Source organism: Stegostoma tigrinum, chromosome 1 (assembly GCF_030684315.1).
Source record: "Stegostoma tigrinum isolate sSteTig4 chromosome 1, sSteTig4.hap1, whole genome shotgun sequence".
NCBI classification, from domain to species: domain Eukaryota; kingdom Metazoa; phylum Chordata; class Chondrichthyes; order Orectolobiformes; family Stegostomatidae; genus Stegostoma; species Stegostoma tigrinum.
Genome location: NC_081354.1, coordinates 168,961,358 through 169,033,446, shown reverse-complemented (window position 1 = coordinate 169,033,446; position 72,089 = coordinate 168,961,358). Strand labels below are relative to the sequence as shown.

At 43.0% G+C, this 72,089-nt stretch overlaps 1 gene segment (V, D, J or C); it reads left to right on the top strand.

Moving 5' to 3' along the window:
* The first annotated feature begins 28,267 nt into the window (after nt 1–28,267).
* Nucleotides 28,268–53,650, top strand: LOC125457979 (T-cell receptor alpha chain V region 2B4-like). The segment is given in 5 exon segments: nt 28,268–28,578; nt 29,318–29,665; nt 30,476–30,583; nt 35,157–35,193; nt 52,212–53,650. Coding segments are annotated over 5 exon segments (543 nt in total).
* Nucleotides 53,651–72,089: the final 18,439 nt, after the last annotated feature.

The window sequence follows — 72,089 nt, the reverse complement described above, 5'->3', positions numbered from 1 at the left end:
TGACCTACCCCTCACAAAGCCGTGTTGACTGTATTTGATCAAGCCATGCTCTTCCAGATGGTCATAAATCTTATCCCTCAGAATCCTTTCTAACACCTTGCAGACGACAGACGTGAGACTTACCGGTCTATAATTGCCGGGGATTTCCCTATTTCCTTTCTTGAAGAGAGGAATTACATTTGCCTCTCTCCAGTCCTCAGGTACGACTCCAGTGGAGAGCGAGGATGCAAAGATCTTCGCAAGTGGCGAAGCAATTGCATTTCTCGCTTCCCAAAGCAGCCGAGGACAAATCTGATCCGGGCCTGGCGACTTGTCAATCTTAATGTTTGACAAAATTTTCAGTACATCAGCTTCCTCTATCTCTATCCATTCCAGCATGCACACCTGCTCTTCAAAGGTTTCATTCACTACACAGTTCGATTCTTTCGTAAAGACAGAAGCAAAAAACTCATTTAGGGCTTCCCCTACCTCCTCAGGCTAGAAATATCTAGAAATACAGCACTATTTGGTCCTTTGTATCACCTCTGTTCAGCAAACGAGCTTCTCACTTCATAGCATTCGCTTGCCTTCTTACCATAACCCTGCACACTGCTCCTTTTCAAATCCTTCCATTCAGTTTTCTTCAACTTCAGTTGAATTTGCCACCACCACACTTCCAAGCAATGAATTCCAGACTCTATTCACTCTTTTCATGAAAAAGATTTTCCTCGTATAGGAACAGGAGTAGACCATTCAACCCCTTGAGACTACTCCTCCATTCAATATGATCATGGCTGATCGGTCACCTTTTCTTAAATTTGCTTAATAAAAGTCTGCCTTTATCAGATTTGAATCTTACAATTGAATGAGCATCGGCCGCCATTGAGGAAGAGAGTTCCAAACCTCTATTTCTCACTGCCTGTAGAAGTGCCTTCTAACATTTCTTCAGAGTGGTCTGGACCTAATTCTAAGACAACACCCTTGCTTCTAGATCTTCAACCAATGGAAATAGTTTATCATAGAATCCCTACGGTGTGGGAACAGGCCCTTCAACCCAACAAGTCCACACCGACCCTCAGAGCATCCCACCCAGACCCAAATGCCTAATCTACACATCCCTGAACACTTAGGGCAATTTGACATAGTCAATCCACCTAGCCTGCACATCTTTGGACTGTGGGAGGAAACCGAAGCACACAGAGGAAACCTGGGCAAACACGGGGAAAACGTGCAAACTCCACACAGACAGTCGCCCGAGGATGGAATCGAACCCGGTCACTGATGCTGTTAGGCAGCCGTGCTAACCACTGAGCCACCTTTGTCTATTATGTATTTCTATATTAATATCTTGAAGACCTTGATTAGATTTACACCTTCTATAGAATTCAAGCCTAATTTGTCTAACCTCTCCTCATTACTTAGCCCCTGAAGTCCAGGTAGCATCCTTGTAAACCTGTGTTGAACTCCCTCCAGGACCAAAACATCCAGATCTGCTCATAGTACTCTAAGTAGGGTCTAACTAGGGTTTTGTATAACTCCATTATAACATCGACGTCCCTATACTCCAGGTCTTCACATATGAAGGCCAGCACTCCATTAGCCTTCTTGACTATTTTCTGCACCAGTTTGTGGCATTTTAAACAGCTATCTGTTTAATCGACTAACTGTTTAATCTTACTGTTTAAGCTATCTACTAACCCTGAAATCTCATTTATCATCCACAGTATTTAACATCGCACCTTGTGAAAAATATCCAAATCTAAGCTTTCTCAGTCCAAAATGGATAACCTCAAACTTGCTTATGTTAAAATGCATCTGCCACAGCTTCACCCATTCACCTAATCTATCAATATCCTGTTGTAATTTTATGTTGTCATGAACACTGTCTACAACACTGTCTAATTGTATATCAGCAGCAAATTTGGATATTTGACCTTTAATGCCATTATCTAAGTCATTAATGAATATTGTGAATAATGGAGGCCCCAACAGAATCCCCATGTGACAATACTAGTCACATCCTGCCAATTTGAATACTTTCCCATTATTCCAACACTCTGATTCCTGCCACTCTACCAATTTCCTATCCATGTCAGTAATTTTCTCTCAGTTCTATTGGCTTCCACCTGGGCTAACAGTATCTTATCTGGGATTTTATCAAAAGCCTTTTGGAAGTCTATATATACAATATCCATTGACTTACCTGTTCTCCACCAACGATGCTACCTCTTCAAAACACTTTGTGAGATTTGCCAGGCATGACCTCCCCTTTGTGAATCCATACTTTTTTCTGATTAACTGAAGTTTTTTGAGATAATCAGTTATAGATTCCAACAAATTCCCACCACAAATGTTGGGCTAAATATTCTGTAATTCCCTGGTTTTAGATATAACCACTAAATGCGGCAAACTCTGAGAGATCATGGTTCAGGCATTGGCAATGTACTCTCCTACTTCCCTTAACACGCATGGGTAGAAACCATCAGGTCCCACAGATTCGTCACTCTTCAATTCCACTAATTTCCCCATTAGTGATGATTTACTTCAGCTAATTTTATTGATACCCTTTCCCTGATCCTCTGTTAATTTCTTTGGGACTTCCAGCAAGCTATCCTCCTTTTGTGTTGTGAATACTGAAGCAAAATAATTTTTCAGCCTGTCTGCTATTTCCCCATGGGCATTGACAATATCCCCACTTCCAGCCTTTAGTGGGCCAATAGGAAATCTAACCAGTCACTTTCCCTTTATATTGCTATAAAATCTCTTCTCTTTACATCTTTTATGTCCCATGCAAGTTTACTCTCATCTCAGTTTTGCTTCTTTTACTAAGTATTTTAAATGTTCTTTAGTTCTGAATCCTTTTATCAGCAGGAACATTTTCACCTGTATTATACTATTCAAATCTCTCGCTGAATATTTCGATTAGATCTCCTCTCAGCTTTCTCCTTTTCAAGGAGCACAGTCTCAGTTTCTCTGACCAATCTCCATAACTGAAATTCTGCATCCCGGAAACATTGTCATAAACCTCTTATGTACTTGTCATCCTTCTTAAAGTGTGGTGCCCACAACTAGATGCGATACCTCAGCTGAGACTGAGCTAGTGTCTTAAAAGATGGCTAGACATCATTAGATACTGTGTGGTGGGCAATGGTCATTACCTGGCATATGCATGTGTGTATGTAACTTTTCGATTATCATCCCAAGCTTGTTGTCTAGCTCTTGCTGTACCTGGACATGGTCTGCTTCAGTTTCTGAGGAGACACGAAAGGTATTGAACATTTGCAATCATCAATGAATATCCCTGACCTGATATAAGTGGGGAGGTCATTTATGAACTAGATGAAGATGGTTGGGCCTAGGACACTACCCTCAGGAACTCCCGCAGAAATGCAGTTGAGATGACTGACCTCCAACAACCGCAGCTATGCTCCATTATGTCAGGTATATCTCCAACCAGTGAAGAGTTTTTCTCCCAACTTCCATTGACTTCAAATTCACTAGACTTCAATTTTGATTAAATGCTGTTTTGACATCAGGGACAATTTATTTAATACTTCTGAAGTTCAACACTTTTATCCATGTTTGAACCAAGGCTGTAATGTGGTTTGGAGCTGAACATTCATGGAAGAATATAAACTGCCTTACAGTGAATGGGTTACGGTGTGTAAATTCCACCTGATAGTATTGTTGATGTGCACTTCCATCACTTTGCTAGTGACCATAGATAGACTGATGGGACAGTGATTGAGCCAGTTGGACGTTTCCTATTTTTCACAGAGAAGACATATCTGGCAGTTTGGCTCGGCGCTAGTTATGAAGCACAAGTCCTCAGTGTTACTGCCATGATGCTGAGAGGGCTCAAAGCCTTCAGTACTTTCTTTATATTGTGTGGAATGAATTGAATAATGAGTAGGGATAGGGTAAAACAAATTTGAGGCATTTGAATGTTTCATCTCTCAACTTACAGGAAGTAGGTCAAACATTACAGTTGCCCTAATGATGATCTCCCTAAGTACATTGATTTGGGAATTATTACTTTAGACTGCAAAAACCTGCACATCAGTTCTGTTGACAGCAAATCACTAGCATCTTTACTAAAAGTGACTAAACACTTTGAAAATTTTCAGCTGATTAGAGACACGGTTTTGTAAAAGTTAGAGCATAACAAGAATGAATCTATTTGAGTGGTTTGACAAGATGAAAAAAACTAGTGGGCAGCAGAATGTCAATAGATACTATGTATATGGACTTCTAAGAAGCTTTAATAAAGTTCCCCAGAAGAAGTAATTCGCTAAAGTTGAAGCTAACAGTGTTAAACGCAATTATCGATCTATTTGGGAAATCAGTGAAACAGACGGAAACCAAGTGGAACAACCATGGGAACCCTCTCTGATGAAGGGTCTAGGCCCGAAACGTCAGCTTTTGTGCTCCTGAGATGCTGCTTGGCCTGCTGTGTTCATCCAGCCTCACATTTTATTATCTTGGAATTCTCCAGCATCTGCAGTACCCATTATCTCTGGAACAACCATGGGAACAGCTTGAATTGGCAGAACGTGACCGGGGCATCCCATAGGGATCTGTGTTAGGGCCTCAACTACCCACATAAACAGTGACCTTGACGATGGGATGGAAAGCCACATATCCAGATTTACTGGTGACATAATGATAACTGGCATTGCAAGTGGTGCAGACTGAAGCACACAATGAGGAAGAGATACTGAAGAATCATGTGAATGTGCAAACTTTGGCAAACAAATTTCAACATAGGCATATATACTTCTACAACAAGCATACAATGGTTATAAGTAATATTTCAAGGTACACAAGGTGAGAGGGGAAAGATTTTGGAATACTTCAGCTACACAAAGCTACATTTAGGTTACACCTGAAGTACCATGAGCAGTTCGGGGGCACCTCAACTTACCACAACTCACACCTGCACCTGTGAGGAGCATTGACACAAGCTAAGACTGTATTCTTTGGAATGTGGATTGCAGAAGGTTAAAAGGTGTTTCAATAAAAGCTTTCAATATATTAAAGAGAACAAGTGTGGTAAATACCTTGAAACTAGAGGGTATTATCTAAAAACTAAAGTCAAAATTTTTAGGACTGTTATTGGACTAATATTACTGGTATTTGAACCAGGGTTGGTGGAACCTAAACTGGGAGTCAGTGAGCAGGTTGTGGCCAAGAAGAGATGTCCTATTATAGTTGTCTCAGTGGGTTGGAAACAGAGGCAGGTTTCCCTATGGTGGAAACATCTTCCTAATGTTTCATTGTCTTGGCCCGGTAGGACTCCATCTGGAGTTAAACAAACTGTACATTATCCTCCCTCCATTTCTGAACCTCCATATCACATTGGGATCCAGGGTGAAACTGCAGGTTGGCTTACTTGGATTTCTAACATCACAACAATACAGGTAAACCACTGTTCTTTATGAGAAAATTATTGTTGTGGCGGGCAGTGAGAAAGGTTACCTCAGAGTATAATGGGACCTTGATCAGATAGACCAACGAGCCATGGAGTGGCAGACGGAGTTTAATCTAGATAAATGTGAGGTGTTATATTTTCAAACAGCAAATCAAGACAGGATTACATAGAATTCCTACAGTGTGGAAGCAGCCCATTCAGCCCATACCAACCCTCCAAACAGCACCCCACCCAAACCTTCCTCCCTACCCTAACCCTGTAACTGTGCATTTCCCATTGTTAATCCACCTCGCTGCACACCCCTGAATACTATGGGCAATTTAGCATGGCCAATCCACCTAATTTGCACAACTTTGGACTGTGGGAGAAAACCACAGCACCCAGAGGAAGCCTGTGCAGACACAGGGAGGATGTGAAAACTCCACATAGACAGTCACCCAAGGGCAGAATCGAACCCAGGTCACTGGCGCTGTGAGGCTGCAGTGCTAACCACTGGGGAGTGTTGCTAAACGAAGGGACCTTGGAATGTGACTTCATAATTTCTTGAGAGTGGAGTCACAGGTAGAAGGGTAGTGAAGGATGCATTTGGCACATTTGCCTTTGTTAGTCAGTGCAATGAGTATAGGAGTTGGGATGTCATGTTGCAGACATTGCACAAGATGGTGGTTAGGCCACTTTTGGAATTCAGTGTTCAATTCTGGTCTCTTTGCTGTAGGAAAAACGTTGTTAAACTTGAAAGGATTCAGTAAAGATTTACAAGAATGTTGCCAGGGTTGGAGGGTTTGAGCTAAAGGGAAAGGGTGAATAGGCTGGGACTATTTTCCTGGACTGTCAGAGGCTGAGGGGTGACCATATAGAGATTTATAAAGTCATGAGGGGCATTGATAGGGTGAATAGTCAAGGTCTTTTCCCACGGGTAGGGGAGTCCAAAACTAGTGGACACGGTTTCAAGGTGAACAAAGAACAAAGATAATTAGAGCACAGGAGCAGGCCCTTCGGCCCTCCAAGCCTGCACCGATCAAGATCCTGTGTCTAACCTGTCATCTATTTTCTAACGGTCTGTGTCCATTTGCTCCCTGCCCATCCATGTACCTGTCCAAATATATCTTAAAAGACGCTAACGTGTCTGCGTCTACCACCTCCGCTGACAACGCGTTCCAGGCACCCACCACCCTCTGCGTAAAGAACTTTCCACACATATCTCCCTTAAACTATCTTCCTGTCACTTTGAACTCGTGGCCCCTAGTAATTGAGACCCCCACTCTGGGAAAAAGCTTCTTGCTATCCACCCTGTCTATACCCCTCATGATTTTGTAGACCTCAATCAGGTTCCCCCCTCAATCTCCATCTTTCTAATGAAAATAATCCTAATCTACTCAACCTCTCTTCATAGCTAGCACCCTCCAGACCAGGCAACATCCTGGTGAACCTCCTCTGCACCCTCTCCAAAGCGTCCACATCCTTTTGGTAATGTGGCGACCAGAACTGTACACAGTACTCCAAATGTGGCCGAACCAAAGTCCTATACAACTGCAACGTGACCTGCCAACTCTTGTACTCAATACCACGCCCAATGAAGGAAAGCATGCCAGATGTCTTTTTGACCACTCTATTGACCTGCATTGTGACCTTCAGGGAACAATGGACCTGAACACCCAGATCTCTCTGTTCATCAATTTTCCCTAGGACTTTTCCATTTAGTGTGTAGTTCGCCCTTGAATTTGATCTTCCAAAATGCATCACCTCGCATTTGCCCGGATTGAACTCCAACTACCATTTATCTGCCCAACTCTCCAGTCTATCTATATTCTGCTGAGAGGGGAAGGATTTAAAAGGGGCCTAAGGGCCAACTTTTTCATGCTGAGGATGGTGCATTTATGGAATGAGCTGCCAGAGGATGTAGTGGAGGCTGGTACAATTACAACATTTAAAAGGCATCTGGATGCATCTATAAATAGGAACGGTTGACAGGGAAATCGACCAAATGCTGGCGAATGGGACTAGATTGATTTAGAATATCTGCTTGTTATGAACGAGTTGGACCGAATAGTCTGTTTCCATGCTACACATTTCTGTCACTCCATGACTGTGTGCAATATGACTCATACTATTTCATATCTCACATCACAGCATTATCATTTCTGGGTGTGGGTGATGTCTAGACCATTTATTGCCCCTTCTCCAAATGTGGGCATCTATTTGTTTCAGTTTTATTCTGCCTTTTGTCTCCCTGTTTCATATTTTCCTTTTTCCTTACATGAAGTCATTGGATTTCTCCATCTCTTCCCGTTCCCCATTGAAACTATCCTATCATCTTTTGTGAATCTTTGTGTTAGTTGGTTATGGTACATTCAGTGACAGCAACAGTCACGGACTTAAAAGAATCTCCAGCTCTCACTTCACATATACCCATCTTGTGGATATTTCTCATTAATTCCCCTGCCCCACTGAGCCTTTCATTATCCCAAGTGAAAATTCTTTTTACTTTAATTTTTACCCCCTCTTACCTGTATATGTTTGATTTTTTAAAAAGTCAGTTTCTCTATCGGTTAAGAGCCAATAAAATACATCTTCTTGTTCTTCAAGCAACAGTAACCATTTTGTCGAGTAGGTGTACACATCTGAAACCTGCTCTTTGGTGTATTTCAACTATGCATTTCTTTAATGTAACAAATCATTTCTGAGCACCTACATTATCACGAGATCATATGCAATTTTTTTTACTTTCAGGTGATCTTATTGAAAGATCAAAAATGTTGAGGGGATCATTCATATTGTCCTTGCTTGGTCCCAATGTTTCAGGTGAGGCCAAATCATCCCTATCAGTAAGGCAAATTGCAAAGAGAAATTGAAGGGAAGCTTGAGATATACATGAACCAGAAAAGAATGAGATGACATGTTGATTGGATTGAATGAAATATCGTGGATACTGTCTCATATGGAATATCGTCCCTAAACCAGATGTTATTATTCATTCATGGGATGTGGGTACAATCAGCAAGCCCTGCATTTTTGGACCTCCCTGAAGATGAATAAAATAGCTTGTTTTGCCTGCAAATTCAATTTAACTCAATGAAATAACTTACCAACAAAAAGGCACCTTCTCATCAAACCACAACATTATCAGCAAAGAATTGGGGTTGTGAAACACTGAAACCAACATGTAAAGCTTCAAAACCTGAACAGCCTAGGAGACTGAAAAGGTAGATTGAGGAGCAGCGATAAAAAAGGAAGAAAACAAGAAAAGTAAAGCTACTGCTTTAAGATGCACTTCAGCAAACCCCACCAAAGAGTAACACAAAGTGTTAGGATGATTTCATGCAAATCTCCCCAACCTCAAACCAACATTCAGATTATAATGCAATATCTCTGGATGCTCTTCAGTAACATTGTTAAAGAAATAGTCAGTGATCTTAGAAATGGTGTAGTCAAACAAGGCTACTCTAAGGGTATCTCACTCCATTCTCACTACCTAATTGTAACCACAACCTGTAAGATCCAGGTTAACCTGTTCTTTTTCTTTCTTTTGCTTTTTCCCTCTCATTTCAGCAGCCCAGAGCAGTGCAAGGGGAAGCGAGTCCTGGAGCGACACAAGGGGAAGTGAGTCCTGGAGTGGCACAAGGGGAAGCGAGTCCTGGAGCGGCACAAGGGGAAACAAGGCCTGGAGCGGCACAAGGGGAAGCGAGTCCTGGAGTGGCACAAGGGGAAGCGAGTCCTGGAGCAGTGCAAGGGGAAGCGAGTCCCAGGGATGCTCGGAAGGAAACAAGTCCCAGAGCAGCGCAAGCCCCAGTGCAGTGCAAGGGGAAGCGAGTCCTGGAGCGACACAAGGGGAAGTGAGTCCTGGAGTGGCACAAGGGGAAGCGAGTCCTGGAGCGGCACAAGGGGAAACAAGGCCTGGAGCGGCACAAGGTGAAGCGAGTCCTGGAGTGGCACAAGGGGAAGCGAGTCCTGGAGCAGTGCAAGGGGAAGCGAGTCCCAGGGATGCTCGGAAGGAAACAAGTCCCAGAGCAGCGCAAGCCCCAGTGCAGCGCAAGGGGAAGTGAGTCCCGGATCAGCGCGAGGGGAAGCGAGTCCCGGGGCAGCACGAAGAGAGGTGAGTCCTGGGTCAGCGCGAGGGGAAGTGAGTCCCGGGGCAGCACGAGGAGAGGTGAGTCCTGGGTCAGCGCGAGGGGAAGTGAGTCCCGGGTCAGCGCGGGGGAAAGCGAGTCCCGGGGCAGCGCGGGGGGAAGTGAGTCCCGGAGCAGCACGAGAGGAAGTGAGTCCCAGGGAAGCGAGTCCCGGGGCAGCGCGGGAGTGAGTGAGTCCCAGGGAAGCGAGTCCCGGGGAAGCGAGTCCCAGAGCAGCGCAAGGGGAAGTGAGTCCCGGGGCAGTGTGAGGGGAAGCGAGTCCTGGGGCAGCACGAGGGGAGGTGAGTCCTGGGTCAGCGCAAGGGGAAGTGAGTCCCAGAGCAGCACAAGGGGAAGTGAGTCCCACGTCAGCGCGAGAGGAAGTGAGTCCCGGGGCAACGCGGGAGGAAGTGAGTCCCGGAGCAATGCGAGGGGAAGTGAGTACCGGGGAAGCGAGTCCCGGAGTAGCGCAAGGGGAAGTGAGTCCTGGGTCAGCGTGGGGGGAAGTGAGTCCCACGTCAGCACAAGGGGAAGTGAGTCCCGTGGCAGCGCGGGGGGAAGTGAGACCCGGAGCAGCGCGAGGGGAAGTGAGTCCCGGGGCAGCGCGAGGGCAAGTGAGTCCCAGGGAAGCGTGTCCCGGAGCAGCGCAAGGCGAAGTGAGTCCCGGGTCAGCACGGGGGGAAGTGAGTCCCGGGGCAGCGCAGGGGGAAGCGAGTCCCGGGGCAGCGCAGGGGGAGGCGAGTCCTGGGTCAGCGCGAGGGGAAGTGAGTCCCAGGGAAGCGAGTCCCAGAGCAGGATAAGGGGAAGTGAGTCCCACGTCAGCGCAAGGGGAAGCGAGTCCCAGGGCAGCGCGGGGGGAAGTGAGTCCCGGAGCAGTGCGAGGGGAAGTGAGTCCCGGGGAAGCGTGTCCCGGAGCAGCGCAAGGGGAAGTGAGTCCCGGGGCAGCGCGGGGGGAAGCGAGTCCCGGGTCAGCACTTCCCAAGCTTCATTCTCTAAGGAACCAATGTTAACTCTGGCCTCTCTCTTCCTTTTTCTATATGTTTAAATAACTCTTGCTGTCTGACTTGATATTACTTGGAAGTTTAAGAACAATGTTTATCTTGCCTTTATTGGTCTTCTGTTGTTGGTTATTAAAGCTGTTCAATCCTCTGGCTTACCTTGCCATATTGTATGCTTTCTCTTTCAACTTGTTGCTGTTCTTAACTTCCCCAGTTAACTTAAACATAAAGTCTTCTGAGAATCCTTTCGCCTGACTGGGATATATTTTTGATGCAAAGCATGAACTATTTTCTGAAACAACTATCGCTGTAGTTGTTTGACGCTAAACTCTTTACCCAGTCCATCTAGCCGTGTCCTCATTCCTTTGTGCTTACCCTTTATTTGAGTTGTGACTGTCTGCCAACCCTTTAGTGGCTCTTCAACCTGCAGCATCAGGGATAGTAGGAAATGCAGATGCTGGAGAGTCTGAGATAACAAGGTGTGGAGCTGGATGCACACAGCAGGCCAGAGTAGGAAAGCTGACGTTTCGGGCCTAGACCCTTCTACAGCTTGTTATCTCAACATTAGAGACGGCCTGTTTAACAGTTCTCGGAGCTGTTTGCAGTACTTTGTTGTTCACGTCTTAAATTCCGAAGCTACCTCAAAAACTTTCTGCTCCTACCCACTGGTGTCTTTTTGTGACAGCTCGCCCACGCGGCTCCCAGCTCGGGAACAAGAACACGCTCGAAATCAAAAGGAAAGGAAACCGTGAACGATTCCGATCAATTCTACCGTGTTTTTAACTTTTTTACACTGCCTGAATCTTCACGTGATCGAAATTGTTGTCAAAAATCATAGTAACGTCTTTGAATGTCATTTATAACGGCCACTGGGGGAGTCTGGTATTAAAATGGGATTCTCTAAAGAACAAACTGTTATCGAACCCTCTTTACTGATTAAGCTGCTACCACAGGAGCGCTCCTGGGACACAGTCCAAAAACAAACACGAATTGGGGGACTGAGACGAGAACGCGCACATTCCTGGTGAGTGAATGAATTGTGCAATTTCACGTAGCAACTCCCTCAGCTGGTGGAGGACCAATTCCCCAGCCTCACCCCCAGCAAGTGCAGCGTGAAAGCAATCAGACTTTGAACCAATACAATGACTTACAACGTGAACTCTATCACAGCTGCCCTCCAGGCTTTCCACAACCAGAATGAATTTTTTAAAAGCGGGGATAACACGCTGTGGAGCTGGAACAACACAACATGACAGGCAGCATCAGAGGAGCAGGAAAGCTGACCTTTCAACTTGTAACCCTTCTTCCTTTTGGGTCCTGGCCCGCTGTGTTCATCCAGGTCTGCAGTGTTATCTCTGACTCCAGCATCCGCAGTTCTTACTATCTCTGAATTTTTTTTTAAAAAGTCGCGTTTTTGGAGCTGCTGTGAAACATCGCATTGGGACCCCCTTTAGGAACCATCAGTCACCGTCAGAGATAATGGGAACTGCAGATGCTGGAGAATTCCAAGACAATAAAATGTGAAGCTGGATGAACACAGCAGGCCCAGCAGCATTTCAGGAGCACAAAAGCTGACGTTTCGGGCCTAGACCCTTCATCAGAGAGGGGGATGGGGTGAGGGTTCTGGAATAAATAGGGAGAGAGGGGGAGGCGGACCGAAGATGGAGAGAAAAGAAGATAGGTGGAGAGAGTATAGGTGGGGAGGTAGGGAGGGGATAGGTCAGTCCAGGGAAGACGGACAGGTCAAGGAGGTGGGATGAGGTTAGTAGGTAGGAAATGAGGGTGTGGCTTGGGGTGGGAGGCACTCCCCCTCCCATTCTTTAGATGACATGTCCATCATGGGCCTCCTGCAGTGCCACAATGATGCCACCCGAAGGTTGCAGGAACAGCAACTCATATTCCGCTTGGGAACCCTGCAGCCCAATGGTATCAATGTGGACTTCACCAGCTTCAAAATCTCCCCTTCCTCCACCACATCCCAAAACCAGTCCAGCCTGTCTCTGCCTCCCTAACCTGTTCTTCCTCTCACCCATCCCTTCCTCCCACCCCAAGCCACACCTCCATTTCCTACCTACTAACCTCATCCCACCTCCTTGACCTGTCCATCTTCCCTGGACTGACCTATCCCCTCCCTACCTCCCCACCTATACTCTCTCCACCTATCTTCTTTTCTCTCCATCTTCGGTCCGCCTCCCCCTCTCTCCCTATTTAGTCCAGAACCCTCACCCCATCCCCCTCTCTGATGAAGGGTCTAGGCCCGAAACGTCAGCTTTTGTGCTCCTGAGATGCTGCTTGGCCTGCTGTGTTCATCCAGCCTCACATTTTATTATCAGTCACTGTCAGTCCACTTGTTTAGAAATCGAACGAGCCCCTTGAAGATTTAATTGGATCTCACTGCAACAAAATGGCTTTGTGTGCTTAGAACAGGAGATCCGGCGATGAGCAGGGAAGCCACTGAGGAGAAAAAATGGGAGGCACGGTATCAATCCCCACTTGTAGAGGCAAAAATTAATGGGGGATAGTCAGCTTGGCTTTGTCAGTGGAGATTGTCAGAAAGATTTGATTGAGTTTTGAAGGAGGTGGATGGATGAATAAATCCGAGGTATTGCATTTTGGTACAATAAAGAGGGGTAGGACTTACGTAAATAATACTAGGGCTTTGGATAGTGTTGTAGAACAAAGGGATCTAAGGGTTCAGGTACATAATTCTATGAAGTTTGCATCATATGTATGAGGAATGTTAAAAAGGCATTAGCATGTTTGCTTCGTTGCTCACTCCTTTGAGTATAGGAGTTCGGAAGTCATGTTGAGGTTGTGCAGGACATTGCTGAGGCCTGTTCTGGAATACTGTGTCCAGTTCTGGGCGCCCTGTCATAGGAAGGATATTTTCAAGCAGGAGAGGGTTCAAAAGAGATGTTGCTGGGAATGGAAGTTTTGAGTTATAAAGAGAGGCTGGATAGGTTGGGATTTCTTTTCACTGGATCATAGGAGGTTGAGAAGCAACCTTAGGGTAGTTTATAAATTAATGAGGGGTACAGATACTGTTAGTGGTAGTGGTAATTGTCTTTTCCCTAGGATGGGGGATTTCCAGACTTGGGGCATGTTTTAAAATGAGAGGAGAGAGATTTAAAAGACAAGAGAGGCAAATTTTTACACAGAGGGTGGTCACATGTGATGATACCTTCCTGAGGAAGCGGTGGGTGTGGGTACAACTACAATATTTAAAAAACATTTAGATAAGTACATGAATAGGAATGGCTTGGAGGGATAGGGGTCATGAGCAGGCAGGTTGGGACTAGTTTGGTTTGGAATAATGTTTGGTATGGACTGGTTGGACCGAAGGTGCTGTTCCCATGCTGAATGACTCTATGACTGTATGTGTGGGTGAAGTTAGTGCTGTGGATTAGTCTATGTGGAGTTGGTAAGGCATTTGATAAGCTCTCACAAGGGAGACTGGTAAAAATAAGTAAGAGTCAATAAGATCGAAGGCAATTTAGCAAAGTGATTCCAAAACTGGTGTTATTGGCAGGAGACACAGATCGAAGGTTGTTTCTTTGTGCCTGGACGTTTAGTGGTTTATTTCAGGGTTCAGTGCTAGTCCATTGTTATTTATAGCATTCACTAATGATCTGGACATGAATAGAGGAGGTATGATCAGTAAGTTTGCAAATGATCCAAAAATTGGTGATGTGGTAAATAATGAGGAGGAAAGCCTTAGACTAGAAGATGATACAAATGGTTTGGTCAAATGGTCAGAGCAGTGGCAAATGAAATTTAACCTGCAAAAGTGTGCGGTGATGCATTTTGGGAAGACTGACAATGCGAGGACAGCATAATGAATGGAAGTACAGAGAATAAGAGGCACTTTGGCATGCATCTCTGTAGATTGTTGAAGACAGTGGGACAGGTAGATAAGGTGGTTAAGAAGGCATTTAGGATATTTAATCAGTCAAGGTACTGAATACAAGAGCAGGGGTGGATATGATCAAGCTTTATATGATATTAATTAGGCCACAGCTCTCATACAGTGTACAGTTTTAGTCACCACACTATTGGAAAGATGAGATTGCAACAGAGATGGTGCAGGGAGGATTTACCAGAATGTTGCTGGACCATTTCAGCTGTGAAGGGAGAATAGATGGGCTGCGGTTGATTTCCTGAAATCAGAAGACTGAGGGGAAACCAGATTGAGGTGTACAATATTATGAATGGCACAGCTAGGCTAAATAGAAAGAAACTTGTCTCCTTGGTAGAGGGATCAATCACCATAGGACATGGGTTGAGGTAGAGGCCAGGAGGTTTAGTTGGGATTTAAGGCATGTTCTCACCCAATTTAAGAAATTGTTTTAGTCCTACCATATATTTGTGGAAGTGTTATAAAGTGGAGGTTGACCCCCCACCCGACAATTAAAACCGAAACACCCAAGGGGGCACTTTGCCCTATAATCTGTAAAAGGAGTATGAAAGTGATGCAACCTGCCTTTCAGCAACTTCCAGTGGTTAACAAAATAAAGCCCTGACAATCACTGTAAAAGCAAAAGTAACAACTTATTTATCTAACTCTAACAGTGAAAAAGTTAACTAAACTGTTAGCAAACTGAATAAACGCCTTCTAACTACTAACTGTTCCCAAATAAAGCAAGATTCTAATGGTAATCTGTTCCAAAAATATAAATCCCAATTATAATAATAAAGAAAGAATTTGGTCTCTCAATATCTTCTGGAATGCTTTGTGTCTTCTCCATCGATTCTTCTGTCAGGAATACCTTCTGCATTGAGTTTTCTGTCAGGGCAGCCATATAAAACCCTAGTTAGGCCGCATTTGGAGTACTGTGCCACCACACTACCAGAAGAACATGGAAGCCTTGGAGAGAGTGCAGAGAAGGTTCACCAGGATGTTGCCTGCTTTCGAAAACATGGCAGTGAGGAAAGATTAAAAAGACTAGGATTGTTTTCACTGGAAGGATGGTAGCTGAGGGGGCGGCATGATAGAGGTCTACAAAATTATGAGATGCTAGGATACAGTGGATAGTCAAAGGCTTTTTCCCAGGGTTGAAGTTTCAATTACAAGGGGGCACAGGTTCAAGGTGAGAGGGGGAAAGTTTAAGGGAGATGGGCAAGGGATGTTTTTCACGCAGAGAGTGGTAGGAGCCTGGAATGAATTACCAGAAGAGGTGGCGGAAGCAGGCACATTGGTGACATTTCACTGGCATCATGATAGTTACATGAATAGAGGGATACAGACCATACAAGAACAGAAGGCTTGTTTTTTAGTTTAATTAAGGGCATGATGATCGAAACAGGCTTGGAGGACCAAAGGACCTGCCTCTGTGCTGTAGGACTCTGTGACTTTTTCACACAATGTTCAATTCAGTTCTCTGTTCCAGGTTCAGATGGCTCACTACCCTATCCCATTCCTTAAGGACTTCTCATTATTCAATTTATTCTGAGGCACTTCAACATCCAAATCATCTGGATTTGATTCCTCAGACTGAGTAGCAGTAACTAATATCTGTTTCTCCAATTCCTTTTAACTGTCATAGTAATGTTTCAGATGTTCACATGACATACCCAATTTTTTTTCCCCAATCTGGCATCTTTACCAGATGCAAAAACAGAAGTTGCTGGATAAGCTCAGCAGGTCTGGCCGCATCTGTGAAGAAAAAAAATCAGAGTTAACATTGCGGGTTTCATGATCTTTCCTCAGAACGCTTTATCAGATAATTCATCTGCCTTAACTTCTTCTCAATCTGATAGGAAACACTAAACCTTGCTTTTAAGGAGTCTCCTACGACTGGTAACAGCATCAATACTTTATCCCCAAGGGAAAACGTGCAAATTGATTTCTTGTCTGCTTCTTGATTCATTACATATTGTGCCACCTTCAAATGTTGTCTAGCTAATTTACTACTCTGTTTAATCTTTCTCTCACCTCAGTTACATAATCGAACTGTGAGATCCCTGACTTTGGACCTATCAACTTTTCCTTAATTAATTTTAAAGACTTTCATTTCATGTCCAAATATCAACTCAAATGGGGTAAGCTGAGTCAATTCATTTACAGCATCTCTAATAGCAAGCAATATAAATGGGATAGTTTTATCCCAATCATTTGGGTAATCCTGGCAATAAAGCCTCAGCATGGCCCTTAGGGTCAGATACCAACTTTGTAACAATTCCTGGGATTCAGGATGGTACACAGTTGATTTAAAGTGTTTGATGCCTAAAATATCCATGTCCTCCTTAAATAATTTGGCAGTAAAATTGGATCCTTGGGCTGATTGAATCTCCTGGGGTAGTCAATAACAGGTAAAGAAAGCAAGCAGCTCCTCCACAGAGAAAGCAAAAACTGCAGAGATAACACCGTATGGAGGTGGAAGAACACAGCAGGCTAGGCAGCATCAGCAAATTCCTCCACCTTTTTGCTTTATCATTCCATCATGGAATTGCCTCTGGAAATCTGATAGGCATATCCATTATGATTACTTCCCACTTTTACTTTTAGGAAGCATCCCATATAATCAATTATAACCCAAGTAAAAGATTCTTCAAATGCGGGAATTGGCACCAAAGGTGCTGGTTTTATTACAGCCTGTGGCTTTCCCACCATCTAACATGTTTGACAGGTACAGCAAAATTCAACCACATCTTTGTTATCCAGGCCAATAGACGTTGCTTCTATATCTTCGCCTGAGTCTTCCTCACTTCTGGATGACCTCCTACAGGTAATTTGTGTGCTACCCACAATATCTCCTCCTGTCTGTACCCTGCCAGCAACACACTCTGGTGGACTTCTGACCATTTCTCATCTGCACTAACCTGCTAAGGTCTCCACTTCCGCCTGAAGGTTTTACCCTTAAGATAATAGCATTCTGGAATGCACTCTGATTCCTTTTCCAAGTCAGCTTGATGAGATAAATTCTTTATCAATCTTTCAGAACTAAACACCTCTGCCTGGTCATCTAACCTCTTAGGTTTCTTTTTTACCATCTCATCAGAGTGTCAGCCAATTGGACTTCAACTCCACCTTCCTCTTTTATTTTCTTTCTTTGTTTTAACTTATGGCTATGGGGAAGTTCTAGCGTATTTCTCTTTTAACTCCCCAGTTCCCTTGTTTTCCTTTGTCTTTTCCACTACAATGAGTGTCACTCCCACCTTTGATCCAGCTATATTGTTTCCACTATATTAACTTCCATATTTCTCAATATTTTAACTTCTTCACCTACTCCCCCGCTCTACCTGAGTAAATATTAAGCATACAGGTGAAGTTTTTGAAAAGATTGGATGCTATCTGACTATCTGGCCCAAGGCCAGGCCATGCACTTTCCTGCAGTTCCTTGACTTCTCTTGGGATTTCCTTCACTACCTTAAATAATTCCATTAGTTTGGCCTCTTTTACTGCATCCACTTCCCCAGTGCCTTTCTTAAACCACCAGCACTGTGACTTTCTGTGTCCCACCTTGTTGCAGCGGAAACCTGTTGGGTTTCACATGTGGTTAACCATTCCCAGTGTGATCTACCTTTTGTTTTTCTTTGAAGGATCTTCTGCATTCCCAGTTTTGTTTCTCACAGACTGAAATCGCCATTGGATGCTAGATTTTGATTTATGCACTAATGCGTATTCATCTGCCATCTCGACAGGTATTCTCTCTGTTTTAAGTCAACACAAGTTCTTATCACTTCTGGAAGGGAGTTTTTAAATTCCTCCAGCAGGATAATATCTCTAAGAGCCTTGTATGTCTTTTCATTATTTAATACTCTCAGCCATCTAGCGAAGTTGCTCTGTTTAATTCTTTCAAACTGGATACAAATCTGACCAGTGTGGAGCTGGATGAACACAGCAGGCCAAGCAGCATCTCAGGAGCACAAAAGCTGATGTTTCGGGCCGCGACCCTTCATCAGAGAGGCGAATGGGGAGAGAGAACTGGAATAAATAGGGAGAGAGGGGGAGGCGGACCAAAGATGGAGAGAAAACAAGATAGGTAGAGAGGAGAATATAGGTGAGGAGGTAGGGAGGGGATAGGTCAGTCCAGTGAAGATGAACAGGTCAAGGAGGCGGGATGAGGTAGTAGGTAGGAAATGGAGGTGCGGCTTGAGGTGGGAGGAAGGGATGGGTGAGAGGAAGAACAGGTTAGGGAAACAGGGACAGGTTGGGCTGGTTTTGGGATGCAGTGGGGGAAGGGGAGATTTTGAAGCTTGTGAAGCCCACATTGATACCATTGGGCTGCAGGGTTCCCAAGCAGAATATCAGTTGCTGTTCCTGCAACCTTCGGGTGGCATCGTTGTGGCACTGCAAGAGGCCCATGATGGACATGTCGTCTGAGGAATGGGAGGGGGAGTTGAAATGGTTCGCGACTGGGAGGTGCAGTTGTTTGTTGTGAACCGAGCGGAGGTGTTCTGCAAAGTGGTCCCCAAGCCTCCGCTTGGTTTCCCCAATGTAGAGGAAGCCACACCGGGTGCAATGGATACAATATACCACAGCGGACACCGATGGAACCCCGCCCACAGCGGACACCATTTTGGTAAGGTTTTGACATATTTGTATATATCCCTACCAGACCTTCTGAGGAAGGGTCACCAGACCCGAAACGTTAGCTCTGATTATCTGTTCACAGCTGCTGCCAGACCTGCTGAGCTTTTCCAGCAACGTCTAGGCTTTTGGCTACAATGGGTTTGCTCATCATCACTGACCTCCTCCCTAAGCCGACATTCTAACTTCATCTCCAACCTTTTAAATTGACTTTCTAGTCTAATTGCCAACTTCTAAAGTTCAAACTCTCTCTCCCTTTACTTTTCTTCTCTCTTCTTTTTGCTCTGCCAGAGCAATTCTTTCCTTTTCTCTTTCCTCTGCTTTCAGCTGTAATTTAAACTTTTTCAATTCTCTTTGTTTGTCTTCAGCTAGGAACTTTCTTTCCCCTTCTTTGTCCTATAACTCCAGTTGTCCTATTTGCAATTCAATTTTTTTCCAGATCCAATCCACTTGACTGTTTATCTGATATTCCTAAATATTTGACTAACTCCGTTACAATTTCAGCTGTCTTATTATTCCTATTTAAATCCAATTTTAGGCTGTCTGCTAATTTTAAAAGTGTCACCTTTTTCTGTCTTTCTCAACTTTCTTGGCAAATTTGGGAAGCATTTTTGGCCCCTAGAGCCTCTTTAGCAATGCTAAGAGCAATTTTCCCACTTTTGATTTCACAAACAACTAGCAACCAAAATTAAACAGATTTTCCACTTGTCACCTAAGTTTTATTTAATGATCAACCCACCAGTCCCCAAGTCTGTTTAAACTTGCTGGGACATTTTATATCCTAGTTCTGTTCAAATCTGTCCAAATCCATCTAAATCCGTCCAAACCTATTCAGATCTGTCCAAATCCTGGACTCCAGACCCCGGTCTGTTATAAAGTGGAGGTTGACACTCCACCCACTAAAAGAACTAATAGCAAAACACCCAAAAAGGAGCACCTTGCCCTACAATCTGTAAAAGGTGTGTGAAAAGTGCTGTAGTCTGCCTTTCATCAACTTCCAGTGGTTAAATAAACTAAATCCCTCTCACACATTAACAAACCAAATAAACACCTTCTAACTACTAACTATTCCTGAATAAAGCAAGATACTAATGGTATGCTGATCCAACAAATAAAAACCCCCGCTTAAAAAATAAAAAAAATAGAATTTAGTCTCTCAAAATTACAGCCACGATACGTGTCTTACTGAATGCTTTGTGCCTGCTCCATTGGTTCTTCTGTCAGGAATATTAACCTGTTGTGCTGTGGGTACTTTTGTTACCTTTGCTTTCTCTAAGACAAGAGAGGAGGCTGTGTGAGCCAGTGATTCTCTTTTGAGAGCTAAGGGCTGTTAGCTCTGGTGGATGGCATTTAGCTCTGGGGCTTTGTCAACTGCTCTCTTCTTCTATACCCATGATGATCTATCAATATTTCTTACAATTGGATTCTTCCTATGTTGTCAAAACCATCAGACTTAAATTTAATAAGCTTTTGGTATCTAAGTGCCAGGTTTAAATTGATTAGCTAAATTCAAAACATTGTTGTTTTGTTAAAAACTGCTTCTTAGCCTGCTAATTGTACACCATTTTGATACATATGGTTCAGTTCAGGTGCTCTCTGTATACTTGCAAACTGCTGCTGCTCACAAAACATCCATTTTAAGTCCCTAAGCATAGAAAAAACACATTTTCTTTTAAAGGGATCACACAATGTTTTCCCATCTAGCCTTTTACAATTACCAAATTCTAACTGCCTGCCTCCCAATCCATGAGTGCTATACACACCTTCGTAACAATAGGATATATTTCCACAAATCAGGACAAAAAAAATGAACACACGAGCAGGGGTGGCATAATCAAGCTGTATAAGATGTTAGTTAGCCCACAGCTCTCATACAGTGTACAGTTTTGGTCACCACACCATTTGAAGGATATGATTACAACAGAGAGGTTGCATAGAGGATTTGCCAGGATGTTGCGAGACCATATTAGCTATGAAGGGAGAGTAGATAGGCTGGGGTTGATTTCCTGAAATCAGAGAAGACTGAGGGGGACCTGACTGAGGTGTACAATGTTATGAAGGGCACAGCTAGACTAGATATAAAGAAACTTTTCTCCTTAGTAGATGGAGCAGTAACCATGGGACATGAGCTGTGGTAGAGGGCAGGAAGTTTAGCTGGGATTAAAGGATGTTTTTCACTCAATTTAAGGATTTTCTTTTGTCCTGATTTATATTTGTGGATAAGGATGTTTATAAATACATTTTCTAAAATTATCAACTCTGTTTCTCTCTCCACAGATGCTGCCAGACCTGAAGAGTTTCTTCAGCATTTCTGTTTTTATGATTCCCAGTGCTCCCAGTATTTTGCTAAAATATGCACACACGGTATGTTTAAGATGGCTATTTGGTGATGAGCTTGTTTAATTGTACTCATTTTAAAGGACAAATGTGGTTCTTAAGATCACCTCAATTTCTAAACTTCCCTCAGAGTTACTGTATGTAACATGAAATAAAGTTTTCAGTCCTGAGCCAGAGTTCTTTCTAAATTAACATTTCTTTTCAATAACAATAATGCATTTACAAAATACCTTTAAGGTTGTGGAACGTGGCAAGATTCTTCACGGCAGCATTATGAAACACATTATAAATCACTCAACCACATAGAGACCCAGGCAGAATTTAGGGACAGATTTCAAGATCTTAAGACTTAGACCATTGAGGGCAGAGCCATCAATGCTGGAATCATTCAAACTGGGAATTTGTAAAAGTCCAGAATTAAAAGACCTGAGGTATCTTGAAGATTGTAGTGTTGGAGAGGTTGCAGAGGTGGGTAAGAGCTGGGCCATGGAGTGTTTTGAAAGCAAGGGTGAGAATTTTTAAAAGCAAATCACTGCTTTCATGAGGGCAATGTCGATCAGCCAACACTGAGGTGATTGCAGAAATGATATTTATCATGATGCTGCAAAGTTTTGGAAAAATCAGTTTTATAGAGGGTAAAATGTGACAGGTGATCCAAGACTATGTTAGAAAAGTCAAGTCTAGAGGGGACTGTGGCATGGATGATGGTTTCAGCAGCTGATGAGCTGAGGAAAGGGCAGAGGTGGGTGAAATCACTTGGGTGGAAGTAAGCCATCTCTGTGATGGTGCAGATATATAATCAGAAGCTCATCACAGGTTCTGATGAGACAATAAAGTTGCAAGCAGTTTGTGATAAAATCTATCATAACTGAGATAGCAAGAACTGCCGATGCTGAGTCAGAGACAACAAAGTATGGAGCTGGAGGAACACAGCAGGCCATGCAGCATCAGAGGAACAGGAAAGCTGAGATTTGCGTCAGGACTCTTCTTCAGAAAATATTCTGACCTTCAATGTCAACTTTCCCTGCTCTTCTGATGCTGCCTGGCCTGCCATGTTCCTTCAGCTCCACACTGTGTTATCTCCAGCATAATTGAGGCAGGTTCCCTTTTTAATGAATTTGAATTTCTATTAGCTAAGAAAAGTGCATGCAAACAGAACCATGAGATTGTAACTATAAGGAAATGCTGGAGTTCTTTTCTCTGAAGAGGAGAAGGCTAAGGTGTAATCCAACTGAAATCTTTAAAATTATGAGACAATTTGATTGGACAGACTTAGAGATCATATCTCCATTTGTACATAGGCGAAAGTAGGGATACCAAGTTTAAGATTCCTGAGCACTTCAGGAATAATTTCCTCACCCAGGGTATTGTTAGAACATGGACTCACTGCCATGTGCCTTAGCTGAGGCTAATGGCATTGATGCTTTCAAGGGGAAAGTAGAGAAATACGATTTACAGCATCCACAATTCTTTAGAAGAATTTGGCTCTTGTGATGTATTAACATCAGTATGAGCCTATTGGCTCTAATGGCCAGTTGTGTGTAAATTCCATATAAAATTAAAAGCTCAACTGAGTGATTATGCACCCAACTCGGCAATAAATAGCGCACATTTAGGTCTTTATCTGAATTTAATTGGAACCGATACACATGAAAGCTGATCAGACACTTGATGAATTGTAGTCTTTTTGGATGCTTTATGTGGTTGCATTTTGTTTCCTCTAACATCTCTGCAAGAAGATCTTAAATCCGGTCTTATAACAAAACATTTGATAGGTTCAAAATTTAGTCTGCTGGCAAGCCCAGCAGCTGTTGCCCATTCCTAATTGCCATCGATTGGCTTGCAGTGTCACTTCAAGCTGGAAGTCAGTTGCATTAGAATCACTTGGAGGCTACATGAGGTAACAATGGCAGACTTCATTCACTAAAGGACCATTACTGAGACTGGCTTTGTCGAAGTGTCATACAACATGGAAACAGACCCTTCAGTCCAACTAGTTCGCGTGACCATGTTCCAAAACTAAACTAGTCCCATGTGCTTGTGTTTGTCCCATATCCCCCTAAACCTTTCCTTAACAGGTCACTATCCAATTGTCTTTCAATCATTGTAACTGCACCTGTATCTATCACTTCCTCTGGAAATTCATTCCACACACTAAATACTGTCTGTGTTCTGAAATAAATAGGAAGAGAGGTGGAGGCAGATAAAACATCCATCTTCTATCTGCCTCCCCCCCTCTCTCTACTTATTTCAGAATCCCCTTCCCCTCCCCCATTTCTGAAGAAGGGTCTAAGCCCAAAACATCAGCCTTCCTGCTCCTCTGATGCTGCTTGGCCTGCTGTCTTCATCCAGCTCTACACCTTGTTAGCTCAGATTCTCCAGAATCTGCAGTTCCTACTACTTCTGAGCCTTATTAACCACCCTGTCTACCAGTGACACAAAGAATTATGTTCCTGAATCCCTAAGTCTCTCTTTTCTATAACACCATCCAGGGTCCTACCATTAATTGTATAAGCCCTGCCCTTGTTTATTTTACCAAAATGTAATACCTTTCATTTATCCAAATTAAACTCCATCTGCTACTCCTCAGCCCACTGGCCCAATTGATCATGATCTCTTTTTAATCTTAGATAACTTTCTTCACTGCCCACTATACCACCAATTTCGGTGTCTTCCATAAACTTACTAGCCATTCCTACTATATTCCCATCCAAATCATTTATATAAATGACAAAAAAGTGGACCCAGTACCAATCTATGTGGAACACTGTTAGTCAAGGGCCTCCAGTCTGAAAAACAACCTTTCACCATGGCAATATAATAAAATGTGAGGCTGGATGAACACAGCAGGCCAAGCAGCATCTCAGGAGCACAAAAGCTGACGTTTCGGGCCTAGACCCTTCATCAGAGAGGGGGATGGGGGGAGGGAACTGGAATAAATAGGGAGAGAGGGGGAGGCGGACCGAAGATGGAGAGTAAAGAAGATAGGTGGAGAGAGTGTAGGTGGGGAGGTAGGGAGGGGATAGGTCAGTCCAGGGAAGACGGACAGGTCAAGGAGGTGGGATGAGGTTAGTAGGTAGCGGGGGGTGCGGTTTGGGGTGGGAGGAAGGGATGGGTGAGAGGAAGAACCGGTTAGGGAGGCAGAGACAGGTTGGACTGGTTTTGGGATGCAGTGGGTGGGGGGGAAGACCATTTCCACTCCCCCTCCCATTCTCTTGATGACATGTCCATCATGGGCCTCCTGCACTGCCACAATGATGCCACCCGAAGGTTGCAGGAACAGCAACTCATATTCCGCCTGGGAACCCTGCAGCCATATGGTATCAATGTGGACTTCACCAGTTTCAAAATCTCCCCTTCCCCTACTGCATCCCTCAACCAGCCCAGTTCATCCCCTCCCCCCACTGCACCACACAACCAGCCCAGCTCTTCCCCCCCACCCACTGCATCCCAAAACCAGTCCAACCTGTCTCTGCCTCCCTAACAGGTTCTTCCTCTCACCCATCCCTTCCTCCCACCCCAAGCCGCACCCCCCGCTACCTACTAACCTCATCCCACCTCCTTGACCTGTCCGTCTTCCCTGGACTGACCTATCCCCTCCCTACCTCCCCACCTACACTCTCTCCACCTATCTTCTTTACTCTCCATCTTCGGTCCGCCTCCCCCTCTCTCCCTATTTATTCCAGTTCCCTCCCCCCATCCCCCTCTCTGATGAAGGGTCTAGGCCCGAAACGTCAGCTTTTGTGCTCCTGAGATGCTGCTTGGCCTGCTGTGTTCATCCAGCCTCACATTTTATTATCTTGGAATCTCCAGCATCTGCAGTTCCCATTATCTCTTTCACCATGGCCCTTTGTCTCTTACCATAAAACCAATTTTGAATCCAATTGGCAAACTCACCCTGAATCCCATGTGATCTAACTCTGCCAATTAATCTACCATGTGGAACCTTATCAAAGGCTTTAGCAAAGTCCAAGTAAACAATGTCTACTGCTTTGCCCTCCTCAATCAAATTTCTGAGACATGATTTCCTTCACACAAAACAATGTTGACTATCCCTAATCATTCCTTGCCTCTCAAAATGTAGGTAAATCCTATCTTTCAGAATCACCTCCAACAACTTACATATCACCGATGTCAGACCCACAGATCTATAGTTCCAGGCTTCTCTTTACAGTCTTTCTTAAATGAAGGAACAATATTAAACACCCTCCAGTGCTCTAGCACCTCACCTGTGGTTACAGATGATACAAATATCTCTGCTAGAGGCCCTGAAATTTCCTCTCTAAATTCCCACAATGCCCTGGGATACACCTGATCAGGCCCCAGAGATTTATCCACCTTAGTGTCTTCTGAGACCTTAAACACTTCATCTATTGTAATGCGAACTGTTTTCAAAGCATCAATATTTAAGTCCCTAAGTTCTCTACCCTCCTTTTCTTTTTTCACAGTAAAAATGACGCAAATATTACTTTAATATCTCTCCCAACTCTTAAAGTTCAACACAAAGTAGACCTCGTTGATCTTTACAGGGCCTTACTCTCTATCTCTCATTGCTCTTTTGCTTTTAATATACTTGCAGAATCTCTTTGGGTTGTCCTTAATCTCATCTGCCAAGGCTATCTCATATGCCCTCTTTGCTTTCCTGATTTCATTCTTAAGAATGTCCCTATACTCTTTATAGTCTTCAAGGGATTAATTTGATCCCAGTTGTTTGTATCTAAGATATGATTATTTTTTATTCTGGGCCAGAACCTCAATATTCACCTAATCTTACCAGCCGCTTGTCTGTTGACCCTTTACCTGCCAACAGTATCCTCTAATCAATTTTTGAAAGTTCTTGCATTCCAGATTTACACCTGGGATTTCAATCTGCTTCCACTTCTGCTTCCGAGCTGACGCTATGTATGGCCATCTGGTTGTATATTAGGCCCGAACACAGTGCGGTAGAATAGAAAGAATGAAGGAAATCTTTATAGTAATTGAAGTTGAATGTATTTATTTTACATTACAATAAAATATTCGTAAGGTGCAGAATAATGGCAACTGAACTTTCTCTGTGTGTTTCGGTTCAGTGTACATCACCTACTAAAGGTCATTCTGGGTAATTGTGTGAGAACAAAAAGACCCTCTCTCGAGGCGGGGAGACAATGTTTCACTTGAATTAGTTCGCCAATTAATTCCAGGAGCAAGTATAGTGGCCAGTGGTATATTTGCAGAGCAATTAAAGTTTAATGAATGAATACAGACTGGCAGAATGGTGTAACAAACATCGGCGCAACATCCTTAATAGTAATTGCAGTCAGTTTATGAAGATCAGAAAGAGAGACCGCAATGTATGAGAGGGACTGGTTTGGTTTAGGAACATGGTCAGCGTGGAATCATTGGACCGAGGGGGTCCGTTTCCATGCCGTGTGACTCTATGATTGTACATATTTGGAAAATCATAGAACAGTACAATCTTTGGTTTCCGCGAGGCCGTAAGTGAATTTACGAATTTATGAGAAATGTAGTAGTTTAATGCGATGTTTCTTATTGTTCCAGGTACAAAATGAGCATATCTTAGCCAACACGTGGGTTGATAGGGTTTTTTTGTTGCGATGTCCATGTGGGAAACATTCTCAAATGAAATAGTTACGAAGATATTTTATCTGATACACACAACGAGGGTGTCATATGGAACTTAATGATTCATCTACTAAATGTTAGTAAACACAGTACCAAAATTAGCGATTAACCAAATGCATTGTAGAAAGTCAAATTCTTCAGATACCCTGGAATGTTCTTTGATTTAAATCAAGGTTTCAGGAGGATGGGAAGAGACAGTTAAAGATATCAGTTACATTGCTTCCACAGGCAGCGGGCAATCTCACTTACCACCAGAGTCCACCGCTTTGCTCAGCGAGCATTTTGCAACTTGTCCACCCAAAAGTGACGCCCGAAATATTCATCCAGCCCAAGTATCCATGATTCAATGGGCAAGGATCCTCAAGGGCAATCATTGTTGGCCGAGCCAGCGACGTAACAATTCCTGTGCGATTCCTTCTAGATGAACGCACATTGTTTTCTGGAGAATTGGGTTGTTCGCTCTCCTGGCTTTGTTTGAACATAGCAGATCAGACCTACCACACAAAAACAACAACTAACACAGCCGAATGCACGGACTCATGAGTTGGGAATGCAATCCGTTCAGCTGAACAAAAGCGAGGTTATCTTCAGCAGAATTCAATTTGACTCAATACTCGAATGAATATATAATTCCTATCCAGAATGCACTATCGGGTTGGTCATTGCACGCACTGTCTCTGCCTAGAATATTATTTTCGTTTCGTTTGTCTCACGAGGATCGCCTTCACTTTTGAGTTTACAATCTCCGTGCCCTCAGACTAGTGCGAGTTGAGGAATTTGCTGAAATCCCTGTTACGTTTATATGATTCATTCAAATCGTTTGAAAGATGTTTAATCCTTTTCACCAGAAGTACAGAATCTACAATTCTGGGTCTTCTTTTCGCCATTTTTCTTTTGAAGTTTCCTGAGACCCAAATGCATGTTTTTGTAAGAAAATGTTCCATCAAAGCGTCAACTCAGGACACTCAACGGCCTCCACACCAGTTCAAATGTAACTTCCGCCAGAATTTTGGCGAAATTTGGCGTTTAAACTAAATTAAATTTGTGATTTAAGAACATAAAATCATGGAAATACTGAGCAGGATTTTTACACTGGCCTGGGAATCCCATTTGGCATTCGTTTCACGATTAACACTAATGTGCAATGGACAACAGGATATGGGTTTATCAGTGATCTGTGGTGAGAATGAACCGTCTATGAAGGGAGTGTCCACAATCTATTTATCCCTGTCATACTCTGTAATGTCCCTTAAAACAAAACATGACTTTTGAAACGTGCAGGAGGGCTAGCGTTGCAATATTGATCAGACTCCTGGCCTCAGGACAGTTTGGCTGTAGCTAAATTCATCTCATCTCATGGGTGTGAGAATGACGGGACCCTGAACTTGCAGCTGGTGGCGCCTGGCATCACAGGGAAGTCCCTGGTTTCTCTCTGCCTCTTTCTCTCTGTCTTCAGCACAACCGTCGTGCCCTCGCCTTCAGTAAACAGCAGTTTCTCTCTTTTTTCTATCTCCCTCGCGGGTAAAATGTACCTTCTTGGCTGCATTTGGATGCTGAGCTGTTGGATTGAAAGTAAGTGCATTTCGAGCTGAAAGTTTCACTGACATTCCTGTCGTTACTGTTCACCTTGTTTGAGCGAGTTTTGAGCGGGAGACTCGGACAGGTCTTTTGAATAAAATCACGAATTCATACTGCCGAGTTGGAGGCCTTTCGGCCGCTTCTACCGGTGCTTGCTGTTTGAAACAGAGACCCAATTGATGCCACTCTCCCTTGCTATCCCTTACCAGCCCTGTAACTGCTTCCTTTGGAGGAATAGATCCCATTTCCAGATAAGATGCTGCTTGGCCTGCTGTGTTCATCCAGCCCCACGCTTTGTTATCTCGGATTCTCCAGCATCTGCAGTTCCCATTATCTCAATTCGAGAATGATGGCGGAGCAGGAGGCGGCAATTCGGCCTATCGCCCCTCTGCCGGCTCTCCGCAGAAGCAGCTCGCTTTTCCCCAGTCCCTCACCTTTCCTCCCATTCAGATAAAGGAACCAAGAGATAGTAAGAACTGCCGATGCTGGGGTCAGAGATAACACAGCTCCATACTGTGTCATCTCAGATAAGGAACCAATTCTCTTCTGAATTGAGTCGGACTTGAAGGGACAGAAAGTCAGAAGCGCACGAGCGTTTAAAATCCGAACGAATCGGCATTCGCTGAAGGCTGGAAGGGAATAAGGAGTGTTATGACAAAACAGCTGAATTTTGCGGGAAAGGGAGGGAGGGGTGAAACGGGAGAATTAAACAGCTCTGTGCCTTTCTGTCCAGGTGCCCAGGCTGAATCATTGCTACAGCAGACTCCGAGGGAAATAGTGGTGACCGAAGGTGGGCAGATCGAACTCTCCTGTAACCTGAAGAAGGGCTCACTCGAGTGGATTTTCTGGTACAAACTAGACGGAAACTCCCGGGCCTATTTTCTGAAGTCTGCCACTGTCCTGAACAAACAGACCTCAGGAGAGGGAATAACCGAGCGGTTCGTTCTAACCAAAGATACCTTTCGACTGTCGTTCAGTTTAAGCATAAAAGACACGCAGCAGTCAGACAACGGCACTTACTATTGCCTGATGGTCGAATCCTACTCCATGTACCTGGGAAGTGGAACTGTGGTCACAGTAGGTAAGAAGCGTTACCAATGTGAATACTCTTCGCCGTAATAAATGATCAAAATAAGCATCGACTTTAAGAAGCAACGATAATCACCGTTTGTTGAATGAGACAAGGACAATTTTTTTTGGAAAAGCTCAGTGGGCCTGGCAGCATCTGGGGAGAGAGAGAAAACAGAATTAATGTTTCGGGGTCAGCCACCCTTCTTCAGAATTGAACTTCAAACTTTAACTGTTTTTCTCTCTCCACGATACAGCCGGACATGCCGAGTTTCTCCAGCAATTTCAGCTTTGGCTCAGATCTCCAGCAGTTTTGTTGAAGGAATGGCTGACCGTTTCCTTCTGATTAGACCGAGCCTCCAACACCGTCTCCCCCCGCCGCCCCCCCCCCCCAAAGATTCTGGTTAATGTGGTTCTGGTTGGCTGGATTGGGGCTTATTAGAAATATGGATAGCCATTCCTCTCAAGTCTAACAAAGACAGACTTTGCTTAGTCATAAATCGTCGCTGCTGGAAGGTCCGGGCCAATTCCGACCTCGCTGCTCATGGTGTGAATGTGCTGGTGTTGGGCTGGCGATGGACAAGGTCAGGAATCACACAACATCAGCTTTGTTTGAAAACACAAGCTTTCTCAGCGTCGCTCCTTCTTCAGGTAGTAGTCAACCCCTGAGGTCAGCACTAATACCTGAAGAAGGACTGAGGCTCCGAAAGCTTGTGCTTTCAAATAAACCTGTTGGACTACAATCTGTGATTTCTGACCTTGCTGTTAGTTGTCAGACGGTCCGTGGATATAGCACAGACCCCTAAGATGCTGCTCGTTTCAGTTCCAGAACAAGAGAAAGTAACTTTGCCGCCCCCAACGACTAAAAGCGGTGGAATCGATCGCGTTACCCAGCCCAAGGTACGACAGAAGAAGAAAGTGGAGAGTCACGGTAAGATCGATAGTCAAACTGCGTTCACTGTGCTTGAGGTACAGAGACTAGCGGTGTTCAGGCTATCTGACGGATAATTATGCCTACTTTCAGCCCAATGCGTTTCCCCAACAGTCCCCACACACAATTATCAAGAACAGAAACTGTTGGGGAAATTCAGCAGGTCTGGCAGAGAGAGAAATGAAAATCAAGTTAACTCTCGGACCCAGTTCTGAAGAAGGATCACTGGACCCAAAGCGTCAACCCTACTTTCTCTCTCCAGATGCTACCAGACCTGCTGATTTTCTCAGGCTATTTCTGTTCTTGTTTCTAATTTCCAGCATCCTCAGTTCTTTGCTTTAGTTTAGGGACTGGCTTCCAACGTGCTGGTTCATTACCAGCACGGCATTGCATGAGAATCATTACCACCGTCTGTTTCCCCAACCCCCAAGCCCTAGCTATCCGAAAGCCGCTGCCGCATCTTTGCGTGTTTTTTTTGTTTTGGAAGCTCTGATGAAACGTCCCCGGTCTGAAATGTTTCCCATTGATGCTGCCTGGCCTGTTGAATGTTTCCCACGTTTTCCTTCATTTTTAAAGGTTTTTCGTGTTGGAAACAATCTGATTGAGTTCTTCGGTAATTCACAGTTTCACAGTCAGCCTCTGGATGTTGACTGAAATGCAAGCATCATGAAAAAAGTGATCCAGAAAGAAATCTGGGAGCGTTATCTGGCCTTGGTCTGGGGCTGAGTAAATTCTGAAGAGCTTGTAGGTGTGTGTATAAATGGGACAGGCTTTCATTTTCAGTTGAATACACGCGCATTTTCTGGAGGGGAACACTATTTGTGGGAGACGGTGGGAGGGTGCCCTGTGCTTGGAGAATTTACTGGATATCTTTTCATGACAGTTTCTGCAGTTCCCAATCTCGGGTCCCTGCGTTTATTTATGGCCTATTGTACGGCAGCGCCATTTGTGACTGACCCTGGGCAATAAAAACATAAAAAATAGGAACAGGACCAGACCATCTGGCCAGTCTGAGCTTGCTCTACCATTCAATTAGTTCATTTGTCTGCCAAAGTTCAACACTGGCCCTTTCACATCAATAAAATCATGGCTGATCTTTCCATGGACTCAGCTCCACTTACCCACCATAACCCTGAATTCCTTTACTGTTCAAAAATGAGGTCGCCAAACCGCTTCACTGGGCAGGGAATTCCACAGATTCACAACCCTTTGGGTGAAGTAGCTTATCCTCAACTGAGTTCTAAATCTGCTCCCCCTTATTTTGAGGCAATGCCCCCTACTTCTAGTTTCACCTCCTAGTGGAAACAACCTCCCTGCTTCTATCTTATCTCTTCCCTTCATAACTTTATGTTTCTATAAAATCCCCCTCATTCTTCTAAGTTTTAATGAGTAAAGTCCCAGTCTACTCAATCTGTCCTCATAAGCCAACCCTCTCAACTCCAGAATGAACTTAGTAAATCTCTACAGCACTCTTTCCAGTGCCAGTATATCCTTTCTCAAGTAAGCAGCTTCTCTCCCAGCCCCCTTCTGGTCTACAAAAGCCCGGCCTCTTTGAAGATAGTTCTGAATGTATAAGATGAAACCTTTGGAGGCCTCAGCCTATTATCTGTTGAAGTGGCTGGGTGTCATTGACGCGCGTTGGAAGTTGTTGCATGCTGCTACATAAATGCAAAGTGTTATCTGACCTCCTACAGTAGGGAGGTGAATGTGAAGGTCTGGAAACAAGAAAATTGCTTTGGTTTGAAATGCCAGCCTGAGAGTTTTTATCTTGTTGCCCACTAATGTTAATGAATGGATTTGCGAAGAAGCTCACCTGTCACGGATGCCTTGGACAGCTTCATGTCTCTTCCAATGAAACCATTTGATGTAAGGAGACTGCAGGAAAATATAAACCTGAAATGTAAGGCTGCTATTCAATTTCCAAGTCAATTTACAGTGTACAAGGAGATCCCTCCTGAGCAGAGGGTCTGTGTTGCTTGTTTATTGCTAAGCAAGACAGAACTATCACACATCCCCACAGCCTCACTTTCCAGTTTAATGTACTGCCTTAAAAAAATGCAATGGGGCAATCTATCAATGCTTACAGTCCTCTCTGGTTAACTGCAGAACTCCCCCATGTCTGTCAATTTTGCACTGAATAGCAACAAAAACCAAAGCACTGTGGATGCTGGAAATCAGAATAAAAAACAGAAATTGCTGGAAAAACTCAATAAGTCTGGCAATGTCAATGCAGTGGACGCAGGCTTAACATTTCAGGTCCAGTGACGAGGTCCACAGATGCTGCCAGACCTGTTGAGATTTTCCAGTAAGTTTGTTTTTGTTTGCATTGAATAGTGTTCATTTTAGAATGCATCTTTGTAAAACAGGGGCACACTTTAACCAGTTGATTATAATGGATGTGTTGGCAGAATAAGTGAAGATAATGCTGGCCAAACATTAGTTGTGAGAGCATGGAATGCGTTGCCAGCAGCAGTTGTGGAAGCAAGGTCATTGGGGTCATTTAAGAGACTGCTGGACATGCATATGGTCACAGAAATTTGAGGGTGCATCCATGAGGATCAATGGTCGGCACAACATTGTGGGCTGAAGGGCCTGTTCTGTGCTGTACTGTTCTATGTTCTATGTTCTATGTTCTATTAGCTGTGAGTGATGGTGGGGGGGGGAGGGTGCAGAAAGGGTGATTAATGTTGGAGGAGCTATGATCCTTGGCCAAGTTCTAGTCTCAACTTTTCTTCTCTCACTTGAGATAAAAATCATGAAGTTGTCAATTCCCGAATCTATCCCATATCCAGCAGTTCAATCTTTAGTCTGGACTACTTGCTGAGGAGTAACATTAGACATGATTTATTTAACATTAAGATTTCTTCTGCTGGGATACATCTAAACCCTCATTCAGTTCACCATCAGCCATAGATTGGAGTAGTACCCAGCAGATGAGACAATGGATAATCCAACTGTTTCTGATTTCTGCAGCCATTTCAGATTTCAGGCAATCTTTCAACATAATCCAGGAGTCAGTTGTTGTAGTTAATATAAATCTTCCTGGTATACAGGAGGTATGGACACAGCAACAGCTTTCCAATCAGATTCAGTTGTCTTAGCTCACTGATAGCCATCCTGCCCCTGAATTCTGAGATAAACCCCCAGTGTTGAATTTCTTCTGGGATCTGGCTAAGCCTTTCTAACAATGCATAGTGACTTTTTTGTCATTGATATAAATGATTAGGTTGTGAATATTGGAGGAATGTTTGGTAATTTTGCAGATGACACCAAAATTGGGGGTGTAATGTGCAGTGAAGAAGGTTATCTCAGAGTACACCAGGTTCTTCATCAGATGGGCCAGTGGGCTGAGGAGTGGCAGATGGAGTTTAATTTAGATAAATGTGAGGTGCTACATTTTGGAAAGGCAAGTCAGGGCAGGACTTATGTACTGAATGAATAGGTCTTGGGGAGTATTGCTGAACAAACAAACCTTGGAATACAGGTTCATCATTCCTTGAAAGTGGAGTCACAGGTAGATAGGATAGAGAAAGCACCATTTGGCATGCTTGCACAGAGCATTGGCATTGGAAGGTCATGTTGCAGCTATGCAGGACAATGGTTAGGCCACTTTTTTGAGAATCGTGAACCTAAATAGGGTTATAGAGATGTACAGCATGGAAACAGACCCTTCGTTCCGACTCATCCATGCCAACCTGATAATCTCTCAATATTGGTAACGAATAAAACAGTGCAATGTTCTGCCTCCAGAAATAAGTTTGAGGAGGGGGCCATCAGAAACAAACACCTGGAAAGTCCAGGCTGCCTGCCTTGATTTGAAAATAACAAATGCTGGGGATCACAGCAGGTCAGACAGCATCCGTGGAGAGAGAGCAAACTAACGTTTCCAGTCGAGATGACTTCATTTGGGTACAGATTCCAGCATCTGCAGTAATTTGCTCTGGCCTTGGCTTGACGCTGACGGTCTCATGGACTGAAAGGTGCCAGGAGCTGGTGCTGCTTAAAGGAGTGCAAACAAGAGCTGACATGCAGGCGGACAGCTCACTGACAATATTCTGCATCGAAAGGCAATGACTTTCTCACCGCGGGTTCAAAGACCCGCAAACCATGACCTTGTATTTCGTGGACAATGTGTTATTTTTGCTCGGGAATTCTTTGCCTTGTTGTGGCTCTGACTGACACTGTGCTGCGCTAAGGCATGTGCTGCTGTTTTCTTTGCAGGGTACGTGTGTAACTGGAGTATCTGGGTCTCTCTTGCTGCTTGCAACCTCATGCTCCTGACCTCCATCATCTTTGTTGTCATCAAACACAGGATCCAGAGTAAGGGCCGAAAGCTGTTTCTTGTGTGTGTGCGTGCGTGTGTGTGTGCGTGTGTGTGTGTGTGTGTGTATGTGTGTGTGTGTGTGTGTGTGTGTATTTGTGCGTTTATGGTTATGTGTGTGTGGGGGGGGTTGGGGTGGTCGGTGCGACAGAGTGTGTACGTATGTGTGTGTTAACTTCGCCTTTGATACACTGCAATCACCTGTGGAGAATTTATTTACTCGGGAGGTCCCTGTTTCTCTTCCATTTTTAGAATCCCGGAGGCGATGTCCCCACCAGTTTCGAAAACGGTAAATACATTTCTTTTGTGACAACTTTAGAGTTTAGAGAGTGGGGCATGGCGGATTGCCCTTGCTTTGCTTCGTCTCTACTTGTGAATGAAAAGAGCTCTCTTCAGCCGAAAGACAACTCTCGGAGTCTGGATTTAGTCTCGGTTTGTGCTGGTTAGCGATGGATTAGTAATATTCGCCCCATCTCTGTTTCAAACCCCAGTGAACGTTGATTTTAATTAGACAAAGCGAGAACCTCCGAGCACGTTAAAGTAAGCGGAGGCTCTGATTTGTTTTTGGTGGGGTCTGGGGTGGGTGTGCTAATTTCAAATATTAAACAATGCCTACAGAGACGGACGAATATAAATCCACTTCATGCTTATTAAAGCAAAATCAACTCAGGAGCCGTTTTATTTTAATAAGAGACTGATATCTGATCAAACCGCAATCTGTCCTTATTTAAGTTTGTCCAAATCCCGTTTTAACGGAAAACCGGCTTCGGTGTGTTAGAAATCTGATATCCACGTCACTATGTCTAACACAAAACCCAAAGAGCTGTGGATGCTGTAAATCAGGAACAAAAACAGAAGTTGCTGGAAAAGCTCAGCAGGTCTGGCAGCATCCGTGAAGGAGAAAACAGAGTTAACGTTTCAGGCCCGGTGATCCTTCCTCAGAACTCAGCATTTCCAGCGATTTCTAATTATATTAATAGGCCCAAAGAAATCAGCGATATGGATACAGACACTTCGGTCCAACTCGTCCTTGCTGACCAACACATCGTCCCATTTTGACAGCATTTGGCCCAGATCTCTCTAAAACATTCCTATTCGTGTACCCATCCACGTGCCTTTTAAATGTTGTAATTGTACCCATCTCCACTACGTCTTCTGTCATCGCATTCCATACATGCACCACCCTCTGTGTGAAAAAGTTGCCCCTTAGATTCCTTTTAAATATTTCCCCTCACACTTTAAACCCATGCCCTCTAGTTTTGGACTGCCCCACCTGAGGAAAAGACGTCGGCTATTCACCTTATCCATGACCCTTATGATTTTCTAAACTCAAGTGGTGGTTTAGTAATGTGATCGCCAATATGCTAATACTAATTGTACAGTGACTCACAAAATCTGGTTGAGGGATAAATATTTAAGCAGGACACTGGAGAGAGGCTCTTTGGAGTCCCGAAAACTAGAGGAGAGATGCCTTGATCTCGACACATAATTCAGGCTGATACTTCAATCCTGAGGGAGCTATCTGTGACCTTTTGGATCACATGTTTTAGCTATGATCTGGCACAAATTACAAGAGAAAGGAAGATTTCTTCCTTCATCAAGATTTAAAAAAAAACATGTATTTATGCTTTTCTTGCTCTTAGGTTGTCAGGCAATGTAGCACTTTTGAAGTTAGTCATTCTTGTAACGGGGTAAATCAGCCAATCTGCCCACAGCAAGCACCACACAAGGCCAGGTCATTATTCTGTATATTGGTGATGTTGGGAGAGGGCTTATTTTAGGCCAGTTCACTAAAGGTATATGTGGCATTATAAGCAATTTAGCTTCAGCTGGGGAAGTGTAAGCAAATTCATTTTGCTCACAGGAACAGAAAAGTAGAATATTTTTTAAAAGGTGTGAAACTTGTTAATGTTGATGTTCAGAGAGATTTGGTCACGCTCACTCAGAGAATGCAATAAGCTCAGGTGTGGAGACAGTTAGGAAGGTGTGTGGCATGTGAGCCCTTTTCTTTCCAATTACCATACAGGAATGAAGAAGTCTTGTTACAACTGTTCGGGGCTTTGGCGTGACCACAGCTGTAATACTGGGGAACATTCAATGGTGGTGAAATGAGTCAGAGCAGCCGTCATCACCTCTTCTCAAGAAGAGCTAACAAACGAAGGACAATTTAGAGAGCTAACTGGTCAGGGGCTGCCTTTCCACATGATAAAAGAGTCTGGGGGCTGAAATACCATGAGCTGCAGCCAATCAGGGCAAGCTGGTCAGTTTAGGTACTGGTTCCAAATGAGGTGTAGGTCTGTTATGGAAGGCCGGCAGGGTGATTGAAGGTTTTGGGCTAGGGAAGGATATTTGGCAGCAAGGGCAAGATGCCTGTTCTCCCACCACTGGAGCTGGTTACTGGAGCCAGGTACCTTCAAATGAGCAATCAGATTCCCCCTCCCTCCATCCTTCCTGAAAACCTGCAAGCAATAAGCCAGCATTTACATTTCAAACCTGCAACATGATGAGGTCACTATAGTGTGTGGATGGAAACCATTGGCAGCAGAATGAGGCCCTTCAGTGAGCAATAATTGCTAGATAAAGGCTTCAACTGGCAACAGGATAGGAAGGCTGCCCACAAGCCTTCCCTCCATATGCATAATCAGGGCAGTGGTGGAGAGGCTATAACATCTCCAACCACCACCCTCCCAATTTGTTAAATACAAACTTGCCACCAAATGCACTATGTGGAGGGGTTTCATTAATTCTGCACACTATGTGCAGCTTTGGCCTCCTTTTTACGGAAGAATGTGCTCACTTTGGAGGCAGTGCGATGAAGGTTCATGACATTGTTCTTTGGGATGAGAGGAATGTCCTCTGATGAGAAGCTGAGCAAATGGAGTCGATATTCTCTGGAGATCAGAAGAATGAGAGATGATCTCATTGATACCTACATGATTCTGATGGTTATTGACAAGGGTGATATTGAGAGGTTTCATCTGCTGACTGAGGAATCTGAAAAGACGGTCTCAGGCTATTGGGACATGAGGTAGGGAGAAATTTCTTCACTCACAGGGTTACTGATTTTTGGAATTGTCTATACCATATATTGGACTCTCCAGGAATCAAGGGATATAGGGAAGGGGACTGGAAAATGAACAAACTCAAACGATGGTATGAAATAGCAGAGCAAGTCTGATGAGCAATACATTGTATTCTTCCTCTTACTTCCCTTGTTCACATGTTCTCATTCCACTATTTATTTCCTGAAGGTAATAGTTAATATCTTAGTCATGAGGAGTAGTGAGTATAGTCCACAGAGTGTTATTTTTGTAAGCTATTGTTTCTGTCAGAAGAAGAATGAATCCTGTCCATTTGTAGGTTTCACCATGCCTGCCATCTATAAAAAATATCCAGGCTACATTCTCTTCTAGTCTTTCACATTACACTCTGGGCTCTGACTTTATTCATTCAAATCAAATTGTAGGGAGCTAATCACTCTTATGGTGGAGTTTGATAGCATTAATAAAACCCTAAACATTATTGTTATCACCAGAAACTAAGTTAAATAGAATAAAATCTGCACTAGTATAGCAGGTTAGGTAGGAGAAATGCCAGAGTTTTTCTTAATATTCATTATATTGACGGTTCATTGTCAAAATGTATCATTTTATGAGCACTGAAACCCACTAATGCAAGAGATGTCTTTCTAATGGGAGCGACAGTGGTGACGTAAGAATTTCTGGAACTCACTCATAATTATTTTCAGTTGCTTATATTTCATTTCTGGGTGACAGCAAATACCAATAAAGGAAATGGAATTATTAATATTTAAAACCTTAATATGTCATCCTCTACAGAGAGCGCAAACACAACATTTATAGCAAATATATATATAGTATTTTGTTGATTATGAAAGAAAAGTAGTTAAAAGCAATTTCAGGACCCAGTTTTAGCAGAGGAACCCTGCATTTCATGGTTTTTTCCTACTCAGAATTTTCAGTGATTCTATGCTCTAAATATGTTTCTACAGATTGTAAACACTATAAAATGAATAGGAAGGGTTTAAGGGATTTGGGCCAAATGCTGGAAAATGAGACTAGATTACTTTAGGATACCTAGTCGGTGTGGACGAGTTGGACCGAAGCATCTGTTTCCATGCTGTACAGCTCTGTGATTCTATGACTGTACTGCCTGAGATCAACAGGCCAACATAATTACGGCCACTACCTTCTTATTTTTTCTGATTTTCTGGGATTAATGAAAGTAGCTTTCATTTTGTTTCTTAATCACCACGAAATGAGAAACAGATAGCTATTCTGTGTGAGGGTAAAAAGCACGACAAGTGTACTTAAAGTATTTTAGGTATGTGTTCATATTTGTTTAATTATAACATAGTCCATATAACATATCACACATAGAATTATTACTGCAACAGTAATCTCAAACTACCAAAGGAAACACAGTGCACCAATTTTGTTTTTGTTTAAAATTCTATTTTAACGTCTTTCTGCTTTTGTTTGCCCTTTTTATTCATTCTGTTTTCCTCCATTCTCTTTTCTACCATTTTGCTTTGATTCTTACTATTACAAAAGCTGGCAGTTAAAACAGTTGCTCTCTGAATGGTAGCATTTTCTTTCCATTAACTGATTTTGTTGTAAAGTAGACAGTTGTAAAATACAAGCCTTCTATAAAATGCCAGCCTGCAAAAAAATGCATAATTTTGCGACAGAAAGCAGCGTTAAACTTATCTCTCAGTGCTTACTTTGTATCTACTTAATACAGTTGGTCGTGTATGTCACAGCGCAGTCACTTCAAAATGATAGTTAATTGTAAGGATTGTCTTGAGATGTTCTGATGTGATAACGTACTCTGTAATCCAAGTATTATATGGAGTTTTCCATCATTGAGGTAGCAGGCACTTTGAAAAGATTGGCTTTTGTTTTGTTGACATCTGACTTTGAAAAGCGTTGTAAAGATAATTATTTCATTGTCATGATGGGATCCAGTCTGACACAATTTTCTACATTAGGTACATAAGTAATCTCACTTGCTTGGTTACATCAACCATGGAATTTACACCATGTACAGAAGAACTCATATATCTTGTGTAGAACGGGTTCAATTAAAGCAGAGTGCTGCCAGTGACTTAAGGATGACGTATAGTTTAAAACAATGACAGCAATCACAAAATATTAATCTCTAACGTGTTTACATAAATTAGTATTATGTAGTGTTTCTCAAAACTTGTATCACACTACATGGTGAGTTTTAGTTGACCAATACACACATGCTAATATAATGACCCTTGTTTCTGAATCAATTAAACATTGGTTTTGCATCACATTCCTTGATTCTGTAATGAATATAACACTAAAATATTCATTGTTTCCATATAATTGATAGCAATACTTTAAACAAATAGCTGATGATTTCTTGAGGGAAAATACATCCTTTGTCAATTTTAAATAATATGTAAAATGGATTTTTTTTAATGTTAGCATGTCAGCTATCTTCTGGAAATTATAATATTTTTGATCATGAAATAAGATTGCAGTTGAGTAAAATCAGTAATAATCAGGCCCACATTCTCGAAATGACTTGTAACCTCAATGTAAAATTGAGAACAGAAATCTAAAAGGTGTTACGAAGCTTCCAACATTTCTTACAATTATTTAATTGCTCTCTTTAATGATTGAGCCAGTCAATGTGCTAAATCCCAATGAAAGAGAGTATAGGAACTGAGAATACCTGTTAAAGGTCTCACAAGTTTTACTGGAACTAAATACAGTTAAATGCTTTACTACCCTGCTTATCACTTAAACCAGACAACATTTCACTACAGAGCATTGAAGGTATTTCTGTGTTGGGTTTGTAATTTGAAAATAAATGTTGCATTATGCATCATTTTCGTATAAAGTATTTTGCCAAATAACATATTAATTTCACTATCATATATATGAACAGTTCAAATAATAAAATACTCTAGAAAACAAAAAATATTTTGACTAATACAAAGATCTGGAAAACATTATTTTTGAGAATTTCTACGATCATAAAAAAGGAGGCGGCCAAAAGAAATAATTACTGAAACTGAAACCTGAGCTATTATAGTTACGAACTACATGGTCTATTCATTGATTCAGAGATAATAGGAACTGCAGATGCTGGAACATCTGAGATAACAAGGTGTAGAGCTGGATGAACACAGCAGGCCAAGCAGCATCAGAGGAGCAGGAAAGCTGACGTTTCGGGCCTAGACCCTTCTTGTCAACCCATTGAATTTTGTTTCTATATTTTCTGGATTTGGATATTGAAAGTTATATTTTTCTCACAACTACAAACAATATTACCAAGACTGCATTTGTGCTTTGTTAAAATGGGCAAATAGTGCAGTAAAGCAAATAGTTCATAGATTCCCCACAATGTGGGGACAGGCCATTCAGCCCAGCAAGTCCACACATACCTTCTGAAGGGCATCCAACCCAGACCTTTCTCCCTACCCTATCCTACGGCTAAGGCACCAAACCTACACATCCCTGGACACTATGGAAAATTTAGCATGGCCAATCCACCTAACTTGCACACCTTTGGATTATGGGAGGAAACCGAGCACTCAGAGGAAACCCACATGGACACAGGAAGAACATGCAAAACTTCACACAGACAGTCACCCAAGGCTGGAATTGAACCTTACTCCCTGGTGCTGTGAGGTAGCAGTGCTAACCGCTGAGCCACTGCTCAACCCCACTGTTGTTTATATTGTACTTAAGTGTATTCTGAGGTCATTTCAAGTCTCCTTACAAGTTATTTAATGGCTTGAGGATCATAAGGTGCAGGAACAGTCAGGACATTCAGTCCTGGCATTTGTTCCATTTAGTCTGCTATGTTATTCAATAAGATCATGGCTGGTCTGATAATCCTCAACTCTATTTTTCTGCCTTTTACTGATAACCCTTGATTCCTTCATTGATTAAAAAGCTGTCTGTCTCAGCCTTGGATTTAGGTAATATAGACCCTCAACAGCCCCCAGTGGTAAAGAAGGTCACAGATATTCACTGATAATGGGAACTGCAGATGCTGGAGAATCCAAGATAATAAAATGTGAGGCTGGATGAACACAGCAGGCCCAGCAGCATCTCAGGAGCACAAAAGCTGACGTTTTGGGCCTAGACCCTTTTTCAGAAATGGGAGAGAGGAAGAAGGTTCTGAAATAATTAGGGAGAGAGGGTGAAGTGGATAGAAGATGAATGGAGGAGAAGATAGGTGGAGAGGAGACAGACCGGTCAAAGAGGCAGGGATGGAGCCAGTAAAGATGAGTATAGGTGGGGAGGTGGGGAGGAGTTAGATCAGTCCAGGGAGGACGGACAGGTCAAGGGGGCGGGATGAGGTTAGTAGGTAGGAGATGGGGCTGGGGCTTGAGATGGGAGGAGGGGATAGGTGGGAGGAAGGACAGGTTAGGGAGGCAGGGGACGAGCTGAGCTGGTTTGGGATGTGGTAGAGGGAGGGGATATTTTGAAGCTGGTGAAATCCACATTGATATCATTGGGCTGCAGGGTTCCCAAGCGGAATATGAGTTGCTGTTCCTGCAACCCTCGGGTAGCATCGTTGTGGCACTGCAGGAGGCCCAGGATGGACATGTTGTCTGCGGACTGGGAGGGGGAGTTGAAATTGTTCACGACTGGAAGTTGCAGTTGTTTAGTGCGAACCGAGCGGAGGTGTTCTGCAAAGCGGTCCCCAAGCCTCTGCTTGGTCTCCCCAATGTAGAGGAGGCCACAACGGGAACAGTGGATGCAGTATACCACATTAGCAGATGTGCAGGTGAACATCTGCTTGATGTGGAAAGTCTTCTTGGGGCCTGGGATGGGGGTGAGGGAGGAGGCGTAGCACTTCCTGGAGTTGCAGGGAAAAGTGCCGGGTGTGGTGGGGCTGGAGAAGAGTGTGGAGTGGCTTTACAAGCTTTAAAATCTCCCTTCCCCCCAACGCATCCCAAAACCAGCCCAGCTTGTCCCCGCCTCCCTAACCTGTCCTTCCTCCCACCTGTCTCCTCCTCCAACCTAAAGCCCCACCCCTATCTCCTACCTACGAACCTCATCCCACCCCCTTGACCTGTCCATCCTCCCTGGATTGACCTAACTCCTGCCTACCTCCTCACCTACACTCACCTTTACTGGCTCCATCCCTACCTCTTTGACCTGTCTGTCTCCTCTCCACCTATCTTCTCCTCTACCCTCTTCTCCCTCTCTCCCTATTTATTTCAGAACTTACTTCCCCTCCCCCCTTTCTGAAGAAGGATCCAGGCCCGAAACATCAGCTTTCCTGCTCCTATGATCCTGCTTGGCCTGCTGTGTTCCTCCAGCTCTACACCTTGTTATCATCAATGACTATTGGGAAATGGCAAACATGTTGAGTAATTACTTTGCCTCAGTATTTACAGTAGAAAGAGAGGATAGCTTGCTGTAAGTCACAAAGAGAGGATAGCTTGCTGTAAGTCCTGAGGAAATTAATAGTGGATTGGGGACAGGGACTGAATGAAATTAACATACGTGAAGCATTGATAATGTGAATGTTAATAGAACTAAAGGTAATATAACTTCCCAGGACCTGAAAATTTCCATCTAATGGCATTAGAGGATGTAGGGGAGCATATTGTGGCTGCCCTAACTATAATCTTGCAGCGTTCTCCAGACACAGGCATTGTCCCTCTGGTTTGGAAAATTGCACATGTCATGGCACTTTTCAGGAAGGATGAAAGAGGGAAACCAGGGATTTACAGACACGTTAGTCTAACATCTGTGATCTGGAAATTTCTGGAGTCCAGGATCAAGGGTGGAGTAACTGAACACATCTCAAATTTTCGGTTAATCAGGAAGAACCAGCATAGATTCATGACAAGTACGCCATGACTAATGAACCTCATGAAATTTGTTGGAGAGGTCTTAAGATAGTGGACTGGACAATGTCTATGAATGTTATTTATTTGGACTTCTGAAAGGCATTGGATAAATTCCCACTTGAGAGTGTGTTAATTAGAAGCCTGAAGAATTGAGGGCAAATTACAGACAAGGCTGATTGAGTGGCAGGCAATATAAAGGAGGGATAATGTTGGATGCTCAAGTTGGCAGGATGTGACCAGTGCTGTCCCACAAGGATCTTTGTTAGGGCCTCAGTTACCCACATTATTTATAGATGACTTGGATAATGGCATAGAAGTCATATATCCAAATTTGCTGATTACAAAAAGTTAGGTGACATTTTGGGCAATGTAGATGATAGCATAAAATTACAACAGGATATTGATTGACCAGGTGAATAGGCAAAACTGTGGCAGAAGGCATTCAAAGTAAACAAGTGTGAGGTTATCCATCTTGGACCAAGAAAAGATGGATTAGATCTTTTCTAAAGATATATTATTAAACATAGTGGGTTTCCAAACAGGTGTGGGTGCTCAGGTGCATAGATCTTTAAATTGTCATAGATAAAGGCAGAAAAAAGAATCAAGAAGGCTAATAGAATGCTGGTTTTTATATCCCGAAGATTGGTGTATAAGGATGTGGAAGTTATGCTGCAGCTATACAAAGCCCATGTTATACCCCACCTAGAAAACTGTGAGCAGATCTGGGCACCACACATTTGAAAGGATATATTGGCCTTGGGGGGAGTATGACTAGATACATGGACTGCAAGAGCTGATTTATGAGGAGAGATTACATAAATTAAGCTAAATTTCTGTAGAATTTAGAAAGTGCAATAATAATCTGATCAAAGTCTTCAAAATATTAACAGGAAAAGACAGGGTAGATGATGATAAATTCTTTCCACTCGTTGGGGATGCCAGGACTAAAGGGCACAGTCTGAGAACTAGTCACACCACTCAGGAGTGATGTTATGATGCACTTCCTACACGCAAAGAGTAGTGGATGCTTGCAGCTTTCTTCCACACACAGCAGTACATGCTGCATCAGTTGTTAATTTTAAATCAGAAATTGATTAATATTTGTTTAGCAAAGATGTTTAAGGGACGTGGCCGACCACAAGGAAATAGTGTTAGGAAACATTAAAACATATCCTGTGTAGAGCACAGCTCTTGTTATTTTCCCTTTCTGCAGTAACTGCCAGTGAACCTTTCTTGTTGATAACACCAAATCTTTCATGATAATGATTTAATGAGGTTGGAGGATTTAAACTCACTTTATTAATGTTTAAAGATGGCACCTTCTTGCAATCTGACTCAGCGAAATGGAAAGGAGATAAATAGGGGTTTGTGGTATTTATCCTTTAACTCTAAAACTCTAATATGTTACCTTTATTCTGTTTTCAATCCTGTGATACCTTTTCTTGTCAAGTGAAGCTAAAAAGAATCCCAATGTCGTAATCTACTAAAATCTATGTAGCTCACTGTTAAAGTGGAATAATATAATAGTAAATTAATCAATAAGTGTACTGTGTGATCATAACTAAACTAAAAGGTAGAGGAAAGCTCACCAGAATCCTAATCGTCCATTGAGTTGCTGTCCCATTAGAGAGAGATGACTAGTGGTGGTTGAAGCTGAGGGTCACCACATCCTCAGGCAAGGGCGAGGCTAAGAAAAAGACTTTGATGGCAACCTCAGCTAGTGTGGGAATTGAACGAAATTGACCTTGAGATGTCAATTTCTACGCTAGCCCTGATGTTGTTAGGAGAAGATTTAATGATGATATGCCATTGAATGCCAAAAGGAAATGGTTAGATTCTCACTTGTTCCAAATGGTCATTATTGGCATTTGTGTGGCTCAGATTTAACTTGCTATTTATCAGCCCAAGCTTGGATGATATCCCAGTCTTGATACATATCGTCATGGAGTACATCAGGATCATAACATGTTAACCTAAACATTTTAATATCTTGACAAATATGGCCCCAATCTTATTACACATTCCCTTCAAGACTGTGAGCAATAGTTAACCTGCCTAGTGCCAAAGAAACTAGATTGGTAAGATTTTTAGTAGTGTAGATGAGCAGAGAGATCTCGGTGTCCATGTACGCAGATCCTTGAAAGTTGCCACCCAGGTTGACAGGGCTGTTAAGAAGGCATACAGTGTTTTAGCTTTTATTAATAGAAGGATCGAGTTCCGGAACCAAGAGGTTATGCTGCAGCTGTACAAAATTCTGGTGCGGCCGCACTTGGAGTATTGTGTACAGTTCTGGTCACCGCATTACAAGAAGGATGTGGAAGCTTTGGAAAGGGTGCAGAGGAGATTTACTAGGATGTTGCCTGGTATGGAGGGAAGGTCTTACGAGGAAAGGCTGAGGGACTTGAGGCTGTTTTCATTAGAGAGAAGAAGGTTGAGAGGTGACTTAATTGAGACATATAAAATAATCAGAGGGTTAGATAGGGTGGATAGGGAGAGCCTTTTTCCTAGAATGGTGACGGCTAGCACGAGGGGGCATAGCTTTAAATTGAGGGGTGAAAGATATAGGACAGATGTCAGAGGTAGTTTCTTTACTCAGAGAGTAGTAAGGGAATGGAACACTTTGCCTGCAACGGTAGTAGATTCACCAACTTTAAGTACATTTAAGTCGTCATTGGATAAGCATGTGGACGTACATGGAATAGTGGCTTGAGATCGGTATGACAGGTCAGCACAACATCGAGGGCCGAAGGGCCTGTACTGTGCTGTAATGTTCTATGAATTGTTATTTGTGTGTCCTCAGTCTCAAGCTTGTGTCAATGGTTTTGGGTCAGCTTTGAAACTTTGACGTGCTGCATGGACATTCCAGACTTTCTTGTAGATTTTCTTAGAATTTCAGCTCAAACATATTGCACACAGCTCTGGGTGCCCTGCTATAGGAAAAGTGAACACATTGAACAAAGTGCAGAAGAGGTTTACAATAATGATTTCAGGGATGAGTTACAAGGAAAGATTGAAGAGATGGAGACTATTTTCTTTGGATAGGAGAAGGCTAAAAGACTTGAAAGAAGTTGTAAAATCAAGAGGGGTCTGGGCAGAGTGAGTAGGGAGAAACTATTTCCAATCATAAAGGAATTAAGAACCAGACAGCATAGTTTTAAATGTTTTGAAAAAGAAGCAAATATGAGGTGAGGAAAATATATTTTTAATACAGCAAATAGTTTATATTTAGAATGCATTGCCTGGAAGAATGGTGCAGGCAATATCAATTCAACAGAGTGTTGGGTGATTGTCGAAATAGAAGCAAAGTGCGCGGTTTATAAATAGAGTCATAGTGTATAAAAGCAAATCATTGGTTGGACCACATTGAGAGAATTGTGTTTAGTTCTGAGCACCTTATTTAGGGAAGGATGTTAAAGCCCTGGACAGAGTACAAAGGAGATATACTAGAATGATACCAGGAATGAGGGATTTTAGATACAAGGTAGGATTAGAAAAGTTGCGTTTAAGAGACACAATGGGCCTGCAAAATTTTATTATCAGAAGTCAAGAGATTAGCATTAAGTTAAAATGCTCGGAAAGCAGGTGCAGACATGATGGCTGAATGGCTGCTACAATTCCTGTACTATTGCAATTTTTAAAAATAAAATTCATTCACGGGATGAGAGCATCACTGGCTAAGCCAGTATTTATTGCTCATTCCTAATTACCTTGAGGGCAGTTAAGAGTCAACCACATTGCCGTGAATCTGCCATCACATATAGGCCAGAGCAGGTGAGGGTGATCCCTAAAGAGTTTTAGTGAGCCAGCTTTTCTTTTTAACATTTAATGACAATTGATAGTAGTTACATAGTCATCATTACACTGACTCTGTTAACACCATGTCTTCAAACCATTGGCCATAGTTTACTGAGTTGGTCATCCAGTGATACCACCATCACCTCACCACATGAATGCTGTGATTTTATGTTGAAACATTCTGTGACATTACTTCTGTTAAAGCTTACCAAAGAAGGTGATATATAGTGCTGGAATTACAGCTGCTTGAATTTAAATTCAATTAACGAATTAATTTGAGTAATTAGTCTGGAATATGGTCTGAGAAATGGTGAGCATGACAGCTGTATGAAAAAAAACTTGCTCTGCTACCACCCTTTACGGAAGGAAATCTGTTGTTCTTATATATATCAACAGACCCCTAGACGTGTCAACCAGTTGTAAACTCCTAATTGCCCTCTGCAATGTCCTAGCAAAGTTCTCAGTGCAAGGACAGTTAGGATAACAAATACCCAATCCCATGAAAGAGTAAAACTAATTTATACATTACCTAAAACTAAACAAATTGTCAAACTTCTTTAACCAAATTGCAGAGGCAGGTTGTTCAGAAGTCACCCTGACATTTCCTCATCTTTAATTATCTTGCCTGATCTTTCAAATATATGCACTGCTGCTATTATAGTCTGTTTGCACATCTGTGTCATTGCTTTATTCGACCCCACCACACTTCATTTGCTCCACAGGCTCCAAGATATCTGTCTTGCTCTAATTCCAGGCTCTTATACACCCCGATTTTAGTTGCTGTGGCATTGATAGCCAGGGCTTCAATACAAACATAGGAGTGAAAGGGGCAAGAGTGGTCCAGTCAGCCCCTCAAGCCTACCATTTGCTAAGATGATGGTTGATTTGACTTTAACCTTAACTCTACATTCCTGAATATCTCTGATAATTTTTCACTCCCTTGGTAATCAAGAATCTATCTACCTCTAGCTTAACAATGCTTAAATATTCTAAAACATTGCCTTTTGAAGAAAAGAATTCCAAACACTCTTAACTTTATGAGAGAGGGAGAAAGAAGCCTCATCTTCATTTTCCTTATTTCTAAACTAGTTTGACTGTGAGTTCTGGATTCTCTCACAAGTTTCCTTTCAACATTCAGCCAGTTAAGTCATCTCAGGATCTTATATGTTTCAAGTTATGTCACGTAAACTCTAGAGAGTGGAGATCTAGCCCATCTAGCCTTTCTTCATAAGGTAACACACCCATTCCAGGTATTAGTCCAGTAAACCTTTTCTGAACTGCTTCCACTGCATTAACATTGTTCCAGATGATCGATGACTAGTACTGTACACAATACTGTACGTAGTCTCAACAATGCCCTGTATAACCTAAGCATAATCTCTCCACTCTTTCATCTAATTCTGCTCATAATAAAACATAGCATTCTATCAGCTTTCACAATTCCTTGTTCTACCTGCAACATTACCTTCTGCAATTCATGTGGGAGGGCACCCAGACCTCTCTGCATCTCAGAGCTCTATGACTTCACACTGTTTAGATAATGTGCTTTTTTAAATTCACAATTGACAACTTCACTCTTTCCCACATCGCACTCTATTTCAATTTTCAAGGTCTCAGACTAAGCCCTTGCTTTCCACTTTTAAGACATACCTTGCAGCCTGCACCTCTGACCAAGGTTTAAGTAATCAGACCTAAAATCACATGGAGACAGTTCCTTTGGCCCAAACTGGTCCACATTGACCAAAACATCCATCCACGCTGACCCCATTTCCCTACACTTGGCCCATATCCTTCTAAACATTTCCTATCCATGTATTCATCCATATTCCCTTTTATTAATGTACACACTTCAACCGCCATATGCGTACCACCATTTGTATAAGAAAGTTGTCCCTCAGGTTCCCTTGTGTTCTTTCCCCTCTTACCTTAAACCGAAGCTCGCTAGTCTTCAATTGCCCAACCCTGGGAAAAAGATTCACCCTGTGCATTCACCCTATCCATGCCTCTCATGATCTTATACACTTGTATAAGGTACACATTCAGTCTCCTACACTCTAAAGAGAAAAGTCCCATCTTGTCCAATCTCTCCCTATAACTTCATCACCTTGAGTCCCGGCAACATCCTTGTAAATTTCTTCTGCACGCTTTCTAGTTTAACAACATCATTCCTAAAGCAAGGTGATCAAAAATGAACACAATACTCCAAGTTAGACCTCATCAAGGCCCCATACAACTGGAATATAACTTCCCACCTTCTGTACTCGATGCCCTGACTGATGAAGGACAGTGTGCCAAAAGCCTTCTTCACTGCCCTGTCTACCTGTGACTCCACTTTCAGAGAATGGTGCACCTGAACTTGAGGATCCCTCTATTCCACTATACTCCTTAAGGCCCCACCATTCACCGTGAAACTACTATCGCGATGTGACTTTGCAAAATGCAACACCTCACACTTATCAATATTAAACTCCATTTGCCATTTCTCGGCACACTTCCCCAGCTGATCAAGATCCTGCTGCAGTTTCTGATAACCTTCCTCACTGTCCATGATACTGCCTATGTTAGTATCATCGGCAAACTTACTAATCACACCTCATACATTCTCATCCAAGTCATTGTTTTAGGTAACAAACAGCAGTGGGCCCAACACCGACGCCTGAGGCACACCACTAATCACAGGCCTCCAGACAGACAAACATTCTTCTACTATTACTCCCTGCTTCCAACCATCAAGCCAGCTGTGTATCCAATTTGCTAGCTCTCCCTGGATTCCATGCAATCTAACCTTCGAGAGCAGCCTACAGTGTGGCACCTTATCAAAGGCCTTACTGAAATCTATATAGACCATGACTATCGCCCTGCCCTCATCAACCTTCCTGGTTACTTCATCAAAGAATCCCACAAATTTATGAGGCATGATCTCCCATGCACAAAGCTATGCTAACTGCTCCCAATCAAACCCTGTCTTTCCAAATGCATGTATATCTTCTCCCTCAGAATCTTCTCAAGTAACTTATCTATCACAGATGTTAAGTTTACTGGCCTATAATTTCCAGGGTTTTCTTTGCAGACCTTCTTGATTAACAGCACAACATTTGCTACCCTCCAGTCGTCCAGGACCTCACCCTGGGCTAACTATGATGCAAATATATCATACAGGGCCCGCGCAATTTCTTCTCTAGCCTCCTGTAGGGTTCTTAGATATGTCTGGTCATCCATCTTCATACATTCTAATACTTCCAATACTTCCTCTCCTGTGATATGGACTGTCCCCAAGATATTGCCACTAACTTCCCCAAGTCTTCATGTCTTTCTCCATGCTAAACACAGAGGAAAAATATTCATTGAGGACCTTGCTCATCTCCTGCAGTTCCACATGTCCACTTTTGTCCTTGAGAGGTCCTATTCTCTCTCTAGTTATTCTTTTTCTTTTAATATACTTAAATAATCTCTTTTATCCACACTAATCTTCTTAGCCAAAGCTACCTCATGCCCCCTTTTCACCCACCTGATTTCCTTCTTTGGTAAACTCCTGTACCCACTACATATACCTCTAGAGATTCTCTTGAACCCAGCTACCTGTACCTGAGACGTATCTCCTTTTTTCTGGTCCAAATCTCAATATCTCTTATCATCCAGGGTTCCCTACACTTGCCTTCCCTGCCCTTCACCCCCACAGGAACATACAGACCTTGAACTCTAGCTGTGACACTTTTAAAGGTTTCCCACTTGCTAGAGGGTTTGCCTGTAAATAAACTACACCAATCAACACCTGCGAGCTCCTGTCTAATTCCATCAAAATTTGTCTTGCCCCAATTTAGAACTTGGACCTGTGGACTAGTTTTGTCCTTCTCCACAACTGTTTTAAAATTAATAGAACTATGGCCACTGGTCCCAAAGTGCACCTCACTGTCTGCTCAGTCACTTGGGCTGCCCCATGTCCCAAAAGTAGGTTGAGTTTTGCCTCTTCTCAAGTAGGACCCTCTATTTACTGCTTGAGGAAACTTTCTTGATCACATTTAACAAATTCCACCCCATCTAAGCCCTTAACACTTTGACAGCCCCAGTCAATGTTAGAAAAATTAAAATTCCCCACTATGACAACCCTATTGCTCCTGTAAGTGTCCATAATCTCCCTGCATTTTTTTCTACTAATTCCCCTTGACTATTTGGGGGCCTATAGTACAATCCCAATAACATCACCATCCCCCTCTTATTTCTTAGCTCCACCCTCAAAGCCTCACTGGATGATTGCTCAGTTATTTCACTTCTGACTACTGCTGTGGTATTCCCCTTAATTGAAAATGCAACTCATCCCCACCTTTCCTCCACCTCCATCCCTCCTAAAGCATCTGTACCCTGGCACATTAACTTGCCAATCCTACCTCTCCTTTAGCCATGTTTCTGTAATGGCTACAATACCCCAGCTCCACGTACCTATCCATGCCCTGAGTTCATCGTCCTTACCAGTCAGACCTCTTGCATTGTGCAGAACTTTATTTTAAAATGCTTCAAGAAGCACGTTAAGAAATTTTTGTATATTAAAGGTGTTACATATTATACCTGCTTGTTGGCATTGAAATATGGTTTTACTATGTTACCATGTTTTACCATGTTTTGTTTTACATTTATTCTAGGTAATTAACACATCAAATCAGGACTAACGAGTGGAGGAAAGATTGGAATGTTATTTCCACCAATTGTGAACTTTTGAAAGTCATAGTCACAACTTTATATTGATGAACACAGTCTTGTCTGCATTTCACCCTCCTGTATCATTGCTGTAAAATCTCTTTTGGTTATGAAAACTGGGATGAAACTTGCACTCAGAGCATACACATTCTGTGAACCCCACTCTCAACCTCCCCTTCATTTCCATGGCCATGTAATCTCTGAGGCACATCTCTGCACATCTCTGTGCATACACATACACAAGGTGGCGTGGTGGCACAGTGGTTAGTACTGTTGCCTCACAACACCAGGGACCCAGGTTTGATTCCAGTCTGTGTATAGTTTGCACATTCTCCCCGTGTCTGTGTGGGTTTCCTCCAGACGCTCTGGTTACCTCCCACAGTCCAAAGATGTGCAGGGTAGGTGGATTGGTGGTGCTAAATTGCCCATAGTGTTCAGGGAGGTGTAGATTAGGTGGGTTTTAGGGGGATGGGTTTGGGTGGGATTCTCTGAGGTTCAGTGTGGACTCGTTGGGCCAAAGGGACTGTTTCAACACGATAGGGATTCTATGATGATGATTCATGAGCCATTGTCTCCTCAGAGATTTCATGGCCTTGGGAGTGGGGTACAAAGAGATTTTTAGCTAGTCATCATAGTGGTGTGTGGGCCAGGGGGACTTTTCCTGCCTGTGATATTATCACACTTCTCTTCAGATTAATGTTACAACGATGGATGTAAAATATTATCTCCTAGATGTGTTCCCCCTGTGTTTACTGTTTAATAGTATTTGCTTTGCTTATTCCATTTGCTGTTTATACCATATAGAAAGTGTAAAATACTTACTTTTGCAATAAACAGTAATACAGTGTTTTAAAATTACAGTAATTGAAAAGAAGCAACATTTGAAGTACTGCCTACAATTCTGGTCTCCCTACTACAGGAACGATGTTATTAAACTGGGAAGAGTTTACATAAGAATGTTTTTGTGACTGAAAGGTTTGAGTTATAAGGAGAGACTGAATAGACTGGGACTATTTCCCCTGGACTGTTGGAGACTGAGAGGTGACCTTATAGAGGTTTATAAAATCATGAGGGGCATTGATATTTTCAAGATTTTATCCAGAGGGTACGGGAGTCCAAAACTAGAGGGCATATGTTTAAGGTGAAAGGGGAAAGATTTAAAAAGGACCAGAGGGGCAACATTTTCATACAGAGGGTGGTGCATGTATGGAATGAACTGCCAGAGGAAGTAGTGGAGGCAGGTCAGTTTCAACATTTAAAAGACATTTGAACAGATACATGGATAGGAAAGGAGAAGAGGGATATGGGTCAAACACAGTCAAATGGGACTATTTCTGTTTAGGGAACTTGGTCTGCGCAGACAAGTTGGACCAAAAGCTCTGGTTCAGTGCTATATGACTCTATGACTGTATCTTAATAAAAATTATTTCATAACATATCAATTACTGGGTTTTATAACCAAATTATTGCGGTTACAGGGCAAAATGTTGACCTTGTCATTACTATATGGAGCTGTATTGTGTGTAATCTAACATTACAAAATTGAAATTGTCACAGAGCACACAGTCCTCTAAAATACTTGCTCAATGACAAGAACACGATGATGGCTCTCAAATTGGCCCATGTGGTGAATTAAAAGTGAAATCGGTGCTATGTTGTTAATCAGCTTCTTCCCCAGAGGAGAGGGACTAAATCATTGTTGCTTTTGACATTTAAAGGCAGCCTGCAATTCTTAAAGGGGCAGTGCATTTTAGCTGAATAAAACTATACTTGATGATTGGAAACAATGGCAGACACTGTAGAAACCTCCAATTTCTGAGATATTAAATAGAATATATAACACAGAAGCAGGCCACTCACATCAACCTGTCCATCCTGCTGTTTATGCTTCACTTAAGCCCCCTCCTATCTTTTCCTCCTCCTATCTAAGTTTGCCAATGTTGGTATCAAGTGCATCACACTCAAATACATGCCATTTGCCCCTTAAATGGATCAATGCCATTTGTTTTAACCACTCCTTGTGCCAGCAACTACCACATTCATAAACTGAATTCCTGACAGCATTTGTTGGTGACTAAGTAATGTTGCTTACTTCCAGTTACTTATGCTGTTCTCTATTAAAGAAAACAGACTGTCTTTTTTCAAACTTTTTGTAGTTTTAAAGGTATCTATTTCGTTGGACCACTCAGCCTTCATGCTTCTGGAGAGAAGAGGCACAGCCCTTCAATTTTATCCTGATATGTAAACCTGGTACAAAAACAGAAATTGATGGAAAGACTCAGCAGGTCTGGCAACATTTGTGAAGAAAAGAATCAGAGTTAATATTTCGGGTCTGGTGACCCTTCCTCTGACCATAGGTTCTGGTATCATCCTTGTGAATCTGCTCTCTACTGCCTCCTTTTATATATAATATGGCTACCCAGACTGCACAGGGTACTGTCAAGTATGATTTAAACAAGCATCAGAACAGGTCGAGTGCAACATTCGCTCTTTACAATTCTATCTCCCTGAAAATAAAGAACTCGGTATATTTTTTAAATGGCCTTGCTAATCAATAGCACTGATTTTAGTTTGCACATTCGTATTTGGAGATCTTTATTTCCTCTACTCCACCTCCCTGAGCATGAAGTGACATCCCTATTCTTCCTACTGAAATGTACAACCTCCCATTTATCTGTGTTGAAATTGATGGAGAAAGTCAGCAAGCGAAGATACAGCTATCCACCAGGTGGCAGGAACTGGTCAAGGCAAGCAGCTTGGTAAGAGGGGTCTCAGCTAGGAGAGCTAGACACTGTCAGAATCTTCCCACCATCCAGGTTATGACTTCAAGTTAGTGAGAAGTTTAATAACCAAGATAACTCAGGTAAACTTTCCAAACTTGTTGCTCTACTTAACAACCTATTGCTTCAGTATCCAGCACCCTCCCCCCCCGCTCAATTTTCAATCGCTCCAGCAAACTTCACTCGAATCACTTTTGTCTCCCAATAACCTCTCCAATCCAGAAATCTAAAGTACAGAAACACCAGATGCCTGGAAATGTGTTGAGCAAATCCAAGCAACTCAGCTTGTTTTAGTACATTGTACTGAGAAACAATACAAGGGGCACGCACTGTTTGGATGATGTTACAAACAGGGAAGATAGTGGGTAAAGGAGTTCCCTCTTTCCGTTTCCTTGTTTGACTGCTACAGTCATTTTTTTGGATAAGGATATCTTTACCAATTTGATGTTAATTAACTGTTTACATATTGTAATTCTAAAGAAAAACATCAGACAGATTTTTCTAATATAACATTTGAATGAGATTATTTATTCTTAAACGTGGCCTCAGCAAACTATTCTCCTATTCCCATACATTCACATACATTTTTGAAGTCCACAAACACACTTTTTTCATATTCATTCACAGGATGTGGGCATCACTGGCTAGGCCAACAAGATTGCCCATCTGTAATTGCCCAGAAGGACTTTAACAAAATGTTGAATTATGTAGATCCCATCAAATGCATTACCGTCATCAATGGTCCTGGCAACCTCCTCAAGCAATTCAATCACATTTGTAAAGCACAACTTTCCCTGAACAAATCTGTGCAAGTTAATCAGTGTTTCTACAAGTGTACATACATTCTGTCCCTCTAAATTCTTTATAATATTTTTAATACCACCAAGGTCAGACTGGCTGGCCTAAAATTTCCTGGACTATCCCTTTCTCCCTTTGTTGGTATCCTTTGTCCACCAGTCCTCTGGCACCTCACCTCTGGCCAGAGAGGATTTGAAATTACTGACAGGACCCCTGATGTCTCCTCCCTTGTTTCCATTAAAACCCTGGGATATATCTCATCCAGGCTGCAAATGTATCCACTTTTAAGGCTGCTAAGCTTGTTAATACCTCTTCTGTCTGCCCCCTATTCATTTATTTTAATATTCCACTGTCCTTCACCCTGACACTTGCATCATCCTTTTCCATTGTGAATACTGACACAAAATATTCATTGAGGACTGTATCATTCTCTTCCAGGTCCACAAGCAATTAATTCAATGGCCTCTAATGCACCATAACCTTTACTTACTTATTTTCTTGCTCTTTACAAATGAAAAAAGGACTTTTAGATTTCCTTTACTCTATGTCCTGTATACAAAATCTGGACGAATCCAACCTGGCCAATTACCGCCCCATCAGTCTCCTCTCAATCATCAGTAAAGTGATGGAAGATGTCATCAACAGCAATATCAAGCAGCACCTGCTCAGCAATAACCTGCTCAGTGATGCCCAGTTTGGGTTCTGCCAGAGCCACTCAGCTCCTGACCTCATTACAACCTTAGTCTAAATATGGACAAAAGAGCTGAATTTCAGAGGTGAGGTGAGAGTGACATCCCTTGACATTGAGATTTCATTCCATTGAATGTAGTATCAGGGAGCCCTAACAAAACTGGAATCAAGGTCCTCTGGCTGGAGTCAATCCTGACACATAGGAAGATGGTTGTGGTTGTGAGAGGTCAATCATCTCAGCTCCAAAACATCTCTGCAGGAGTTCCTCAGTGTCCTAGGCCCAACCATCTTCAGCTACTTCATCAATGACCTTCCCTTCATCATAAGGCCAGAAAGTGGGGATGTTTGCCAATGATTGCACAATGTTCAGCACCGTTCGTGATTTCTCAGAAGCAGTCCGTGTTTAAATGCAGCAAGATCTGGACAATATCCAGGCTTGCGCTGACAAGTGGCAAGTAACATTCACATAACAAATGCCAGGCAACGACCATCACCAATAAGAGACAATCTAGCCACTGCCCTTTGACACCCAATGTGTTGCCTTGACTGAATCTTCCACTGTCAAGAACCTTGGGGTTACCATTGATGTGAAACTAACTGGACCACATAAACTCATGCACTTTCTTTGCCTTCCTAATTTCCTGTATAATGTCCCCCTTGCACCTTTGTGCTCCTCTAGGGATGCTGAGAGAATGAACCCTTGGTATGTGTGAATTGCTTCTCTATTTACCTTAATGTAACATTAATGTCCCTTATATTCTGGGTTGTCCAGTCTTGGTCCCAACTGTGTCTTTATGGGAACACATATGCCCTATGGTCTAGTTCTTCCTTGAATGCCTCCCACTGCTCTGACACTCTTTTACTTCCAACTAGCTGCTCCCAGTCCATTGGGCCGAATCAGACCTAATCATAATAATATTAGACTTAGCCCAGGTTTGCACTTTATTCCTGACACATCTTTATCCTTTTTCATAACTATCCCAAATCTAACTGAGTAATGGTTACTAATGCTAAAATGTTGCTCTGCTGATACACCTTCGATATTTCCCTGCCTTGCTGAGCTTTCTACGTACCGGTTTAAAACATTATCCTTGGGGCAATCTTAGAAATGTGTTGCCCACTCCTACCTTGCACCCTGGAACCAACACAATTGGTTCAATTGTTAAAATTTCCACTATTGGAGCCTTACACTTCTCTGAAATTTGATTAGATATTTGACCGTCTATCTCTCCCTGACTGTTTGAAGGTCTACAGAACACACCCAACAACATGTTTGCCCTCATTCATAGAATGTGGACATCACTGACCAGGCCAATATTTATTGTCTATCCCTCATTGCCCTTAAGAAGATGGTGGCCAGCTGTCTTCTTGAACTGCTGCAGTTCATTGCTGAAAGTAATCCCACATACCATTAGGGAGAGAATTCCAGGATTAAGACCCAGGGACTCAGAAGGAACAGAGATATTTTCCAAGCTAGGTTAGTGAGCGGCTTGGAGGAGAACTTGCAGGTTGTGGTGCTCATGAATAGCTGCTGCACTTGCCCTACATGAAAGCAGTCATGGGTTTGGAAGGTGCTGTCAGAGGTGCCTTGGTGAATTTCTGCAGGGCATCTTGTAGAAAGTACACTCTGCTGCTACCAAGCATTTGATGGTGGGGGGAGTAGATACTTTTGAATATTGTGCTAATCAAACAGGCTGCTTTGCCCTGGATGGTATCAAGCTCCTTGAATATTGTTAGAGGTGCTCTAGCACTCTAATTTAAAGTTATGATATCACACACCTGTCCTTAGCTCACCTATCTCATTTGTCAGGCTCCTTACATTAACATTTATTCCATTTGGCAATCTAATGTCATTCTAATGACAGTCAGATAATTCTGAAATCCAATGTCTTGGTCTCAAATATTCTGGACTAGAGAATTTATAGTGTATTACACTGTTACTCTGTTCACCATTACCAACACAGCCTCTGCCATCTTTCACACATTAGTGAGAGCATTCCATACAGTCATGTGTATTGTCAGTATATCCTTCTCACTGCTCTAACGCAGAGGCACTGTAAGCTTTCAGCAGGGTATGGTTGGGTTCTGTATTGGATTTCTTTGTGAATTTCCAGTTCGGAATACCAGGGAGTAAGCAACCAGAGGAGGAGGGTCAGGGTTCATGCCTGAAGAGCAATTTGGAAATATGGGCAGGTTGCATGTGAGGACTATGACATCTAGTGAGGAGGAAGGACACATCCTGCTGTCTTGTAACAATCCTTTCTTGTTTCCAATCTTTCAAACATATTATGACCCCAGTTAATGTTAGAACTGGACAATTTGGACTGGGAATGACATCTGGCTTGAAAGATTTTTTTAAAATTAACATGGTGATCACCCACTAAAACATCAATTTATAAGGCTACAGATTTGGTTTATTATGCAAAGGAAAGGAAAATAAAATGAAACAAACCAAGTTACTTGCATATAACACAATTTAAAAGAATGTAAACAGCTAGAAAAACAAATTCTCACTTATTCCTCGACAACATCACTTTACAATTATTCAACATTCCATAGAACCTTCCTTCCTTATCAAATCTGCATGCTAGGCTTAATTTCCTCTCAGTTCTGATTCTGTGAACTGTAAAACCTGTTCCTTTGACTGACTAAAGTGGGACCCTTGCGTTGAGGTAGCTTATTCCCTTAACAACTCTGAACAAAATCTGTTTTCTAGGAGAAATTGTGCTTATATCTAATTTCAGTTAGGTTTCCTTCAAACTAAACCAAATGCTTTTCCATCTCAGTGTTCTTATGAGCTAAAAGCAATATGTAGAACCAAAAGCAAGCTCAGTCCTATCATAGTGTTGGGCAGAAGATACACAAGTTTGAAAATGTGTACCAACCAGCAGAACCGACTCTGAGAGCCCCCAGAGCACCCAGGGACACAATAAGCGCTAAGGACCCCAAAGATTGCACACAATCACCCTTTTGTTGCAACAGACCTCCATCACCAATGCCCAGGATCGACCACAAATAAACACCTCACCAGGAAACATGGGATAGACTCTAGTCTGCAGGTGAGACTGAAACTATGTGGTCAGATTTGTCAGGCATGGCCTCCCCTTGATGAAACCATGCCGACTCTGCCCTATTTTACCATGCACATCCAAGTAATTAGGAATCTCATCCTTCACAATGGACTCCAAAACCTTACCAATTCCTGAGGTCGGGTTAACTGGCCTGTAATTTCCTGTCTTTTGCCCTACTTCTTTCTTAAATGGCGGGGGGGGGGGGGGGGGGTACATTGGCGATTTTCCATTCATCTGATACCCTCCCTAATTTCAGTGATTCCTGAGTGATCACCACTAATGCCTCCAAAATCTCTCCAACTATGTCCTTTAGAACTCTGGCAGGTACAGGGAGGCAATGTCCTCGAGGCATTATCACTGGACTGCTAATCCAGAGACCTGGATAACATTTCTGGGGACCTGCATTCGAATCTTGCTGTGGCATTTGAGTTCAATTTTTAAAAATCTGGAATTAAGAATTTAATGATGACCATAAATCCATTGCCGATTGTGAGGAAAAACCCGTCTGGCTCACTAATGTCCTTTAGGGAAGGAAATGGCCATTGTTACCTGGTCTGACCTACATGTGACGCCAGACCCACAGCAATGTGGTTGACGCTGAAATGCCCTCTGGGTAATTAGGGATGGACAATAAATGCTGCCTGGCCAGTGACACACTCCTCCCATTAATACATAAAGAAGAAAAAAAAATGTAGCCCATCTAGTCCTGGTGATTTATTCACATACAGACCTTGCAGTTTTTCTAGAGCCTTCTCTTTGGTGATGGCCCCATACTCACATTCTGTGCTTTTTCTTTTGCTTTTATCTTGTCCCTAACTTCCCTAGTCAGCCATGGTTGCCTCAACCTCCCTGTACCATGCTTCTTTTTCCTGATGAATTTTTGCTGTGTCTCCCAAATTACTCCCAAAAATGCCTGCCATTGCTGTTCCACTGTCAATCGAATGAGGCTCCTCTCCCAGTCAATGCTGGTCAGCCCCTCCTTCATGACTTTCTAGTTGCCTTCCACGGAAAGAGAATTTAGAAACATGGAACAAAAACAAAGTTGCTGGAAAAGCTCAGCAGGTCTGGCAGCATCTGTGAAGGCAAAAACAGAGTTAACATTTCAGGTCCGATGACCCTTCCTTGGAACCATCTTCCCATTTAAACCTGAAAACTCTGGGGCAGTCCCAGCTGATTGGAAAGCAGCAAATGTGACGGCACTGTTTAAAAAAGGAGGTAGACAAAAGATGGGGAATTATAGACCGGTCAGCTTAACTTCTGCAGTGGGGAAGATGCTTGAGCCTGTTACCAGGGAAGAAATAGCAAAGCATCTCGATAGAAATTGTCCCGTTGGGCAGACACAGCATGGGTTCATGAAGGGCAGGTCATGCTTGACAAATCTCTTGGAATTCTATGAAGACATTACGAGCAAAGTGGACAATGGGGACCCAGTGGATGTGGTGTACCTAGATTTCCAAAAGGCCTTTGACAAGGTGCCACACAAGAAGCTGCTGCATAAGATAAGGATGCATGGCGTTAGGGGTAAAGTATTAGCATTGATAGAGGATTGGTTGACTAACAGGAAGCAAAGCGTGTGGATTCAGGCTGGCAATCAGTGTCTAGTGGTGTGCCTCAGGGATCAGTGTTGGGACCGCAATTATTTACAACTTATATAGATGATTTCAAGTTGGGGGCCACGTGTGGGGTGTCAAAGTTTGCAGATGACACTAAGCTGAGTGGCAGAGCAAAGTTTGCAGAGGACTGTGAAACTTTGCAGAGGAACCTAGATACATAGAACATAGAGCATAGAACATTGCAGCACAGTACAGGCCCTTCGGCCCTCGATGTTGTGCCAACTTGTCATACTGATATGAAGCCCATCTAACCTACACTGTTCCATGTACGTCCATATGCTTATCCAATGACGACTTAAATGTACCTAAAGTTGGCGAATTTACTACCGTTGCAGGCAAAGCATTCCATTCCCTTACTACTCTCTGAGTAAAGAAACTACCTCTGACATCTGTCCTATATCTTTCACCCCTCAATTTAAAGCTATGCCCCCTCGTACTCGCTGTCACCATCCTAGGAAAAAGGCTCTCCCTATCCACCCTATCTAACCCTCTGATTATTTTATATGTTTCAATTAAGTCACCTCTCAACCTTCTTTTCGCTAATGAAAACAGCCTCAAGTCCCTCAGCCTTTCCTCGTAAGACCTTCCCTCCATACCAGGCAACATCCTAATAAATCTCCTCTGCACCCTTTCCAAAGCTTCCACATCCTTCTTATAATGCGGTGACCAGAACTGTACACAATACTCCAAGTAGCGGCCGCACCAGAGTTTTGTACAACTTCACCATAACCTCTTGGTCCCGGAACTCGATCCCTCTATTAATAAAAGCTAAAACACTGTATGCCTTCTTAACAGCCCTGTCAACCTGGGTGGCAACTTTCAAGGATCTGTGTACATGGACACTGAGATCTCTCTGCTCATCTACACTTCATTAAGAGATTCAATTTCAAAAATCTCAAACTGTTCCATGAGAGTTTAATGCTTCAACCATAACATTTAAAATCATCTTCATCAAAGGAAAAGGTATAATGAACACTCTTTCAAAAACAAATAATAATGAAAATGAATGCCATGATCAAAATGGACATGTGTGAAATATGAACATTAAAATCATTGTACAGTTAATGTACATGCATTATTACTGTCATTGTAAAATGGGAATTGTAATAAAGAATTTTGATAACAAATGAATTTTTTCTTAAGGATACCTTTTTCCTGTCTGGAGAAAGTGTCATAAATTTGTATTAAATATTATTACCATATAAAATTAAATGTAAAGTAGATGTAGATATTATAGACATAAATAGAAGATAGCTGTGTAACCATCAGGAGAGAAAAAGGGAATAGGCAGTCAGTGCAGGGATCTTCTGTGGCTGTTGCCCTCGATAATAAGAATACCACTTTGGAAACTGTTGGGGGGACAGGGACGGGAGGGTGTGGGGGACCTACTGGGGAAAGCCACAGTGGCCAGGTCTCTGGCACTGAGTCTGGCTCTGCGGTTCAGAAGGGAAGGGGGAGAAGAGGAGACAGATAGTGAGGGGGGAATTCATTGGTTAGGGGAACTGACAGGAGATTCTGTGGACAAAACTCCCACGATAAGACATTCCACTCCCGCACATCCCAGATGTCCAAGTTCTTTAAGGACCGCAACTTTCCCCCCACAGTGATCGAGAACGCCCTTGACCGCGTCTCCCGTATTTCCTGCAACACACCCCTCACACCCCGCCCCCGCCACAACCGCCCTAAGAGGATCCCCCTCGTTCTCACACACCACCCTACCAACCTCCGGATACAACGCATCATCCTCCGACACTTCCGCCATTTACAATCCGACCCCACCACCCAAGACATTTTTCCATCCCCTCCCCTGTCTGCTTTCCGGAGACACCACTCTCTCCGTGACTCCCTTGTTCGCTCCACACAGCCCTCCAACCCCACCACACCCGGCACCTTCCCCTGCAACCGCAGGAAATGCTACACTTGTCCCCATACCTCCTCCCTCACCCCTATCGCAGGCCCCAAGATGACATTCCACATTAAGCAGAGGTTCACCTGCACATCTGCCAATGTGGTATACTGCATCCATTGTACCCGGTGCGGCTTCCTCTACATTGAGGAAACCAAGCGGAGGCTTGGAGACCGCTTTGCAGAACACCTCCGCTCAGTTCGCAACAAACAACTGCACCTCCCAGTCGCAAACCATTTCCACTCCCCCTCCCATTCTCTAGATGACATGTCCATCATGGGCCTCCTGCACTGCCACAATGATGCCACCCGAAGGTTGCAGGAACAGCAACTCATATTCCGCCTGGGAACCCTGCAGCCATATGGTATCAATGTGGACTTCACCAGTTTCAAAATCTCCCCTTCCCCTACTGCATCCCAAAACCAGCCCAGTTCGTCCCCTCCCCCCACTGCACCACACAACCAGCCCAGCTCTTCCCCCCCCACCCACTGCATCCCAAAACCAGTCCAACCTGTCTCCATCTTCGGTCCGCCCCCCCCCCCCTCCCTATTTATTCCAGCTCCCTCTCCCCATCCCCCTCTCTGATGAAGGGTCTAGGCCCGAAACGTCAGCTTTTGTGCTCCTGAGATGCTGCTTGGCCTGCTGTGTTCATCCAGCCTCACATTTTATTATCTCCCAGATGGTATGTTGCTTCCCGGGCACCAGGGTAATGGATGTCTCAGATCGAGTCTACAGCATTCTTACAGTGGAGGGGGAGCAGCCAGAAGTTACGGTACACATTGGTACCAATGATGTAGCCAGGAAAAGGGATGAGGTCCTGAAAAGTGAATATAGTGAGCTAAGAAGGAAGCTAAAAAACAGGACCTCATGGGTAGTAATCTTTGAATTGCTACCTGTGCCACACGCTAGTGAGGGCAATAATAGGAAGATATGGCAGATGAATGTGTGGATGAAGAATTGGTGCAGGGGGCAGGGTTTTCAGCTTTTTAGACAATTGGGATCCCTTCTGGGGAAGATATGACCTGTACAAAAGAGACAGTTTACACCTGAACTCGAGAGGGACCAATATCCTTGCAGATAAGCTTTCTAGAGCTGTTGGGGAGCTTTAAACTAGGTTGGCACAAGGATGGAAACCAGAACGTTAGGTCAGAAGATTGGGTGGTTGGTGTAAAGGTAGAAGCAATGTGCAGGGAGACTGTGAGGAAGAGCAGACTAAAATGGCACAAGGATGGGAGTCCATGCAGAAAGGCAGAAGGAAGCAATACAGTGACCAGAGCAAAAATTGGAAAAGAAAATGTAAAATTGGAGGACAGAATCAAATGCAAAAGACAAGAAGATTATTGGATTCTAAAGGGACAAAGAGTATAAGGACACTTTATCTGAATGCCTATGAATCTATTCGAAACAAGGTTCGATTTGCACTTGCTATGCAAATCCATATGAAGGGGTATAATTTGGTTGCCATTGCAGAAATGTAGTTGCAGGGTGGCAGTGACTGGGAACCACATATCCAAGGGTTTCAGGTAATTTGGGAAGATAGACAGAAAGGTAAGGGAGATGGGGTCATGCTCCTAATCAAGGATGTGGTCAGGGCAATAGTGAGAGATGTTATAGGATCTAAGGAGCAAAATATTGAATCCACCTGTGTGGAGATTATGAATAGTAAAGGGAGGCAGTCACTGGTGGGAGTGGCCTATAGGCCACCCAGTCATAATGCTACATAGGCCACCCAGTCATAAATCAGGAAATATCTGACATAGTAAGAATGGAACAGCAGAACTCATGGGGGACTTTAACTTGCACATTGATTGGGTGCATCAAGTTAATAGAGGCAGTCTTGAAGAGGAGTTCATAAAAGTCAGCTGTGATAACTTTCTTGAACAGCATATTACCGAACCTACAAGCGAACATACAACCTTAGATCTGGTCCTGTGTAATGAGACAGGTAAAAGTAATGATCTTGTAGTTAGGGATCCTCTTGAAAAGAGTGATCACAGTATGATCAAATTTTGGATACAAATGGAGGGTGAAATAGTATCATTTAAAACCAGGACTTTATGCTTAAACAAGGGAGACTACAATGGGATGAGGAAGGAGTTAGCTAAGCTGGACTGGGAACACAAGTTGTATGGTGGAACAGTGGAAGATTTTTAAAGATATTTCTCCCAGTACTCAAAAAATATATATTCCAGTCAAAAACAAGGATGGCAAGAGTAGGAAGAGCCAACCTTGGGTAACTAAGGAAATAAAGGAAGGTATCCAATTAAAAACTCAGGCTTATGAAGCCACCAAGAGTAGTGGGAAACAAAGACTGGGATAGCTTTAAAAAGCAACAAAGAACCATGAGGCAACAATAAAGAAAGGAAAGATAGATTGTGAATGCAAACAAGCACAGAATATAAAAATAGATAGGAAACATTTATATAATTATATAAAACGGAAAAGGGTGGCTCAGATGGACATATGTCCCTTGGTGGTTGACTGGTTGGAATTAATATTGGATGGTGCTGAAATGGCCAAGGTCTTGAATGATTGTTTTGTGTCAGCCTTCACACTGGAAGATGAGGACCTAAATTCAATTGTTATCACTAAAAAGGTAGAGCTGAGCAAACTAGAGAGTATAAAGGTAGGTAAGTCCCCTCGTCCTGATGGAATGCAATGCCAGTGTGCTAAAACAAAGGGCAGAAGTTATAGCAGATGCATTAGTGGTCATTAACCAAAATTTGCTGGACTCTGGGCAGGTCCCAAAGTCTGGAAGACAGTGAATGTCACACTGCTGTTTTAAAAAGGATGTAGGCAAAAGGCAGGTAACTACAGGCCAGTTAGCTTAACATCTGTAGTTGGCAAAATGCTTGAGGCTATCATTAAGGAAGAAATGGCGAGACATCTGGGTGCAAAGGGTTCAATCAGGCAGGCACAGCGTGGATTCAGGAAGGGAAGGTCATGTTGGACAAACTTACTGGAGCTCTTTGAGTCTATAATAATCAAGGTGGATACAGAGGAACAGATGGATGTACTTGGATTTCCAGAAGGCATTTGATAAGGTACGACATAAAAGACTAATCCATAAGATAAGAATGCATGGAGTTGCAGGGAATGTATTAGCATGCACAGAGGACTGATTAACCAATAGAAGGCAGAAAGTTGGGGTAATTGGGCATTTCTCTGGTTGGACATCATCAGTGGTGAGTGGAGTGCCGTAGGGTCGGTGTTGGGCCTGCAACTGTTCATGATATATATAAATGATTTGGGAGAGGAGACAGAGTGTAACGTATCTAAGTTTGCTGATGACACTGAATTGAGTGGAAATACAAACAGTGCAGAGAGATTTAGACAGGTTAAGTGATTGGATGAGGGTCTGGCAGATGGAATATAATGTTGGTAAATGTGAAATCATCCACTTTGGAAGTAAAAATTGTGGATCAGATTATTATTTAAACAGTGAAAGATTGCAGCATGCAGTTATGTAGAAAAACTAGGAGTACTTGTACATGAATTGCTCAAAGTTGTTTTACAGGTGCAACAGGTAATCAGGATGGCATGCAGAATGTTGGCTTTCATTGCTAGAGGGATTGAATTTAAGAGCTGGAAGGCTCTGCTGCAATTGTACAAGGTGCTGGTGAGGTCACACCATATTGTGCACAGTTCCGGTCTACGTACTCGAGGAAAGATATACTGGCTTTGGAGACAGGGCAGAGGAGGTTCCCCAGACTGATTCCAGAGAAGAGGCGGTTACCTGATGAAGAGAGGTTGAGCCACCTGGAACTGTATTCACTAAAATTTAGAAGAATGAGAGGAGATCTTATAGAAACATATAAAATTATGAAAGGGTTAGACAAGATAGAGGCAGACAAGATAATAAAGCGTGAAGCTGGATGAATACAGCAGGCCAAGCAGCATCTCAGGAGCACAAAAGCTGACATTTTGGGCCTGGACCCTTCATCAGAGAGGGGGATGGGGAGAGGGTTCTGGAATAAATAGGGAGAGAGGGGGAGGCGGACCGAAGATGGAGAGAAAAGAAGATAGGTGGAGAGGAGAGTATAGGTGGGGAGGTAGGGAGGGGATAGGTCAGTCCAGGAAAGACGGACAGGTCAAGAAGGTGGGATCTCTTCCGCACCTACACAGGCCCCAAACCCCACCTCTTCCTCCGTCGCATTGATGACGATATCGGCGCTGCCTCTTGCTCCCCAGAGGAGCTCGAACAGTTCATCCACTTCACCAACACCTTCCACCCCAACCTCAAGTTCACTTGGGCCATCTCCAACACATCCCTCACCTTCCTGAACCTCTCAGTCTCCATCTCAGGTAACCAGCTTGTAACTGATGTCCATTTCAAGCCCACCGACTCCCACAGCTACCTAGAATACACTTCCTCCCATCCACCCTCCTGCAAAAATTCCATCCCCTATTCCCAATTCCTCCACCTCCGCCGCAGCTGCTCCCAGGATGAGGCATTCCACTCCCGCACATCCCAGATGTCCACGTTCTTCAAGGACCACAACTTTCCTCCCGCAGTGGTCGAGACCGCCCTTGACCGCGTCTCCTGCATTTCCCGCAACACATCCCATACACCCCACCCCCACCACAACCACCCTAAGAGGATCCCCCTCATTCTCACACACCACCCCACCAACCTCCGGATACAACGCATCATCCTCCAACACTTCCGCCATCTACAATCCGACCCCACCACCCAGGACATTTTTCCATCCCCACCCTTGTCTGCCTTCTGGAGAGACCACTCTCTCCGTGACTCCCTTGTTCGCTCCACTCTGCCCTCCAACCCCACCACACCCGGCACCTTCCCCTGCAACCACAGGAAGTGCTACACTTGCCCCCACACCTCCTCCCTCACCCCCATCTCAGGCCCCAAGATGACTTTCCATATTAAGCAGAGGTTCACCTGCACATCTGCCAATTTGGTATACTCTATCCATTGTACCCGGTGTGGCTCCCTCTACATTGGGGAAACCAAGTGGAGGCTTGGGGACAGCTTTGCAGAACACCTCTGCTCGGTTCGCAATAAACAACTGCACCTCCCAGTCGCGATCCATTTTAACTTCCCCTCCCTTTCTTTTGACAACATGTCCATCCTGGGCCTCCTGCAGTGCCACAATGATGCTATCTGATGGTTGCAGGAACAGCAACTCATATTCCGCTTGGGAACCCTGCAGCCCAATGATATCAATGTGGACTTCACCAGTTTCAAAATCTCCCCTTCCCCCACCGCATCCCAAAACCAGCCCAGTTCATCACCTCCCCACTGCATCACACAACCAGCCCAGCTCATCCCCTCCCCCCACTGCTTCGCAAAACCAGCCCAGCCTGTCTCTGCCTCCCTAACCTGTTCTTCCTCTCACCCATCCCTTCCTCCCAACTCAAGCCGCACCTCCATTTCCTACCTACTAACCTCATCCCACATCCTTGACCCGTCCGTCTTCCCTGGACTGAACTATCCCCTCCCTACCTCCCCACCTATACTCACCTCTCCACCTATCTTCTTTTCTCTCCATCTTCAGTCCGCCTCCCCCTCTCTCCCTATTTATTCTAGAACCCTCTCCCCATCCCCCTCTCTGATGAAGTGTCTAGGCCCAAAACGTCAGCTTTTGTGCTCCTGAGATGCTGCTTGGCCTGCTGTGTTCATCCAGCTCCACACTTTATTATCTTGGATTCTCCAGCATCTGCAGTTCCCATTATCTCTGATAGAGGCAGACAAGTTGTTTCCACTGGTGTGAGAGACTAGGATTAGGGGACATAGCCTCAAGCTTAGGGGGAGTAGATTTAGGACAGGGATGAGGAACGGCTTTTCCTAGAGAGTAGTGAATCTTTGGGATTCTTTGCCCAAGTGGGCAGTAGAGGTAGTTTCATTAAATATATTTTAGATGCAGTTGGATAGATAGGGGTATTAAAGGTTACAGGGATAATGCAGGTGAGAGGAGCTTAGACCACGGATAGATTTTATTGAATAGCGGAGCAGGCTCGATGAGCTGAACATCCTATTCTTGCTTCAATTGTATATCAATTTATGTGTGATTTCAATGCTGTAAATTTTTTTGCAATAAGTCATAAAGTTATTTGGAACAATAAACTAATTACATAATTTTCAAGAAAGCATGTGACTTCAGTAAGGTACCTACCAGTGCTGTCAACTGATTAATTGTTTACAAAGTTGAACTTCTAAGACTGATAAAAAAAAGTTATGTTTTCTCTAAATTCAGTTCACAATCAGATTTTAATTCAGGAGAACAGTTTCTCCCTCGCAAAAGAGTTTCAATTTGTAAAGTATCTAAACTAAAGTATGAGAGTTTGTGTAGATGTTTTTATGCTGGCAGAACTGGAAAGAGGATTAGGTGATCAGAACTGGAGCAAAGTCTCTTGGCTATCAACCCCAGAAAGTGTTAGTTAGTTAAGTATGAAATGAAATAGCTAAGATAGGAGAGATACTTCACAGGGATTGAGAATCTGTAAAGAATATTGTTGGAAAAATGGTTGAAACTTGATTGGCTGTTAGATACATGTCTAAACTGTCACATTTTTTCTTCTGTGCAACAAATTTGAGTTCTTTTGTTTTGGAATATTGATAGCCTAATGTGAATACATTCAGTGGCTAAACAACACAGTTAAATTTATGATTTATCAAGCCAAGTTTCACTTTGGGATCTGACTTGTCCAGTACTACAATAAGATGAAATCATATTACAATTCAAATGTCTTTTCATGACAATGAGAATGATCTACTTTGTAACATTTACGTGTATTTATTTTTATCATGCTTCTGATGTCTTCTAATTGACTAAACATATAGTGCCTGTCTCTCTCCCTATTATTTTGAACTATGTTTTGAAGCAATTGACAACATATATACGTTTATGCTTTGATTCTGTCAAATATTTCTCTCTGTAACTTTCATTGCATATTTCTCAGTTATTTCAGGATTAAGAACAGGATTTTGTTTATTGTTGAGAGCTAAGAGTTATGCACTGTTCTTCACATTGCTAACAGCTGTATTGCAATAATCTTCATTAACATTGCAGCAATGACATTTCTTTTCCACACTATTTTGTGTGCTGCATATGTTAGTATCTCTACGACTTTAGCTGACAATAAAATTTTACTTTCTACTTTACCATCAATATAGGCAATTATAGCACAAACAAGACTCTCCACAAATTATTCAAATTGCTGAGAGACGTTCTGAGGAAGGGTCACCAGACCCAAAATGTTAACTCTGACTTTTTTCTTCACAGATGCTGCCAGACGTGCTGAATTTTTCCAGCAACTTCTGTTTTTGTTCCTGATTTACAGCATCTGCAGTTTTTTCAGTTTTTATTTCGCCCAGAGATGAGATCCAGCCTCCCTATGTGCTGCTCAGAAATAATTAGTTTCATAATTGTTCACCCTGTAGACTGGAACTTTGAATGACCTGTATCTTCATAAACTATGAGTCATATGTCTTGGTCTTTTAGCCCCTTCTCTGCAAAGATAGTTGTCAACAAAATGGATTAGTTATTTAGACTGGGTACCCATATCTCTTAGAATGACAGGCCTCCATTCATCTGTGCGTTTGTGATTCTAAGACTGAGTTTTTTTTCTATCTATACATAACATTTATTTTTTTTAAAAAACTGTACTTTTACTCATTAAGTTTTGTATAGCATAGAAACTGCAAAATGGGTGTACAAATTAAAATTATAAAAAGCATACAAATAATATTCCTGAGATAGTAGGAAGTGCAGATGCGGGGGAACCTGAGATAACAAGGTATAGAGCTGGATGCACAAGCAGGCCAAGTAGCACCAGAGGGGCAGGAAAGCTGACGTTTCGGGTCAAGACCCTTCTTCAGAAATGGGGGAGGGGAGGGGGATTCTGAAATAAATAGGACCTCTGAGGTCTTTCCGGCGGGTGGAGGGTAACATCTTCAAGGTAGGTAAAGATTCCTGAGGTATTTATTTCTTCTATTCTCACAGTCCATTTATTTCTCACAGTGTAAGTGAACACAATAATAAATTACATCATTAAAAGTTATTTGTTAAAATTTACAGCTTTGATCAATTCCTTATTCTTCAATTATGGTATAATTCTCTAATGCTAGTTACTACCCTAATGCTAGTGGCTGCTCCTAATTGAGTCTGTCGGTTCTCTGGTGTCGATAACTGTGGCTGTCTGACAGCGCTAGATGGCTTTTTTTTCCCCCAAAGGTAGCGTACTGACCCAGAAATGTAAGACTACCGACGGTACATGAGCTTGTAAAAAAGTCTCGAACATCCAAAATTAGACAATAGTGAGTGACCCTTCGTAGCAACAATTGCTTCAGTTCAGCTGCGAGCTCTTCAAAAATATGCGCCTCTGATGCTGCTTGGCCTGCTGTGCTCATCCAGCTCTACACCTTGTTATCTCAGATTCTCCAGCATCTGCAGTTCCTACTATCAGTGAAAAGTATGTCAGGTTTCTGACTGAGGACAGCTGGCGTCTTTGAAGGTTACAGCCTGAAACATGTTGCACTGCGAAAAGGAAATAGATCAAGCGTCCTGTAAATGTCTTTTTTTTGCCATACCTCATGTACTGACTATCCATCCATTTTTCATACTGTGTACTGTGCGGAAAGCGGGAAGACATTAGCTTCAACACAGATGATGTACTAAACGTGTTAGCAGTCGATTCTTTGGGTACTAAGGCTCACCATAGCAAAATGAAAAATAAGGTCCTGTGACGATTACAAGTTTACACAATTACAATATCACTGGATCAACAAGTGGAGTATGGAATCCGCAGTGCAGGCTAACCTTTGAAGATTCAATGTAGCAATTGTCAGTGTGTTAACTGGGGCAAATGGAAAGGCCAATTATTTGCAGGGCGACAACTGCTTGTGTTGACGTTATTCTATCTGTCAGAAGAACGTAATTTCTGCTTCAAGAGGAAGCAAGTGAGAGGAAATACTGCACCGAGTTGGCTTCGTGTGCTCACT